Here is a 68,084-nt window from a genome sequence, read left to right on the forward strand (position 1 = left end):
TGGCAGAGTTATTGAATGCCTTCTTTGTCTCTGTCTACTCTGCCGGAGGCAGTCCTGAAGAGCCCTGTACTCCTGAGACCTCAGATGAAGCCAGGTCACTGGAGCAGTTTGCCTTAGTCGATGAGGAATGGGTTAGAGACCAGCTGAGCAATCTGGACATCCATAAATCCATGGGTCCAGATGGGATGCACCCGCAGGTGCTGAGGGAACTGGCAGAAGTCATTGCTAGACCACTCTCCATCATCTTTACCAAGTCTTGGGAAACAGGAGAGGTGCCTGAGGACTGGAGGAAAGCAAATGTCACTCCAGTCTTCAAAAAGGGCAAGAAGGAGGACCCGGGTAACTATAGACCGGTCAGCCTCACCTCCATCCCTGGGAAAGTGATGGAGCACTTTATCCTTGATGCCATCTTAAGGCATGTCAAGGATAAGAGGGTTATGAGGGGCAGTCAACATGGCTTTACCAAGGGGAAGTCATGCTTGACCAACCTCATAGCCTTTTATGAGGAAATAACACGGTGGATGGATGATGGCAGAGCGGTGGATGTGGTCTACCTTGACTTCAGCAAAGCATTTGACACAGTCTCCCACAGCATCCTCATAGCTAAGCTGAGAAAGTGTGGTCTGAATGATCAGGTGGTGAGGTGGACCGCGAACTGGCTGAAGGAGAGAAGCCAGAGGGTTGTAGTCTGTGGGGTGGAGTCTAGTTGGAGGCCTGTATCTAGTGGAGTGCCTCAAGGGTCAGTACTGGGACCAGTATTATTTAATATATTCATCAATGATTTAGATGAGGGAATTGAGTGTACTGTCAGCAAGTTTGCTGATGATACTAAGCTGGGAGGAGTGGCTGACACGCCAGAAGGCTGTGCTGCCATCCAGCGGGACCTGGACAGGCTGGAGAGTTGGGCAGGGAGTAACTTGATGAAATATAACAAGGGAAAGTGTAGAGTCCTGCATCTGGGCAGGAACAACCCCAGGTTCCAATATAGGTTGGGGGACGACCTGTTAGAGAGCAGTGTAGGGGAGAGGGACCTGGGAGTCCTAGTGGACGGCAGGATGACCATGAGCCAACACTGTGCCCTTGTGGCCAAGAAGGCCAATGGCATCCTGGGGTGTATTAGAAGGGGGGTGGTCAGTAGGTCGAGAGAGGTCCTCCTCCCCCTCTACTCTGCCCTGGTGAGACCGCATCTGGAATATTGTGTCCAGTTCTGGGCCCCTCAGTTCAAGAAGGACAGGGACCTGCTGGAGAGAGTCCAGTGCAGGGCAACTAAGATGATTAAGGGAGTGGAGCATCTCCCTTATGAGGAAAGGCTGAGGGAGCTGGGTCTCTATAGTTTGGAGAAGAGGAGACTGAGGGGTGACCTTATTAGTGTGTATAAATATATAAAGGGGGAGTGTCACGAGGATGGAGCCAGGCTCTTCTCAGTGGCAAACAATGATAGGACAAGGGGTAATGGGTACAAACTGGAACACAAGAGGTTCCACTTAAACTTGAGAAGAAACTTCTTCTCAGTGAGGGTGACGGAACACTGGAACAGGCTGCCCAGGGGGGTTGTGGAGTCTCCTTCTCTGGAGACATTCAAAACCCGCCTGGACACATTCCTGTATAACCTTATCTAGGTGTTCCTGCTCTGGCAGGGGGATTGGACTAGATGATCTTCTGAGGTCCCTTCCAATCTCTAACATACTGTGATACTGTGAACTTGTGGATGTTCCATCCCTGGGAGTGTTCAAGGCCAGGTTGGACCTGGCCATGAGCAACTTGAGCTAGTGGGAGGTTGGAACTAGGCAGGGGGGCTGGAACTAGGTGAACTTAAAGTCCCTTCCAACCCAAACCATTCCCTGAAGAGAAAGATCTGTGGGTGGCCACTACTGCACAGAACACTGAGGCTTTTGGGGAATATAGTTAAGGTCATGAAATTGTTTGTGTTATTTGGTATTTCTGATTGCACCTTTGACGCTTTGCTTTTCTTGCTCATAGGTTGGACTTACCAGGCACTTTGAAGTAGATTTGGTACCTCAAGGCGCTCAATCCCAGCTAACTGGATAACTGACCACTGGATTGATGAACAGACATTCACTGAGATGACATAGGGAGGGGCAGCAAGGACAATGGTGCAGAAGAAGAAAGTCTGCCCTCGGTTACTGGACTATCTTGTGATCATTGGAGCAAGGTAATTAAAAGAGTTAGCACTGTTTTTGCCTGGGCAGTAGAGTGGGGATAAAGAGCTTAGAATTCACTGGTGAAGGCTTGCTTGATGCCAATGAAGTGCTGTCTGGAATGTGTGCAGTATGCTGACAGAATGGGAGCATCAACTTGGGCCACGATACTTTCTGAAAGACACTAGTGCAGCCAAAGTTTAACTTGCAGTCTTCAGACTCCTGCAAAGGATGACTTAAGAAAAGCCAGTTTATATATGACTCTCTGGTAACCCATGTGTCTGAACTTCTTTGCTTCTACTGGAGTCAGGATAAGGGGATTCACAAACTGAAAATACCGAAAGCCACATGTAAATAAAATAGTTTGTGGTTACTCTTCTAGCTTTTGAAGTGTGCTCTGTAAACTCAGTGAAAAGAAAACAAAATTAGAACTTGCCTTACTTGGCTTTTTCCCCCTCTAATACTCATTTATCCTCATGGGAATGACTTGAATGCTTTGGTTTTTAAGGTCATATTAACAATGGATGAAATGTTACACTTATCACTTCAAGCACGTATGAAACATGGGGTTGATGTGTGTGCTGCTTGGCAAATACACAGGTGCTCAGTAAACGTTATTTTTCTTTATTAAAAGTTTATACAGTAACTTTCTGCCAGTCTATTTAGTGAGTGTATTCTGAAGTCTGTTTTACTTTCATTTCTAAATATCAGTGGTTTGTATGCATCAGACTATTGCTTTATCTCCCCCTTTATTTTCAGAATACTTTGAGTGCAAAGTCTAAATAGGCTCAGTGGAAGAAATTACATAATCCTAAGTAATAGTTATTTTTATTATTGTATTTTATGGACAGAATAATTTAGTAGTTTAATTACTTTTTACAATCTGAAGAAAAATAACCAAGTTGTTCATCTGTGTGTCACTAACTAGGAAAAGGAGGAGGAAGAAATGTTAATTGCGTCCTCCAGTAACGCTTATAGTGTCTGATGTTCTCACTTAGAAATCTGCTAACATCACTTCTGGACTCCTACAGTTCTCTTGCTTTTTGCTGGGCAAGAATAGCTAATGCTTAGAGGTCTATTGTCTCATAAGGCACTTCAGCAAATGACAATAAGAGATGGACTTGACTGAAGTAGCTTCTGCAAAGTCCATAAGACCTTCATGTGGCCTTTAACATTACAACTTACCCACCGTACACAAATAGCAATGCCTTTTGGAAGTATTTCCTTTTATTAGGTACAAACTTTCTAAATGTCTGAGAAGACACTGTTTTTATAGACTAATATTACTGCAAAGGCATGAACTGGTGATATATTCACTGGTACTTTGCTGATGACATTTTTTTCTTTAACCAAATAGACTCTTTAAACAGTACCAATGTTACTTGATATTTCTTCAGCAGATGATGCATTAGTTGATGCATTAGACGATGCATCCCTCCTCATATAGAAAAGCTTCTCAGGGTTTCTTTTTTCATTTTCTGTGGTATTTCAGTACTTACCTGTACAGGCACTATGAATTTTTTTACTTCAATCAAGTATTAGTTTGGCAGCATTAGTCAACAGAGCAATTGACACCAGTGATTTTCTTGGGTAAATGACAAACATTCTGTTACTACTTGTTTGGGTTTTGTCATCTGTCAAATAGATGAGGGAAAAGCAAGCATCCTTTTTATCTTGAAATGGGCAAATCTAAAATATCAAGGTAAGGAAATGTCTTGTTTGAGATCTCATAGGAGAGTGATGGTGGAGCCAAGTCTCCTACATCCCATTTAGTAAACATGATACTAAATGCTGATTACTTTTAAAGGTAGTGAGAGATCAGACTTTATAGCAAAGTGGTCAAACCAAAGGGAATTGGGCACATGTATTTCTTTCTTCATTATGTGGACCTCGTACTATTTCTCTGGCAGTTATTTAGTAGCTTTAGTGGAAAAGTAGTGGTAGGAAAATAGTTAATACCTTGAAAGAATCTGTTATTCTGGTGGAAAATGAGGAATAAACAGTATTGCTTTGTATTTTTGTGTTACATTAGTGATTTGTGGTACCAAGGTTGGACAGCAATAGCATTAAATAGGTCTGCATATAGTATATATGCAATATAGTGTATGTATATAGTATATATACATAAGTATATATAAATCCCAGCTGTTACATTAACTTATACTTCAAATCCAGTTCAGAAGTCAAACACAGAAATATATATATCTATGGTTGCGAGAACTTTTTAATGAAGATTTTACAGGATGAGGTCCATATTATTGCACCATTTTTCTGAGTTCTTTCCTAGTAAATTGTTGGTTTTCCCACTTAGGAATTGATTTTTCATCTTAGTCATTAAGATGACCATTTATTGCCAAATAGACTCTCTAAACAGTACCAATGTTACTTGACATTTCTTCAGCAGATGATGCATTAGTTGATGCATTAGATGATGCATCCCCCCTAGTTTAGAAAAGCTTTTCAGGGTTTCTTTTTTCATTTTCTGTGGTATTTTAGTACTTACCTGTACTGAAATCCATGGGGTTTCATCTGACTCTGTATTTGCTGAGGGACAGTGTATTTGCTACCCAAATGTTGCCCAGAGATCCGTGTGGTTCAATTAATTTTGGCAATCAAAATCAGGGAAACATGGCAATATGATGTTCAGCCAGGAAAAACACATTCCTGAAAGTTCTTTTCTCAGTCAGATTTGAATAGGCTCTTTATTGGGCCTGGATAATGATGGTACAGAATTTTTAACCTTTCTATAGTTGTTGCCTTGTGTTAGTGACTGAGCATTGTGGCTACTGATTGAGCACTGTGGCTAGTGACTGAGGAGCTGCTCTTCCGCTTGCTAGTAGGGGATAGAAGAAACAAAGATGAAGGCTGCTAACATGTTAGTAGGGAGAAACCAAAGATTTTTGTTGTCGTCAGCCAACTCCATATGTTACTTGTGTTTGCTTTTTCTATAGGCAGCCAAGTAGCGATAGTGTTGCTCAGACTCCTGAACTGCTGCGGCGTTACCCTCTAGAAGACCACGTGGACTTCCCTCTACCACCTGATGTTGTGTTCTTCTGCCAGCCAGAAGGATGCCTGAGTGTGCGGCAAAAACGCATGAGCTTCCGTGATGACACTTCCTTTGTCTTCACACTCACAGACAAGGACACGGGTGTCATTCGCTATGGAATCTGTGTCAACTTCTACCGCTCCTTCCAGAAGAGAGTACCCAAGGAGAAGGGAGAAGGCACAGGGGGGCACCGAGCTCGGGAGGGACAGAAAGTTCCCAAAGCTGGGGATGCATCTGCCCCACAGGAGGAAGTGGGCACTGAGAGTTCGGAGAGTGGTTCTTCACTACAGGCTCCCAGTACAGAGTCTACCCCAGATGTGAATCGATCACCACGCAGTAAGCGCCTGGCCAAAGGCAGCCATCGCTCTCGGAACAGCACTCTGACTTCTCTGTGCATCCTTAGCCATTATCCCTTCTTTTCCACCTTTCGTGAGTGTCTGTATACCCTCAAGAGACTTGTGGACTGCTGTAGTGAGAGATTGTTGGGCAAGAAGCTGGGGATTCCTCGTGGGGTGCAGAGGTATGTTGAGGGGGAAGAAAGAACTTTTTCCTCCAAGTGTTTGTGTCTAGGTCTGCAAGTGTCGCATGGCAAGTGTGTGGTTGCAGAAGCAGCTAAACACCAATGGTTGACCTTTTTGCTGTTTTAACCCAGGATCACAGTAAGAAAAGGAAATTTTTATGATGATTTCTTTAAAACTTCTGTGTCTGATTCTGTAAGTTGGTATGATTTTCACTTTTTATGCACCTTAAGAGGTACTATCCTGCTAACAACTGATTGATCTTTCCTGAAGCTGAGCACTGATTCTGTTGTTTGGCACATGTTTGGCATGTTTGTAACCTCTGTGGCAGCGTACATCAGGACTGATTCTCTGGCAGATTAGAAACAGCCAAGAAATAACAGAATTTCCACTTGGGTCAAGAGGGAAGTGATGAAAATGTGCTTGGTGAGCTGATGAAACTCTGAACTTGAGCTTGGGAGAGAAAAGACTAGAGAAGCAGGAGTGGCTGAAAGAGATCAAAGTACAATATTTGAGGGGGAGAGGGTGGAGAGGTAGAAAACAAAGGAGTTGTTTAGGAAGCATATGGAAATGGGGGTTGGTAACAACAAATTAACAGGGACTTGGTGTATTTTTAATGTAATATAGTAACCTTACATATCTGCTGTTATAATGTTGGATATGTAACAAAAGCTGTTGCACTGTTGGATACAGAAGGAACAATGTCTCTATATCAGTCATGGATGTATATCTGTGCCGTTGTTCCCGACACCTACATCTAAGGGTGGTATTTTCCTTTCCAGCATGCTAAGTGAAAAGAGAAAATACAAAATGTATCTTTGGAGAAGGAGGGGGTTATCTCAGTAGTAAGAGGGTTGGGGCTGTGAGATAGCTCAGAGCATGAGGTAAGTAGCTTGGTACACTCCAAATTAAAGTTGTCAAAGGCAAGAAAAATGACAGGACATCTATCATTATCTTGATAAGCTCTTTACATTATGCAGGAAAGGGGAAATCTGTCCTGTTCACAGAGCAGTAGCCTACTTCTTAGGTTATTGAGCTTATGACTGACTCCTGCATTAGCAGAGTTATCATCTGAATCCACTGATGCTTGAGGAGAAAATGATTCTATCATTTTTTTCTTCCCAATGGAAAAAGGGGCCTATTTTGTCACTTGGTTTAGTGTGATCATTACTGAGGCAGAAATAAGCTAAATTTAATGATTTTCCTCAATTCCGTGAGCTCATCTGTTTTTTGGAAGGGGTGTTAAAAGTATTCCAGTGTTTGAATGGCATGTGGGACTTGAAAAATTTGCTCTTTTTGGGCATAATTCTTAAAGAAGAAACAAGTGACAGAAGAGGGGGGCAAGAGAAGGAATGCTGAGCATATATCCCTGGGAAAATTAAAGCAGCAGGTTTGAATTACCATGTGGTATTTTATCATGGCAAAACATGTGGGAGATCTTGGTGTGGCATATTTTTGTTATCTCGGGTTTAGTTCTTATTCTTGCAGAGGTTTGTAGGACTGTTGGAAGCAGAATCCTACAATCAGTCGGTCTGCCACAATTCTGGATGAGATATGAGAGTATTATAGAATGATTCATAGAATGGCTTGGGTTGGAAAGGATCTTAAGATCATCCAGTTCCAACCCCTGCCATGGGCAGGGACACCTTCCACTAGACCAGGTTGCTCCAAGCCCCATCCAGCCTGACCTTGGGCACTGCCAGGGATGGGGCAGCCACAACTTCCTTGGGCAGCCTGTGCCAGCGCCTCAGTACTTCCACAGTAAAGAATTTCTTCTCTGTATCCAACCTAAATCTTCCCTGTTTAAGTTTGAAGCCATCACCCCTTATCCTATCACTGCAGTCCCTGATGAAGAGTCCTTCTCTGGCATCCTTGTAGGATCCTTTCAGATACTAGAAGGTATCCTATGTGCATGCTGAATTTCAAGCACCATGATTATGAGAGATCTTCAGAGATCTGGACCTAGCTGAACCCTTTAAATGAATGAACTGTCGGGTGGAAGTGACATACCTGCATTGATTCCTGCCATAGAAATATTGATACTTCCCAATGTGGTTACTTCAGTGCGCTGAAATCCCTGCCTCCTGTGTCACTACATGTTTGTTGGCTGCATCTTTGAATTCTTGGTGGATATGCCTTTTCCCAGGAATGGCTGTCAAGTGAAGCTCCTTGAGTATTAACCTGTTGCTCTCCCTGTACAGGGACACAATGTGGAGGATTTTCACAGGCTCCCTCCTGGTGGAAGAGAAGTCCAGTGCATTGCTCCACGACCTGCGGGAGATTGAGGCCTGGATATACCGGCTGTTACGCTCACCAATGCCTGTTGCTGGTCAGAAGCGGGTGGATGTGGAAGTCTTGCCACATGAGTTGCAGCCAGCTTTGACCTTTGCTCTTCCTGATCCATCCCGCTTCACCTTGGTGGATTTCCCATTACATCTGCCCTTGGAGCTGTTGGGAGTGGATGCCTGCCTGCAGGTGCTGACCTGCATCCTTCTGGAGCACAAGGTAAGAAAGGAAGAGGTGATATTTGATAGGTATGTAGAAAGTTCTGTCCTTTTCAAAACCAGGGTAGGCTGGATGTGCAGAACAGCTGTCTCCTGGAATCAGTATTTCTGTGGGGGAAAAGAAGAGCTTCTTTTGAGGTTCCTGTTCTCAAAAGTTTTGCTCTTGCTCAAAAACACATCTGAAACTTGTTTTCAGATTAATAAAGGGTCATCCAGTTCACAGCCCTCAAATCAGGTGCCTGCAAGCTGTGATGTTTGCATACCCCTGGGGGAAGTATTACCAGTGAATGGTTGCTGCAATGCTGATATGAGTTTCTTTGGTTGCAGGTTGTACTGCAGTCCCGAGATTATAATGCACTCTCAATGTCTGTGATGGCCTTTGTGGCTATGATCTACCCATTAGAGTACATGTTCCCAGTGATCCCTCTGCTTCCCACCTGCATGGCCTCTGCAGAACAGGTACATATTTTTCCTTTATTGGTCTTTTGCAAAAGATGTTTCTGTGACAGGAGCAGTCTTTCTTTCCTTCCCCACTGGTTTTTCTTTGATTGCAGCCTTGCAAAGAATGTTCTTTGAGTACCACTATTGAAATCGTAGGTAACACCACTTATCCAGGATATCTTCAAAGCATGCTTAGTAAATTGTATGATTCAAAGCAGTAGTTCACACGCAATGGACTGAAAGGCCATAGATCCACAATATTATGATGATCCCCGCCCCCCTTCTCCCAACAGAGTATTAAGGGTTGTTGGAGAGGGTCCAAGGTGATATTTAAGTATGCTTGAGAACCCTGAATTCAGAGCTTAGAAACTATTGCCTGCAATTTATTCTCCTCAGAAATATGAAGTGTTGAGTTACTTACACTGGGAGCTGTGTTTAGCCAGTAGTCAACTCTCTGTAAGAGCTCATTATTTTGCTTGGATACAACTCAGGCCATCCTACTACTGCAGTGCTATTGTGCAACTAATGCTGCAGGTTTGTTCTTGTATCATCCCTTGGGGGTGACCAAGTGCTCTAGGTTTAAAGAATAAATTAGCCTCCCAAGCCACTGTTCTCAAGGTGCTACATGCCTTATTGATTTAAACTTTTTCCCTCTGCTGATTCCCTTATCAGAAACAACCTGAATTTCCCCTGAGGTTTTCCATGTCTACTTGAAAAAGTGTGTCTGTTTCTTCTGCTTCCTAGAGATGTTATTGGTTTGAAACCAAATTACCATTCTAAGTATAAAGCCTTTGCCTATAGTCTGTGCCTATTTGCAATGACACAGACTGAGCTGAGGGTGTACTCATCTGTGACTTGTTGCTTCTCTCTGTTGTCATATGCAGACCTTGTCCTTAATAAAGTCTCTCTTTCAGTTGCTTCTAGCCCCTACACCTTATATCATTGGTGTTCCAGCGAGTTTCTTCCTTTACAAACTGGATTTTAAAATGCCTGATGATGTATGGCTTATTGACCTGGATACCAACAGGGTAAGTGATGCCCATAAAGATTTGTGGCTTTGCTTCCAGGGAACTGTGTACTTTCATCAGTGTACCTATTGAGAATTTAAGAATGCCTGGCCTCAGCCTGCCTGTGCCATTCCTGTCTTAACCCTCAGAATTATGTTCCATGCTGTGTCTCAAGGTCCCCATTTCTTCTGCTTCTAAGGCATTCACTCTTAGTTAATCCATCTGGCTATATCATTAGAAGATAAATCCTCAAACAAATTAGGAAGCTGTTGTCTTGAGTAATTGTGACCCTGTCTCTTATAGCCCTACCTAAGAAACCCAGTCTGATAAGAGCCTTCCAGCAGCATTGGTTGTCATGATTCAAATAGAACTATGTATCCTGCTTTCTACTGGGGCACAAGCAAGGCCCACGTTCAAGGGAAATGCGTATAACATATTCTACTTGATGGAAAATCCAAAGGATGGTGTGGGTTCAAACTTCTCTTCTTTGTGGTAAATGATAAAGTAGTTCCTCCATTTTTTGTCATGTTTTAAGCAGTAACAACCAAAAAAACAGTGAAAATCAAAGTATCGATGCAGGTACCTATGTGTTGTGTGGCTTTTTTTATTATTATTATTAATTATTTTACTTTATGGCTTTCATTCCTCAGTCTCTGGAGTGGTGGAGATTCAGGAGATTCTGGTTTGGAAATGAAATGACTACAGCTGGGGAATTCTGAGTCTGTTGCTGTGCTTAATTCCAGGTGATTGTTCCCACAAATGCAGAATCTTTGCCAGCACTGCCAGAACCAGAAGCTTCAGAGCTGAAAAAGCACCTGAAACAGGTAAAACACTTTGGGGAGAGGATTCAGATTCAGTAGGACTTAGCTGATGTAGTCTTGCATAGCTCTGCAGCTGTACGGGACAAGGAATTGTCTGTCAACCTGTTTAAAATGCCTCTTTTGTATAGTTGCCAGTTAGGACATCCCCATGTTAGAATACAACAGCATTTTGAGCTTGAAAAGCAGTATCAATTGATACAGATGTTGTGGTAGGTATCCAGTTGCTGCTTTTCTACGTTAATGGAAAGTGTTAATCTGGAAAAATGAGTGCTTACTGAGGCTTTTAACTGCAGTTAATTTCTTAGCCAGGTAAGGGGTAGTTTTAAATTCTCCTGGACACAACAGATTATCTTCTGGTTTTTACTGTTATTTGGGGCTAACTTGTTTCCAGAGGGTTCCAGATTCCTCCTTTACATTTGCCATGTGGGCTTTAAAGTCTGGCTTGATCATCAAGCTATGATCATCTTTGTTTCCCCTCCATTCACAGATCTGTGCGTGAGGTCTCAGTCTCTCCTCTCAGGTCCTGCTAAGCCATTAATCAGCTTGGGTCATCCTGGCTGATAGTGTCAAGCAGGTTTTATCTCTTTATTTCTGTTTTCCTTATGCACGCTGCATGCAGTATCTAAAGGTAAAGTGTGTTATTAATGTGATGACTTCTGCTCTTTCCCTCTCCTTGTAGATCAGGAGAGCAAAGTGTGTAACCTCTGTGATAACACCAGTACCTGCTGTCAGCACAGATGGAAGCCATGCGTTGCTTGGAGTTTTGTTAGATCCACCTTCCCGTGACTTCTGCCTCACCCCCTTGCAGCTTCAGGCACTGTTCAGTAAAACTCTCTCACTAGGGCAGAGCTGGATATCAGAACAAATTGCAAATTCATTGAAGACATTTAAAATTCATCCAAATTCAGGTTACATCTCTATGTACTCCTCTAGAGATTATCATTAAGTATTGATTGCTGGCAAAGAAGGACCGTTACTGGTTGCTGTACAAAGTACAGAAGACTAAACTGTGACACACATCGCTAAGGTTAACACTTTGGTGTGCCTTTGGCTCTTAGTGTCAACGAATAAAATTCAGGATAGCTGTTTTTAAACTGCAGTAGAAAGTTCATAGCTGCATCAGTAAGGACAGCAGCCTTCATACTACCCAAGTGGCCAGATGTGAGTGTTTGGGGGTGGGGCAGTTAGACCTTTCTCCCCAGATGTACTTATTTTGTGGTCCCTTTTATTTCCTCTCATTTGTGATATTTGGTAGTAATAGAGGTGTTTTTTTTTCCTCCCATCTGTTTCTCTGTGGTCATGTGTTCGTCTTGGCTCTGATGGGCTGCTGCTGTTATCATATGATCTTCCATCTTGCCTCCAGTGTCTGGTTAGCATGACTGCAATCACTCAGAAACAGCTGCTCACTCCTGACAACAAGGTTCTTTATTTTATTCTTTTCCCCTCAATCTTCCATTTTACCCTTTTCCTTTTGGAATTTTTGGTTTTGTTTTGTTTCATATATTTATTTTTGAAATAAAATGATGAAGAGTCAGTGGACAAATGAGAGAAATGAAGAAGATTTAGCATAGGTCTGGGTGTCCAGGACTGATTTACCACTTGTGCTGCTCCAGTGAATATCCTTGAAGTTGTTATCAGGGTTGAAGAGGATGGTAGCTTTATGGAGAGATGAAGAACTCATTCAGGTGGGAAGTGGAGGTTTGCAGGGATACAGGCAGATACCTGTGTAAAGGTATCTCTGCGTTGTCCTGGGATATCAAACTTACTGGTTGAATGGTCAAGTTACAAAGCAAGTTTCAAGGATTCTGGGTCCCAAGATGTATTCAAATTGCACATGGGAATAACTCTACAATGTTGTACACAGTGCCATCCTACTGGTAGTCTAATTTGAACTATCTGTTTCCACATTGTGAGTGATGTAGCAAAGTGAATTTCTGTGCTACTCCTTGGCTGACTCCAGCACTGTTTCAGCATTGAGGAGATTGTTTTGACAATCTACACAAAGGAGGGCTTGAAGATGTTTGTTGGCTCAGCATAGGAGGTGGTTTAATAAAAGCTAATGGAGCATGCACAGTTGTTGCAGCAGTTGTTGCAGTTGCCTATAGGGCAGGGTAGCTCTGATCTCTCTCTTGTTCCTTGAATAACTTTTCTTGTTGAATATGTGCATAATGTTGTCCTTTGTTAGGCACTGGCCAGCATGAGTCTGAATACTCAGCCCATTCTTAATCTAGAGAAGTTCCAAGAGGGACAGGAGGTGCCATTGCTGCTAGGAAGACCACAGAATGATTTGCAGTCTACTCCTTCCACAGAATTCAACCCCCTGATCTATGGAAATGATGTGGACTCTGTGGATGTGGCTACCAGGTGAGCCTGAACAGAAGGGTAGTGTTGAGTGTTCATAAAGTTTGCACTTGAAGGCAGCACAGACATTTCTGTGGGTCCTGTGGTGGAAGCAGTATCTTCCAGGTTCTACTTCACATCATGGGCAAAACCCAACAGTGTTTATATCAGATCTATTAACTGCATGAGCATTAACTGTTTATCTTCAGAGGGGGTGTTCTGTTTCTTGCATGTTCCTGTACATCATCCACTTTACCTGGACTCGTTAGTCTGCTATTCAATCCTCAGCTTAAATCAGAAGCCTTGAACTACAAAAAAAGCTCAAGACTTAGTTGCCACCTCAGCTAGTGGATAGGAGAATGATACCCCTCATTGGGATATTGGGTCTTATTATGGAGGTGGTGACTTAAACCAAACTGATTTCTTGGTGGCTTTTTTTCCTTCCTATTTTTTATTTCAAGACAACCATTTTCTAAGAAGACTGTCTTATTTCCTGTTGCATTCTGTGTTTTTATCTGATACACTGTTCTCTGTTTTCCTTTTAGGGTTGCCATGGTGAGATTCTTCAACTCACCAAATGTTTTGCAAGGTTTCCAGATGCATACTCGCACTCTTCGGCTCTTCCCAAGACCAGTGGTGGCCTTCCAAGCAAATTCTTTCCTTGCCTCTAGGCCGAAGCAAACACCTTTTGCAGATAAGCTTTCCAGGACACAGGCAGTAGAATACTTTGGAGAATGGTCACTCAACCCTACAAACTATGCTTTCCAGAGAATTCATAACAGTAAGTTTTGGTCTTGCCTTTCCTGCACTTGAATGTAATGCAGGAGCTTAAAAAGTAGATTGATTCTAGGGAAGGGCTTAGTTTTACACCATGTTATTCCTCCAGTGGAGGGAAATCCAGTTCAAGGAGCATTTTTATGTATGTCCTCATATGTTTCTACCAAGTTAGCCCAGCTGTTAGCCACTCACTCTTCCCATTAATTTTACCTCTTGTCTTGTTTGGTTACAGAGAAGTCTTGTAAGCTTCTTAGAGTAGAGACTGTCCCTTCCTTTATGCAAGACTTAGTAGGGGAGAGCCTCTGTGAATGAAGCTTTTGACACCAATAAATGGGTTCAGTTAACTTTCTCCTTGTTTCTCGTGCAGACATGTTTGACCCAGCACTGATTGGTGACAAACCAAAGTGGTATGCTCACCAGCTGCAGCCCATTCACTATCGTGTCTATGACAGTAATTCACAGCTGGCTGAAGCACTGAACGTCCCAGCAGAGAAAGAAACAGATTCGGATCCCACTGATGACAGGTTAGTGAGGAGCATGACACAAGTCACATGGTAGTTACTTCATATTGCTGGGCCTCTCCTCCTACTTCTTGATTGCAGCCTTTTCCTTAGCCTGCCAGGTTGCTCTTTTATTTCTTCTTTCTGGGCAGAATACTGACACTGAAGTAAACTGTCCCAGTGCTCTGTCATGACAGCAACCTCTCAACCCCTTTGTTAGTATCTTCTCAACCCTTCATATCATGTGATTCTCCATTTGTATTTTCTTCTTTTCTTTTGCTATCTATATGCCATTTGACATTTGGTATTTCCTCCCACCCTAATGCTTTTTTCTTCCATGCTCTTCTATCTCTGGTTATTTCTACGGCAGTACTACAAGTATTCCCACCCATCCTAGCACTCTTTCAAATCTCTACTCAGTGCACATAATTATGCAAAGCTTGTTAGTACTACCCACTGCCTGAGACCTCCTCATTTGCTCAGTAAAATAAGTGTAAGCTTTTTATTTTACAGTAGTTTTGGCCGTATTTCCTAGAGTTTTGCATCTAGTTTTGTTATTCTTAATTCTCTGCTAGCCTGTGAGCTCTTTCAGGCTGGGACTTGCACATCTTTTACCTTCTACACAGCACCAGTGGTCCTGACAGAGTGGGATTTTTCATTAGTATAAAAAGGGAATGCTTTGTCATTTCCAGTTCCCTTGAAGTTGACACACACAAAGACCCTGCTCACTTTTACTTGACCTCATTGACTTTGCGGAGAGCCTTTAAATGCCTTCCCATAATGTCTCTTCATTTACCTCAAAGCTACTTCATTTGCTCTGACCTTTCATGAAGCTGGCTTCTGACTCTGGCCAGAGATTTGTTTATAGAGACTGTAATGCCATGAGATTTTTCAGAGGCCCATGCAAACACTGCTGATTCACACCTTTGAAACATCAGGTCTGGCTGTTGCTGTTATGCTGCCACTCATCTCTCTCTCTTACCTGTTGTGGCAGTGGCAGTGACAGTGTCGACTATGACGACTCAAGTTCCTCCTACTCCTCCCTTGGTGACTTTGTCAGTGAGATGATGAAATGTGACATTAATGGTGATACCCCAAGTGAGTAACTTTGAACTTCACTTTCACAAGGTCCACGTAAGTCTCCTTGTCCCTGTTCATCTGCACTCTGGAAAAAATACCTCCCCTAATTCCCTGAATCAGATCAAAGTACTGTTCCATTGTAGTCTTGCTCTGAGGTGAAAGTGTCTTCTATACTCCTTCAATATCCAGGGGTAGGCTGAAAAAAGACATTTCTCCTGCTCATGAATGTAAAATGTCCTCCTCCAAAGCACAGTGGGAGGAGGAAGAACAGAAATAGGTGCTGCTGAACAAAAGTGGCTCACTAGATCTGGAAATAATCTGCTGCTGCCAGTAAATAATGTGGAATATGGGTAGCAGAGTACGAGCTTTCTTCTGCCCCCACATACTGGTTCTCAGTGCTGGCTTTAATGAGTCACTGTGTCCTAGTGGGGACAGGGAAATGCATTCTCTGTGGCTTATATGGAGGCTGCAGCAATAGTTTCTCTTGTGAGAGTGGGAAACTCTCACTTAAGTAAATTAACTCTAGGAGTGCCAATGCATTTCCTATGTCCCAAGGACAAGAGCTGATGATTATAATTTGCAACAAAAGATACTCTGCATGGACATAAGGATGAGATCTCTGTGGTTAGTGTAGTTAAACAGGTTCTCAGGATCACAGTAGAATGTCAAGCCTTGGAGACTTTCAAAACTCAGTGGGACAAGGCCCACAGTAACCAGCTTTAACTTTGAAGTTACTCCTGCTTTTACCTGGGAGTTGGAACAGATGACCTCTAAAAAGCCCTTACAACCTAAGTTTTTATGCAAGTCTATTCTACTGGGCAGTTGTCATCTGCTGAGGAACTTTAGATGGGCAAAAGGCTGAGGAAGGCAATGTTCTTTAACACAAAATGCTGTGTTTGCAGATGTTGACCCCCTGACTCACGCAGCCCTTGGTGATGCCAGTGAAGTGGAATTTGATGATTTTCAAGAATATTCAGGAGATCTGGATGAACAGGCCATGGACAGTGAAAACTCCCAAGAGAACAACCAGCCTCGTTCAAGTTCCAGTACTACAGCCAGTAGCAGCCCCAGCACTGTCATCCATGGAGTGAATCATGTGTGTACTGAGATGAGTTCAGCCCCAAGATCAGCATATTAGGATGTAAAGAATGGGAGGATGCACAAGGTTCTTTCTGAGAAGGGCAAAACCTAGACTGTGAAACCATGCACAGATTAAATTGCATGCTCTTTCTGGACTTTCTGAGCAAGGTGGAGTTTACTGGTACCCTCTTATGCTGGGATAGAGCATTCCTATACCTAAGAGTTCCCATGCATTAAAAAATACAGCATTAACAGACCAGTGGTCCTGGTTGTGACTGCGGGAATTGCTTGTGCAATCTGGAAAGACCTGATGTGTTAGAGGAACAGGGAGTGGGGTGGGGAAACACAGAAATCTGTGGTCATTTAGGAAGAATGGGAGTTGTTTGCCTAACCAGGAAGCAAGATAATGGAGGGCTGTTATCCTGAGCTAAGACTTACCAGTAGGATCTGTTTATAGGGCAGTAAGCCCGTAAAATAATGCACAAATAATGCAGTGTATATGAAATCCTAGATTAAAGCTACAGAGAGTGGGGATGGGGTGGGGGCCCAGTAACAAATAGAAGAGACTGTGCAGACTTCCCAGTTTGAAATAATTGTTCTTGTCCTGCCCTTCAGTTGTATGGAACGCAAGTTAGCGAGCAGCTCAGTGATTTGACTGGTCCACAGGAGTCAGCAGATGCAGCAGAAATGGAAGAGAAGTTGGTTGCTGGATTTACAAACCATCTCCCTTCTTTGTCACTGCAACCAAGCTTTCCCAAGATAAGCTTGGATCGGCGGGAGAGCGACAGTGCAGCTGGCAGCATGAGCTCCTCAGAAGGGGTGGTGAGGAAGCGAGAGTATGACAATCCATACTTTGAACCACAGTATGGTTTTCCCACAGAGGATGAAGATGATGAGCAGGAAGAGAGCTACACCCCAAGATTTAACCAGAATCTCAATGGAAGCAGGTGAGTCCTTCTTGTCTTCTGCCCTTGTGTACAGCACTGTTGGGGTTTCCATCTGCTTCATGCAGTTCAATGTTCATTTGTTCAAATGCCTTTTGCATCCTAAATGCGTTGTTGGTCGCTTCCATTTAATACTGAAACCTCAAAGAAGTGGTAAATGCTCCATCCCTGGCAGTGTTCAAGGCCAGGTTGATCATAGCCTTGGGAGACATGGTTTAGTGCGAGGCATCCGTGCCCATGGCAGGGGGGTTGGAACTACGTGATCTTAAGGTCCTTTCCAACCCTGACTATTCTATGATTCTCTCACCCCTTCTGATTTGAGTAAAGGCATATGCTCAGTTCCCTCAGTTCCTTGCTTTTATGTAAGCAGTAGGAGCTAACAGAATGCTGAAAACTGATGTGGAATAAGACCAACATCCATCTCCCACAATCATACAATGTGTTGATTTAGGGTGGGAGGGGAGAAAGCTGATAACAGTTATACTTAATTTCTTTACAGGTCTCAGAAGTTACTCCGTCCAAACAGTTTAAAACTGGCCAATGATTCTGATGCAGATTCAGATTCCCGGGCCAGCTCCCCAAACTCAACTGTCTCTAACAACAGCAGTGAAGGTTTTGGGGGCATCATGTCTTTTGCAAGTATGTACTCATGCATTTGTGAAGCTGTTTTATTTATTATATTAAAGTTTACAGAGAGATAAGATAGAGGGATGGCTACTCAAAAGAAAGATTTGGTTGTTGTTGTGGTTTAAGCCCAGCCGGCAACTCAGAACCACGCAGCTGCTCGCTCACTCCCCTCCTTTTTCCCTGCCTCTCCCAGAGGGGTGGGGAGGAGAATCGAAAGAATGTAACTTCTACGGGTTGAGATAAGAACGGTCCAGTAACTAAAGTAAAACACGAAACCACTGCTGCTACCACCAATAATAATAATGATAAGGGAAATAACAAGGCAAGAGAATATAAAACTAAAAGGGGAAAAGGAAACAGTAAACACAAGTGATGCACATTGCAATTGCCCACCACCCGCCGACCAATACCCAGCCTGACCTGAGCAGCGATCTGGGCCTTCCGGGTGTCTCCCCCCAGTTTCTGTACTGGGCATGATGTGCTGTGGTATGGAATACCCCTTCGGCTAGTTTGGGTCAGGTGTCCGGTCTCTGCTTCCTACTGGCTTCCTGTGCCCCTCCTCACTGGCAGAGCATGAGACTGAAAAGTCCTTGATCAGCGTAAGCATTACTTAGCGACAGCTAAAAACATTGGTGTTATCAGCATTGTTTTCAGACCAAGTTGAAAACACAGCACTGCACCAGCTACTAAGAAGGAGAAAAATAACTGCTACAGCTGAACCAGGAACAGTTGTCAAACTGGTACCAGGTCTCTCATATTAGGAGCCACAGGACTTACTTACCTGACACTGCTGACAACTATTGTTTTGTGTATCCTTCAGAAAAGAAGGTTATGTGGCCCTTCTGTCATTTCAGGGCATTTCAGGGCACAGATCAGAAATTCTTCCAGTTGCATTTAAACAAATATGTGTGCAATGTTATGAAGTTGGTACAAAAATAGCATGCTTTCCATGCTACCCTGGTGTGTGTGTAGGTGCTAAATTCAATTTCATGACTGTGCTCATCTTCTTTCAATTATATTTTAATAATAAAATCCACAGGAGTGGAAAACTAATTGAGAGGTTTTTAATGCGTGAAAGAAGATATGACCAGTTGAGTCTTGCAGTATAATGGGCAGCAGTGCAAGAAGTTTGCAGCAGTGGGGAAAATATATTGGATGTTTCTTGTAGAATGATTGTTATTAAAATAAGGCTGCAAAAAAATAACCAAAGCAAATTTAAATAGTATGCTGACGTTTTAAATGAACATCTTGAAGTGTTATTCAGCTCGTTGATCTACATGAGATGCTTTCAGGCTGTCTGCAACCAGATGATAATGCGTTATTGTATTCTTAAGATCTGTCTGTACTAGGAAGAACTTTTGTTTCCTCCTAATAAATGGAAAGCTTCTATTTTAAAGCATGCCTTTATGGCAGATTTAGTGTTTCACAAGGCACAGTGCACAATCCTCTCTTCAGAATTGCATGTTTTGGACATCTTCCATCATGTTTTTTTCTCACATGGCCCCTGCTATCCATTTGATCCAAAAAGGAAGGTCAGACTAGAAGACACAGGTGATGTGAGGTTACCTCTTTAAGTGCAGGAAGACAGGTGGATATTGCTGTTACATTTAAGACTCGAAGATGAACCCGCAATGATTATAACATGAAAGCTAAGAATTTAGAATTACCTAATTACAGATGTGGTTGTGACGTAAATGTGATGATGTTAAGCTTGTGAGACTCTGGGGTAATAAAGAACTTAATCTTTAAGGATTTAGAATAAGAAGGTGAATTGCAGGAAGTTTAGGAAGCTTGGGAGTGTGCAGTGAGCATTAGGCATTTAACTGTTTTCTTCCTTTCTCATAGGCAGCCTGTACAGAAACCACAGCACAAGTTTCAGTTTGTCCAACTTAGCCCTACCAACCAAAGTCGGGAGAGACAAGAATACTCCCTTCCCCAGCCTGAAAGGTAACCATGTTCCCCTTTGTCTTCTACAGACTTTACAGTTCTTGTGACTTTGCAGTATGAGGTCTTACCCCTAACAGGAATCCCAAGGGTGACACATTTGGTAGTTTGGCTAGTACCTGTCTTAAGTCTCAAGACAGGGAATTGCCTTGATAGTTCTCATTCAGACTTCTTCCCAACAATTGGGCTGGGAGACTGGCTGGCACAGGTCTAGCCTGTGTTAACAGATGCACTTTGAATATTGGTTTATATTTTGCTTTGGTTTAATTTTAAGTAATCAGTGTAAAAATATAGGAACCAAGGGGTAGGTGCTACTTTTGCACTGCCACTATCTGCATGATTAGCCTTAGGTAACTTGTTAGAGCATTGCTGCTGCATTTGTAAGTGGGGATAGTGCCAAGCTGCCATGAAGTCTGAAGTTTATGTGGGTTTCAAAAGTGTTTATAGCCTTTTCAGTTCACTAAGCAGAAAATCAGATTATAACCATACTTCAGCTTCAGAGGGAAGATCAGTTCCTAACTTATTTGCACAGTCTTTTCATTGGAACATCTCCTGTTTGTCTGCAGTATCATTAGATAACTTGTCTAAATGGGCACTAGAGAAATGACTCTCTTACCATAGGGAGTAGGATGTCCTGGTCATCCTTGTATCACATGTAATAACAGGAGGGTGACTGAGCACATGTAGCTATATTAGTGTTGAGACCTTTACAGCTGCTAAAATGGGGAATGGTTTTACTTTACCTTTTGAGTTACTCTGATTAGAACTTACTGCTTTTCTTTTAATATGTTGATTTTATTTTTCATTTATTTTTTTCCTCCTCATCATTTTAATCGGTAAAGATTACTTTAATCTGGAAGTGGGAAGGGATGTGAATGAAGGTTGGTATGATGTTTTGCTGACCTTTGACCTTGTAGAAACAAAGGCCCAAAGCTGGGGTTTGTGTTTCTGCTTTGGACTTTGTTTTTGAGACGAGTAACCGTTCCCTGTGTGTAAAAGGAGGAGTAGCAGGACTGGTAGGGTGAAAACACTCGCAGAGCCTCTGCACAGCTGTTTTGCACAACCTTTTACCAGTTGGTTATGTTTTCATGTCCAGTTGTACTGGATAAGAAACATACCTCATATCAGGGTTATTTCCATGGGTAAACTTAATGACTAATTCCATGCATTGGAAGAAAACAGTGATGGGGTTTGCCATTCCACGTTCATGCTTTGTGCCTTGTCTTCTGCACTTTTGTGTTCTTTTCCTGACTGTTGTAACCTGCAGGGTCTTTAATGTTACTGTGCAGATATGAGGATGGGATTTCTGTAGAGTAGCTCGATCTGTTTTATGCATGTGCCAGTGTGTGTGTGTGTGTTTGTGTTCATTTACGTGTGCATGCTGGCTCACTGGGCCTCCCACTGAGCACTTCACTGGTTTTTAAATGTTTTTGTCTCTGTTGTACAGGTATAAAATTGCTGCATTAACTTGTTCTTACCAAACGTGTGGTACCTTGTGTCTCTAACTGTAATGGGAAATGATGCTGGGACTCCATCTCATTGCTGCTGTTTGACCACTTTCCATCTTCCTTTTTAATTTTGATTTCATGCACCTCCATTGATATTTTTTCCTCAGTGATGCAGATGTTTTTGATAGTGCCCTTGAAATACAATATGTGCAATAATGTCCTTGAAGATGCAGTACATTAGTTTCACAATGCCAAATTTCAAGTCAAGCTCTATCTCTAACATTAATTAGGCTGGCCCTTGTTGTCTTGGGCTTTCAAGCATCCTTCCTGCTCTGACATCATTTGGGTTTTGTTTTGAGGGAGGGCTGGGAAGAAGCTGGTAGTTGGATTCTTTTGATGCTGATGGTGGGGAGTGTAGATATTGTAGTGCACTACTAATTGTATATTTTGTGTCCCAGTATTTGGGTTAAATACTATAATGGAGATTATTACTGAAGCTGGCCCAGTAAGCAATGAAGGTGGGTTCCCTACAGCATGAGCTGTGCATGATATAACGATTTCCAGCATTCCCTATGCCTGACTTTGGGCTACCTTTCTCACTGGGTAACCAGTACCACATGATCTATACTAGTCACCCCCAATGCATTACGCTTTTACATATAGTGACTAATTTGAAGATGGTTCTTGTTGTGGAACTGCATGCAGAGCAGCCAAACTTTTCCTGCCTTTCACCTCCTGCTCCCATTACCATCTTCTCTTTTTCTCTCTGCATTACTCCCATTACTGTTTTCTGCCGATGTGTGATGCTAGAATATGATCTACGCTGCTGCTTTTTTGGAGTTTCCATTTTGTTTGAAGTCTGTTACCTGTAATCCAAATAGGTGTGTTAGCCAACATTAGCGTTGCTTGTTACTGTCCTGGGATCAGATTGTTTTCCTCCTGCCCCTTCCTCTCATCCTGTTTCCTCTCCCACTTAGGAAACAGACGTGCCCTTGTGGATCAAAAGCCTTCAGTCATTAAGCACAGCCCAACAGTGAAGAGAGAATCTCCATCGCCTCAGGGACGAGCTAGTAATTCCAGGTAATACTTTTCATTACTTTTTGAGTATAAAGGTTATTAGAGTCATGTCATACTTGGCTAATGTTTCTTCAGAAGTTTAGCTGTTGAAAACTAGATAGTACTTTCCTGTGGCCTTAAGCTTGCATGTGCCATTGTCCAAGAAGATTTAGTATGGATGTTCTTACAGTTAATAGTGCACACGTGTAATTTTCTCTGCTCCGAAATGTATCCTCTTTCTGTCTGAGATCCAAAAAATTCCCCATTTTAACTCAGTATTTATTCTTTATAATTGAGTCTGTTCTGAGAACAAGGCAGTCTAGCCAATGGTGGTGCAAGTAAAAATTACCTCAACTGTGCCTGCGCTTTCTCCTCCCTTGGAGGAGAGCTTGGGTTGTGTGCAGTTATGTTAGCAACAGGCATAGCTAGATTTGAGCTTCTTCTCTTGTAAACTTAGCATTGGTAGGAAGTGCATCTGTATGTGTGTCCTGGCCACATCTCTCTTCCCATGCAAGCCAAGGTAAGCAGAGGACTAACTTTTGCCTGCTTCCTCTTAAATCCACCAGTGAGAACCAGCAGTTCCTGAAGGAGGTAGTACACAATGTTCTTGATGGGCAGGGTGTTGGCTGGCTGAACATGAAGAGAGTCCGACGTCTGCTGGAGAGTGAGCAGCTCCGTGTCTTTGTACTGAGCAAGCTGAATCGCACGATCCAGTCAGAAGAAGACGCTCGACAGGATGTCATACAGGATGTGGTCAGTGGTGAACTCCGCAGGGTCCTCATACCTAGTGCCTGCTGAGGCTTAGTTTGTAGAAAGTCTTTCTTGAACTGCTTCCTAAAAGCTGATGTTTCAGCAGTTTTGGGATTTATGTTCTTGAGTTACTTCCTCAATTGTGAAGTAGTAACACCAATGGGTTTTCATTGCAGGAGATCAGCCGTAAGGTTTACAAGGGCATGCTGGACTTGCTCAAGTGCACTGTGCTGAGCCTGGAGCAGTCGTATGCAAATGCTGGCCTGGGAGGCATGGCTAGTGTTTTTGGCCTGCTAGAGATAGCACATACCCACTATTACAACAAAGGTAAGAGGTGTTTATGAGAATACAGTGTTTATGAACCAAACAAAATCCCTATTGTAAAGGAAGCTGTTTTGTGGCTTCTGATGTTTCAAAGAGTTTAGAATAGGTGAGAACTGTACCAACGTTACTGAAAGCTTACAAAGCTTGCAAGCATTTTCTTGCACACATGTAACCAGACCAAAACAAAATAATGGCCATACTGATATTTGATTGAAGTTATGCAGCAAGATACAAAACCCAGGTCTTTTACTGATGAAGTAGAAATTCTGAGAGTGGGGACCTTCAGCTAACACTGTCCCAACCACAGTTTTGGGAAGTTATTGCAGGCAACCTGAATAGGGAGGGAGATATTTCTAATGTGAAACTGTATGAGACTTGTGTCTCACCAACCACCTTGAGCTAAACAATAATTCTTATATCACTAAGTACTTTTTTGGGGGAAAGCCTGAAAATACCTCTTTATTTCTCAGCTTTTTCTTAAATCTGATTCTTAATGCAAAATAAGAAAATGCATGCATAAGGCAACAGAGAAAAGGATGACAAGAAGCCACCTCTGTCCTTAACATCTGACTCAGCTTTAGTCTCAAATGATGAGAAGCTATTTAACCCATCATAGCAGAGAAGTAACGTCTAGTAAATGCTTTATAGTTGGTGTTCTAGGTGACTTGGATCAGGGAATTATTGGAGAATGGTGGGGGAGCTCTAGTTAATAGTGTTTTGGTCTTTTTCCTAACTGAGGTTTCAATTAGTGCTACCCGTCAAAGAGGATTGTATTTGTCATCTTTGCACTGTGAGAGGAGCTTGCTTACATTCCAGAAGTGATATTCTTGGTGGTTTAGGCAGAGTTGTTTAGTTTTGCAAAGCTCAGCAGAGGAGATAGTACAGCTACTGTGTCAAAGAAGATTCCTAGGTTGCAAATACACAGGAAGGAGATAGTTTCAGTATCCCTAAACCAGCATTCTAGCTTTCTCCTCTGCTGTTTTCACCACTGTGTCAGACTATCTGCAAGCCATGGTGACCTTAGCGAACAAATGTGGGACTGAGCTGTTTCAATGCCAGGCTGAGTGATGTAGGTGAGACCATCTGTCTCATCTTCCTTTTCCTGCTTTCATTTCTTTTTACTGATGTTTTTTCTTTCATTTTCTTTTCCCCCCAACACTTTGTTTTTTTTTTTTCTTTCAAGAACCAGAAAAGAGGAAACGAAGCCCAACGGATGGATCTGTCACTCCAGTTGGCAAGGATCCTGCATCATCTCCGAGAGTGGAGCCAAAACCTGTGATGCAGCTGCCGGTACCTCAGCTGATGCCAAAAGCACCAAGCCCTCCAGGCAAAGGGCCAAGGGAGTTTGACACAAGGAGTCTAAAGGAAGAGAATTTTATTGCTTCCATTGGTGTGTATTGTGATGCATGTGAAGTGCAGGAGGGACTTCTCTTTTGGCATTAGGTTCTATTTGCATTCTCTCCATTTTAACACACTACATTGCTGTTGTAACATGCTTCATTTACACCTTGGATCACAAGGAACAGCCATGTGTTTTCACTCTACTCTTGGATAAACTATCCAGGACAGTTTTCTCTCAAAAGCTTTCTAATCTGAATTGTTTCTGAATTTCATTACATTATAGACAACTTGATATTTTGCTCTGTGATTGATGTTTTCAAGCAACAGGAAGTGGCAAAAGGGAAATGGGAACAGCAGGTCTTTGGAAAGGGCAACTGTAGGAAGGACTACATGAAACAAAAGTTCTGTAATTGCTGACTACATGTGGGTTATATAGAGTGCATCCTGATAGAAGTGGGAGCCAGGATCTGCTGATTACTAATATTAATAACTGCCAAGAAGATTTTAGTTGCAGTGTTGCAGTTTCAGTGAGCAGGACTGATGGATCTTCCTTCTATGCAACAGCAAATAGAATGCGTGTCCTTCTAAACAGCATCTGCTAGGCTGGTCACTGGAAGTTTTCCCAGTCTAATTTCTTAGCTGGCATAGTTTTTCCTTACGTCTGGGAAAAAGTTAGGGGTAGGTTTTATGAGAGAAATTCTTTCTCAACTCCAAAAATAAGTCATGCTGAATTTTAGACATTGCTTCTTATAGCCTGTAAGAATAACCTTCTTATATTTTAAAGTAACTTTTTAATGGAATCATTGTATGAAGGATTAATCTTCTAAAAGCAGTGTGCTACTGTCAGGCTGTACCTGCAGTATGCGGCATAAGACAAGGGAATACACGGCAGGAATGCAGACATTCATCTTTATACCCCTATAACAGCTGCAGGCTGAGTGGTGCTGAGTCCTTCTGAACGGATACTGAACCCCTCTGACTTGATTTTCTTTCATGTTTCAAGAGGAGATCTATGGAGGCAGTTGCTCAGGAGCCAGTCTTGCACTCTATTTGCAAATCAATCAGGGAGCTAAAAGAGGTTCAGATTTGAAGCACTTGAGTGTAGTGGTTTTGTTTGCTCTGGGTACTTTATTTCTTTTCTGTAAAAAAGGGAAAAAGGAAGGTATGCTTCTGACGCAGCTGAGAATAGAACATGGCAATGTTAACTACTGTTGCCAGAATATTATCCTTAAACAATTTGCAGTCTTCAAGGGCAGGCAACAAGTAAATTCCTGTTGATGGTTCTGATGCTCTAATGATTTCCACTTGTCTTCTCTAGAGTTATAAGAAAGGTATGGTTTTACCAAATTGATCAAAGTTTGAAAGGCTTCAGTGATTTTTTTTCCTGAAGCTTTTATTCCTCACTGGTTTCGTCTGTCATCAAAAGCCATGAACTAGTGTGTAAGTCAGTCTTTAAGAAATTCCTGCAAAAGGACATGTAGTGTCCATGTTCATCTGACCCTTGAGATCAAGAAGTAAAGGGAATTTCTCTCATATTGTAGGAAGAGAATTTAAAGCTGCTTGGCTGTTACAATTTCTTTATGGTCTGTTATGGAAGCTTCAATATAAGACAATACTTCGGATATACAGGGCCAGAGTTAGTCATGGGTAGGCTGAAATTTCTCCTATAATGAAAAGCAGACTCTCATTCAAGCTAACTTCTTTCCTAAAGAAGCATTTGGTAAACAGTTACACATTGCTGAAATGAAGTGTTTGTAACTAATTCCATTTAAACAGTAGACAATATGTTTTTACTGAAGATGATGCAGCACTGGAACAGATTGCCTGGAAAGGTTTTGGATTCTCCATGTGTGGAGGTAGTGGACACCTGACTGGATGTGGTCCTTTGGCAGCCTGCTCTAGTTGACCCTGCTTTAAGCAGAGAGGTTTGACTAGATGATCTTCAGAGATCTCTTTGAACCTCAGCAGTTCCTTGATTGTATGAGGTTGGGAGGGTGCTGACAGCCTCAGGCTGCAGATTTGTAAATAAAACTCTCGATGACTCTGTTGATATGGACAGAATAAAATTGAGCTGCTACCCTTTTGACTTAGTTACAAGAGGAAATAGTAGAATGGAAAGTAAGTCATGAGCATATGGAGTAACATCATGTACAGCACTGTCTGCAATAGTCATACGCAGAGTGCATGTTGACGTATCTGCATGTCTGAGATCTAGAGAATGGTAGCTGTATGTGTGCAGTTTCCTTGTACTACAGGAACAATGGCCAGGAGGGTCACAGTTTTCCAAAGTTCAGGATGGATATGTTCCTGCTTCTTCCTTTTTCTTGTTCATTTCCCAGAAGGTTTATTGTTTCTTCTGTACCTCTGAAGTATGGAGGATGCTCCCTTGTAACAAGGAAGGCTGTTGGCATTCAAAATTCTTGTTTCTGAGGTGAAGAGTGATGGATTTGTATCTCTTGAGGATTGATCTTGGCTGTGCTTTAATACCTAATTGCTTAGCTAGGAAATTCATTATGAAGATGATGCTTCTGATACTTTATTTCCTGAAAGATCACCACTCATTTGTTTACTTCTGAAGTTCTTGTCTTCCAAGATTCATGGTCATGGCTTGGAGTGTTGGCCTTTTTTTGTTAGGATGCTGGTGGCCTTAAAGTTGACAGTTAATAGTGATTAGTTTGGTTTATTACATACTTGCAGAAACAGTCAGTACTTCCTGAAGTCTCCAGTTCTGGTCTTGAAAGAATTATTTAATGCTGGCAAATCGCTCCATTTTGACACTTTCTGAAGCAGAAAAAATTGTGCTACCTACTTTGTCTGCATCAGCTCCACCTTGGACCTGCTGTCCTCTTTAGTTCAGGCTCATGTAACAAAGTCAGGCACAGTATTTTATGCCCCTTGAGTTTACTTGAGGTTTTCCTTCTCTTACTTGACTAAGTAGGCTGTTTTTAATGTGCTAGGATATACTCTACCCTGAATTATCAGGCAAGTCAGCTAAAAGTAATTCAATGGCAGTTATTGTGGCTTTTTGTAGTAAAGCCTGATGGACTGAGCACTTCAGAGGCCAGGTGTTTTCAAAGCCCTTTCAGAAACCAAATTCAGTACATCCTAAAGAGATTGTTATCTGTGTCACTGTGTGCTCAGCTAGATAAGCCTATAGGATGCTGTTTGGATCCAAAAGCAATTTTATCCTGTCCATCTGTGTACTTATGAAAGTTGAAGGAACATCCATCAATCATGAAGCAGATACAGAAATCACCTGGATGGCAGCTGTTTTTCTAGCTATCTCCTTTGCTACCTTTGCCTTGCTCCCGATACATCTAAAGCTATGGGGCTTTCCTCTACAATTTTAACTCATTCCTTTTATTTTATGTATTTATTTCCTCAGTAGAGATTTTGCTAAATAGACCTTTTTTAGAGCCTTCTGCCACTTGTAGGGTGGGATGGGCTTCTGACGTGCTTCAAGTGACCTTTTATTTGCTCAGCAACTTTCCTTGAAGAGCAATAGAAAACAATATGCTTCCCTTTCGTTCCCTTTGCCACTTTTAGATTCTAAGAGTATTTCCCTCTGCACCATTAAAAATGCTAGTGGGAGAGGACAGTCCACAGCACTCAGTCAGTTCAGCATGTCAGTTTGTAACGTTTCCTTTGGCCAACAGGCCAGCACCTGGAATGACCTGATGTTTCTGTTCAGGAAAGATGACTTCAGTTCAGAGGGTTGAGGAATGTGACAGGAAAATGAAAGGGCCTCACGATTTGTCTCAGGGCTAAGCTTCAAATGAAAACAGTGCATGTAGATTTTAGGCATTTTCTCTTTTCTCTGCATTGTATCCTCTTACGGAATTCCTTGACTCAATTGCAGTGCTATGACCTAACTTGAATTTTGGAATTTGGCATTAAGCATGACTGATACTTCGCTCATTTTCTTCTTCTTCCCTATTTTCCATTCTTTATACCCTGATAGGAGCAAGTGGATGCAGAGAAGTTCAGCTTTTTCCATGTCGGACTAGTTGATAGGCAGAGCCAAGCAGTTATTGTGAATGCTGTCAGGACAAAAAACTTCTTGTACTTGTAAACTTTGTGGTATTTTTTAAGCTATAATATTGGTTAAATATTGTGTTAATTTACACTTTTTAATTTTCTTGGAATTGCTGCTGCTGGTTTTGTGCCTTTTCCTTTCAATGATACAAGCTGAGGACATGAAAATGTTTCTGTTAATCAGAGCTTCTGTGATGCCTACATTTGGGAGGAATAACTGATAATCTCAAAGGCCTTTCTCAGGAAAGGTGATTAATTGCATTATATGTGTTCATAATAGCTGGTTTTCTGTAGTTGGTATGAAGTTATCTCACATTTGAACTCCATAAATGAGAGATGATGCTCGATCAGTGCTCGATACCTAGCATTGATTTCCTGTAAAACGGTGTTAATTAACCCTTCACTCGGCAGTTGTTGGGAATTTCCTTTTTTTTTCCTTTGAGATGAAAGGGGTGGGCTTTTTGTTTCCATTTTTTGTCCCCATTTTCACCTGTCTGACCAGCTGCTGACTCTTTCTCTTTCTCTCCTGCTTTCAATGCATCTTGGGTAGAATTGTGGAACAAGCACCAGGAAGTGAAAAAGCAAAAAGCTTTGGAAAAAACGAGTAAGGAATTTAAAAACCATAGAAACTGACTCCTCCAGCCTCCCCATAACTGCCAACTCCCCAGGTGCAGGGTGAGCTTGCATCTCTGGCACACAGTTTTTATACCCACCACAACAAAGGGCTACCAGGCAAGCCTGTGTTACAGAGGAGACCAAACCGATTTGTTTGCCCTGGGGAAATTGTGTTCAAATGTATCTTCTTCTTTTTTTCTTTTTTCCTTTTTCTTTTCTTTTTTTCCTCCCCTGAATGTTGCCTTCTTCAAAGAAGGGGAAGCGGATATTCTGCATCCTCATCATGTCAGATATATATGAAGGATTTTAAGATACTCCTTCTCCTTTCTTTAAAGTTAAAGACCCTTTTTCTTAACAAGTCTTTGACGTGAATAGATTGATTTAATGTTACTGGAATGAAGAATTCACTGTTCTTTCAAGCCATGGGATAACAAATTTTGTTTCCTGGCATCAATCATGAACAGTTTAGGACCACAGTCAGCCTGCAAAAAGAAACACTTCTGAGGGGGAGAGAGAAGGTGTATGTGAAGAATTGTATTTAGTATAATAGACTCATAATAAGGAATCAACCTGATTTTGGTTTTTATATGCCATATTAAAGGAGTTATTATTAAGTATTATTAAATAGTGTGAGGCTGTTTGCAGAGTCAAAATAGTAGCCTAAATCTACACAAATCTTAACATCTACTGAAATACGTTGTTGAATAAATCATCAACTATATATTACATGCAGGTATAGTACAAGGTTTTGCTCTTTTGGTTATTGCTGTTGTAAATAAGCGCATATGACAGGGCAGTAGCTAGTTTATAACAACCGTGATGTGGTAGGTGTTTCCTAACAGAAGTGGTTTCTACTTTGCAGAGCTGATGCCCCTTTTACAGACTGAAGGTTTGGGAGGATTAATAGCTAAGATGAATGGGTGAAAATTCCTGACATTCTTACTTGGCCTGGATTTGCTACCTTAGTTTTAGGCTCCTCAGTTACATCCTTCAGTTAAGTACAAATGAGCACCTGGAGTTAGTTCAGAGAGAAGGATGAAAATGGGGCAGCTCTGCAGTGCAGCTTATCACATGTGATTTGCTTTCTGCTAAGGTAGGAGTGTGTGTGGGACACACATAGCACGTGCGTGCACCTACTCTCCCAAACTGGGCCTTTCAGGTAGGTGCCTACATTGGGAGGGTTAAATTGAGGTTTAGGTGTTTTATGTGTATTGGACATACAACTCCATAAAGAAGGGAAGGGGAGGTTTGTAAGTGCCTATAAATCGATAGCGACAATGATGTGATTGTGGTTATTGTGCTCCTTGAACTCAGTTACCACTATTGTCCCACTGTCAAATCCCTGAACTGCTTCAGTCAGTTCCACTTGCTTTAAAAGTCAAATTGCCAGAAATATCTCTGAATTATGTGTTTGGACAGGGAGCTCTTAAATTGCTAAAAGCAGACAGCTGCAGGTTAGTATTTCTGCAGTAGCAATGAGATGTAAAACTTCTGTCTGCATCATTGTTCAGAAATAGAAATGGTGGCCTTTCAACTGAGTGCAAGTAAACCTCTAGAGGTGAGCAATGTATATTGTTGTAATGTATTGGGATATTATAAAATATTGGAAAATTAGATTCCAAATTCTTAGAAAGGATACTTTTAGGTATTTTCCTTTTTTCTTGTAAATTTGGTTTATACTTTCTCTGTGTTAGAATCTTTGATGATTTGATTTACAGTAACTAAGATGTGGATTTAGAGGCAGAATACTATAACAAATGAAGAACACTTTCTGTAAAACACTTCAAATGGAGAATTGGTGGTGGAGTAGTAAGTTGGTATGGTCTGCACAGCCCGCTTATGGCTTTGCTATTCATGAGTTTACATACCATCTCAAATTCACTCCCACAAATCTTTGTATATTATCCTTCTCTCTCTCTCTCTCCTCCCTTCCCTTTTTCTTTCCTTTTCGCTGTCTTACCCTCTCTAATATTACATATAATACAAACATGTTCATAATTTCCAGGTTGTTGTGATCAGTGGCTTAGTTTGCTTAAGAAATACTGGATATAGTCATGGGTACATAATGCAAATATTGCAGCTGCTGATCATGTCTTCCTGTTACTGAATAGTTGGCAGATATGGATATGGCAGAAGTGTTGCATTCAGCCTCTTCCCCTCTCTGAGAGTAGTGACATTCTGTGTACAGTCTATAACACATTCTTTCTTTGCCTTGTTATTTAGCTCGTTCAGTGCTTATCCAAGTTTCTTTTCAGGCCCTACCTATCCATCATTCTCTTTTCTTTCTGCCATCCCATAAGAGGACAATAGATGATGTGATTCTAGAATTGCATGGGAAACTGAACATAAAGTTCTCTGTTCTTGTTCCCTTTCTTTGTTTTGGATCAGCGGGTTAATGAATGCATGACTTAATGCTTGCTGTTTCCCTCTCTCACTACTGACCTATGTGACTGTCAACTCTGGAGAGCCATTTGTTAGTGTAATTGAGGAGTGTTGTGAAGTACAGCATCATCCAGGCTTCTGCCTTGACATTCTTACTGGTGTAACACCAATTGTCATTTCTTAAGTCGTTTCCTTGTGTTGCCTGATTGGAGATAGTTGCTGCAGGCAACCTAGCAAACTCAGTCTAAGACTTGGAGCAAATTAGCTGTTTTGATTTTAGGTATCCTTTATTTTACCAAGAATAAAGGAAGTGGCTTCCTAGAGTTGAATGGCAACTGCTCTGCATGGGTTTTTTTTGTAACTGGAAGCTACTTGACCTTTGTGTGTCCTGTTTTCTCTCTTGAATGACTAACAAGGTACTGTTTAGTGATAGTCATTCCTGGACTATGCCTTTGGAGTATTTGAATTCAAATTAACTTTTGAAGAAGGGCAGATGTGTCCTGCTGGCCTTGTTGTTCACAGTACCAAGGAATAAAACAAGTAATTAAATCCAAGGAATGAGAAACCAAATTGGTTTTCTTGGTACTGTTCCTGCTTTCATTCTGTCACCCGCTTTCTGCTGTAGTGTTCTTTCTTGGTACAGTAATGGTTTACTTTTTCCTTTGTTCAGGGCCAGAAGGTGTGAAACACTTTGATTTGGGAGAAACGGATGAGAAGAAATCCCAAATCAGTGCAGACAGTGGCCTCAGTTTGGCCTCAGGTTCTCAGGTTAGTGGCTCCTATGCTTGCTTTATTTATGTGGTAAGAGAAACGATTTGACTTCTCAGGTTTGAGCATTCTTGAAAGGCTCATTATGTAAAATTCCTTCTCCATTTCCTGGATTGGATATTAGATTGGATATTAAGAACCATTTCTTCACAGAGAGGGTGCTCGGGCATTGGAACAGGCTGCCCAGGGCAGTGGTGGAGTCACTGTCCCTGGAAGTGTTCAAAAACTGTAGATGTAGATGAAGCTACATAAAAACATGTAGCTGAGGCCTTCAGTGACATGATTTAGTGGTGGGCTTGGCAGTGCTGGGGTAATGGTTGGACTTGATGATCTTAAAGGTCTTTTCCAACCTGGCTGATTGTATGATTCTGTGACCCCATGATCTTTTTGACATGCAGGCAGTAGTTCCAGTGTGACTGGCTAATTAAACCAAGGGAGCATAAGGAGTGTGATTCAAGACCTAGAGGAATGGGATATTCTCTCCTTATGGTAAAAACTAATGTGACGTTTCTTCCTCTCCTGTGTATTGCTTGCAGAAGAGTGATTTCGACTCTCTTCCCGGCGGAGGACCAGCAGTTATGGTCCGAAGTACAAGCCAGGATTCTGAAGTCAGCACAGTGGTAGGATGTGGCCAAAGTGAAATCTTAAGTCATTGCTTGCTAAAGTGGGGGAGAACACTTCATGCCTACATTCTGTGTGGTATGGCTGCATACTGTCGTGCATGCATAACGTATGTCTGTGAGTTCTTTCTTCAGATCTCTGGGCGTGTGGCAAGCATGGGTGTCAGAACCTAGCGCTTTGTTAACAGATTGCATCCTTCATATTTGGTGCTTGTTGCTGTTACATATTCCTACATATTAGTGTATTTATGGAACTGGTGGTTTGCAGTAATTCTATAAATATGCCTTAGTTGTGTATAAACCATCTATAAAGAATAATGTTTAAAAATGTAACCTGAGAGCAAAAAAAAGAACAAACTTTCTGACATATTACCTCAAAGTACTTGAGTCATATCAAATGATGTCTGCTTGCTAGGCCCTAGAGGGAAAGGTAGCAGCAGTGCATTCAGTAAAAAGAGAATGAGGCTTCTCCCTACCACGTGTACCGACACAGATTATTCCAGGGACAAAACCCAAGGAAGTGTCCTTTTTGCTGTTTTCCATCTCTCAAACTTGCTGCATACCTGTGAATATCTGGCTTTCCAGGATCTTTTCTCAGCCTGTCAACAGGAATAATACTTTGATTGTCTTTCTCCAATGAGCACCGTATTCTATTGGATGTTGTACCAGATAGAAGAGGGGTCTAGAAGAGCAGGTTAATACTCAAGTATGCCCTCCTCCGAGCTCAAAAATTCCAACACAAAAATTAAAGCACAGGAAATTCCATTGGAACACAAGAAAACACTTTTTTAGTTTGAGGGTCGCCAAAATGTTGTAGCTGTTTACCCAGAGATACTGTGGATTCTCCATCTGTGGAGGTTTTACTAACCTGACTACACATGGTCCTCAGCAACATACTCTTGTTGACCCTGCTTGAGCCGGGGGACTTGTCTGTGGGTTATCTAAACAGACCCCTTCCAGTTTAAACTGTTCTAAGTAGTTCTTCCAGTCTAAGCAGCCCCTTCCTAAAAGGGCTTTCTGAGTCTCTCTTCATCTTTCTTTGCAGAGTAGGATTTGATAAAAGATGATGTTACTGAAGGAGAAAAAGCAAATATGGCCTTCTGTTGTACTGCTGCTTATTTTGTGCCTGAAGAAGAAACGTTTTACATCTTTTCTGTCTTCAGTGTCTTTGTCTATTGAAGGTAACTGCTTTATTTTTCTCCACAGGTTAGTAACAGTTCCGGAGAGACATTAGGAGCAGACAGTGACTTGAGCAGCAATGCTGGTGATGGCCCCAGTGTAGAAAACGGTGGCAATTTGGCCGGATCCAGAGGCACTGTGTCAGACAGTGAAATTGAGACAAACTCTGCTACCAGCTCCATCTTTGTAAGGGCATTGAGACTTTCCTTTTTTATTTTTATGTATTGTTTTTGTTTGGTTGTTTGCTTTTAATTATATCTATTTTTATTAAATCTCTTATTTACAGTAATCACTTCAATGTGTGGGCATGTATAGAAGAGTATCTCTGATTCTCTTCTACAGGTTAATCAGCAGTGATTTACAATATTAAAATATTAAAGATGTAATTTTATATGGACCCATGTACCTCTTCTCTTTTTCCATGCAATACATGGCTCTGAGAATAGTAGATTCACATCTTGCGTGTTACAGGCTTTAGCAGTATCTAATTCCCCCTCATTCAGTATTTCTCTCAACCACATGGATGTTTAATTGCCTTTCAGAGGCAAAGCAACGTCATCATCAAAGCAACATAATATGCGACCGTACCTAAATAAGAGGGACAGATTCCCTGTTTCTTAGGAGCAGCTGTTTGATACAGGAAACGGATGACCTGTTATAGGTTCAGAAGCTGTTTGAAGTGTAATCATAACTTTTAAATACTCTCAAGTGTATTACGGTGCTCTTTGAACAGATTTGTTTGCTTTGTGAATGGGAGAAGCATCCATGAAGTGCAGCTTGCAAACTGCATCCGCTGAGCACAACAGTGGCCTACAGAAAACAGTCCTGCAGAGCAACGAGTTAAATTATTTGATGCCTCTTGTGTTATTTTCAGGCAAAGTCTCACAACGTGAAGCAGAGTGTGAAGGACAGCAAAGGCAGCACTCCAGGGAGAGCTCCAGAGGATGGAAACCAACGTGTCTATCTCTATGAAGGACTTTTGGGTAAACTGTTTTCTTTTTGCTTGGACAAGATGTTTTAGACTGAAGTTCAGGTGGAGCCATGTCTTGGGGCAGGCTGGAATTTTACATTCCTAGGGACTGTTTTTAACCACTTAGTGTTGTCTATGCTGTTAGAATAGGAGGATACATGAGGCCATTCAGAGTAAAGCCAAAGATTTGCTGCAGAGATTGAATAAGCGCATAAGGAGATGGGTGTGAGTGCTGTACTTTGCATATAATGTAGTTTGTCCAAGTCTTTTGCTGGTTTTGCATATAAATTCTTTAAGCTGTTGGAAAAAGGGTTGAAGAACTTATTTAGCTAGGCATGAGAGGTTAAAAAAGTATCACTGATCTTGAAAGAAAGATCCTTCAGCTTAAGTCATTGAACAGAATACATTAGAATGCTAATGGCCTTTGAGTGTATCCTTGGATTAGGAATATATTGACTTTTGTATTTCATCTGGACTTGCTGTTAATCAAGAGCTCTCTCTTCCTGTGTTTTTCATCCTTTCCACTTACCGTTCCTACCTGCTTCGAATGCTGCAGGTAGGGATAAAGGATCTGTCTGGGACCAGTTAGAGGATGCTGCAATGGAAACCTTCTCTATGAGTAATAATCTTATCTTTCCACTTCTCTGTGTGTTTGCTGTGATCTTGTGTGTGTGTGAGATACTCCTATCCCCTTCGGGCAGTGCTAACAGTATATGAAAGAAGATACATTCCTGAAAGAATAGAGATGAGAGAAACTTTTGTGTAAGGGTTTGAAAAGATTATGCTATGAATTAGCATGAGAGAGATGTCTTCTCTTTTACATGTTTTTAAACCACAATATCAGTTTTGATACTGGTTGTGGTTTAAAAGTAACCTTTCTTTTGATGAGGATTACTTGTGTGTTGACTTGTGGTATTTTCAAGGAGTGAGAAGGAACAGGAATTCAAATATTTAGATGGAGTAAGTGGAATAAATGCTCATTTTTGTTGTATACATTGTACAGGCAAAGAACGTTCAACTCTGTGGGACCAGATGCAGTTCTGGGAAGATGCCTTTTTGGATGCTGTGATGTTAGAGAGAGAAGGAATGGGGATGGACCAGGGACCTCAGGAGATGATTGACAGGTAAAGTTCTTTAGTAGACCTCTTTCCTCCTCATTGCACTGGGGCTGAAATAGTATAAAACTTGATAACATACTAAGTTAAGTTCTGCCGAACATATTATTGTCACTTTGTAAACCTTGTCACTGTGCCTCACTGTTCCCAAGTGAGTGTTTTGTCTGCTGGCCAGTATCTGCTGATACTGAAATTGTGTCTTCAGTTGCAACATATATTTTGTTTAACTCTTGTGGAGAGGTTATACTTCATGAGAAATGGCTAATGTAAGCACAATCCCAGTATGAATGGATGGAATAGGCTAGATCGGTAGTAAAGCAAGAGATTTGTGTGGCAAGATGACTATATTCTGGAATAAAGGAAGATGATCAGTGTGTTGACATAAAGTGAGAGAATGAAATGTCTTCAGGAATTGCATCTTGAATTTTCTCAAAATGAAAAGTCACTCATAGGTGTTTTTACTACACAGTTTGTAGTTAAAAGAAACAAAAAGCCAAATAGCGAACCACTCTAGAAATATCCGTGTGGTTGCTTAAAGCTGGGCTACTTTTAAGATGCTGAACTTCACTACCTGTTTGCTTTTTTCCACCCCCTTAGCTCTGGTAACATCTGATCGTTCCTTGCTCCATCTGCCACCTGCAGCTGTACTACCTGCACCCTTGAATCTCTAACTATTCTATGATTCTATGTTCTCATGTAACATAGCATCTGGAAGCCAAAATAGGAACTTGTGCTAGTTTGAAAACTGTTTTTTTTCCACCATCTACTGGTACCTTTCTGGAAAAAGAGAGTGCCTGTGCGTTTCCTTCATCAGTTCACTCCTGCCTTGCAGCTGTATATTAAGTTCTGAAGGCGGGTAGCTCTTGTACTGAGTTTCATGTTCCTCTTCTGGCAGGTGTAATTGTCATGGAGCTGTGACTGATCCAGGAAATGGATAAGCCCAGTGGATTACTGAGAGCTTTCCAACTGAGCAGATGTTATGTACTTCAGCCAGTTAATAATTAATGGGAATGTTTAATTAATAATCTCAGTGGTTTACTGGAAAATGCCCATTTGGCTTTGTGTTTTGGGAGGTTTTATTTGCCATACACTTTACAAATAGTGCTCTATTTGTAAATATCTAATTCTTTATATCATCATATACTTGTAAATATATATAATATATATAATATATATAAATATATATAATAAATATATAAATATATAATTATATATTTATATATAAATATATTTATATATTTAATAAATATATATTTTTATATAAAAATATATATAAAATATATATATATAAAATTTATAAATAAATTATGCCTTTGAGTCTGTTTCAAATCTAGCTCTTCTTGCAGGTATCTCTCCCTGGGAGAGCACGATCGAAAGCGTTTGGAGGATGATGAGGACCGCTTGTTGGCCACACTGCTGCATAATATGATTGCTTATATGCTTATGATAAAGGTGACTTCTTTCTCTTTAATAGGTCACTGCTCAGATTTAAGCAGAATATTTTGTTGATGTTGTCTTGAAACTGTACATCTTTGTCCATGGAGCTCAGAACAGTGAAGTAAAAAAGAATGTTCTAAGCATCTCCTAATCTTAATGAAAAAATGGCTTCAGTACCTGGAGATTCTTTGAGAGATCTTGTCTGAGTTTATGCAGTTCTATGCCTATGTTCTATGCCATGGGTATGCATATACCTTGCCATTTAAAATAGAAGTGTATTATTTCTACCAGTAACTCTAGAAGCCATTCTTCTTTTTAAGAGTATGGGTTAGAAATTAAATAGAGAGCATCTTCTAATCTGATTTCCTTACAGCTGCAAATTCCAAACATGGGCAGATTGTGAATATGTATATCAATAACTTAACATGAAATTTGCTGTTTCTGGTAAGGAACCCACTTTCTCATTCAGTGGGCCGTCTGTACGCACCTTAATGCTGCAGGTGGCTACTTACAATATATTTCTTTTAGTCTGAATGATTTGTTAGACAGTCCAAATCCTCCCTCAAAGCCAGTGGAAGATCCATCTCCTAAAATTCTTGTTGCATTTAGAACCAGCTTAGGTGCACTGATTTTGCCTGTAGCGGATTTGATGCACTGTACTGTCCAGCACAACAGCTTTCAGTGCATCTTCAGAGATGCTCAAGAGTGAGGATGGGATGAAGAACTGGGCAAAAGAGGGGTTGTGGGGTGGTTTTGTTGTTGGTTGGAGGGTTTTTTTGTCATTGTCATGCTTACTTATCCTCCCTGCCCCATGCTGTCAGTTTTGAGATAGAAGGTGGTAGATCTAGAATTTGGAGCATGTTTAGTTGTATGTAGGATTTTTTTAAGCAGTTACCAGGAAAGCTTTAAGAGGCTAAAGACTGTACCCAAGGTATCTTATCTTAGGGCAGCTTCTAGTAGAAACTGCAAAGTTGGAAGGCCTGCTATTACCAGAGAGGTGAATTCTTCTGAGCTGTCAAGGGAAGCATAATCCTCCAAACCCAACACCTTGGTATATAATTCATTTTCTTGGTTTGGGATAGCAAAACCTAGTAGTTTTTACCTAAAAATTCCTGAAAAATACGATGTTTTCTTTCAACTGCAAAGAACTCTTGTCAAAGAAAGAAAGGAGTTCGATTTTGTTTTGTATGCTCCATAGCATTAAGCCATAATCACAACAGGATTAAAAAGAATGTCCGATCCAGCTTGAAGTCAGCACCCAAGCGTGAGTTTACTGTCTTGAAGCCTTTTGTATCCATGGCTGACGCTCATAATAGCCTTTTGAAAGTGGTCCTGAGGCAGAAATGTTTTGTTCTGAGCTTCTCTGCAGCTCATCTTAGGAGGATCCTGCTGCTGTTTGGGGACTATTTGCAATTGTGTGTTAGGGCCCTGGCCTAGTGACTGGGAAACAGATTGTGAAAGACTGAGAACTGTCAAAGATATCATGCCTCTGTGTCAATATTTCTTGTGCTAAGGGCTGCATAGTTGACTAAATCAACTCTTTGCAGAGGAAGAGGTGGAGAAGCTAGCCTGGCAGGTAGGACTCATCATGTAAGTGGCAACATGGAGAACTGAGGCTTTTGATGTCAGTCGTTGGAAGTGCGGGTAGTGGAATTGCTGCTCTTGTGCAAGACTAAAGCAGGAAATCTGTTACGCACAGTATCAGTTGCCCAGTAGCTGGGAAAATTAGTGTGTGCACAACTTGTGCTTGTACAGCTGGACTAAAGAGACCCTAGCATGCCTGAGCTGCAGAGCAGTTGGTTTGCTGCCTTAGCAATGGAAAACAAGATATGTTGATTTTGGTAGATAGGAGGTGTACCTGTGAGTAGAGAAGAGTCTGTAACTGTCTTGATATTTGCCCTCTAGGTGAACAAGAATGATATTAGGAAAAAGGTGCGTCGTCTGATGGGGAAGTCACATATTGGGTTGGTGCACAGCCAGCAAATAAACGATATTCTAGACAAACTGGCCAATCTGGTAAGTAGAACAGTGACGTATCTGTGGGAGCTACAGTGGAGGAAAAAGATGATCTCAAAATTAATCTAAAAATGCTCTGCAACACTCATTTAAACATATTACAAATAATTAAATTGAATTATTAAATGCTGCTTTCACATGAATAGAATATTATAATATTATATTATGCAATTATCAATTGGAACTGCAATACAAGTATGTATAAACATGACTGTACCACAGCTCTATGTTTTCTTAATACCACTTTCGAGAGTGAGAACCATTATTCTCACTATGACTGTAGCAAGTGTTTAGTCTTCCGTTGGTTTCCAGGTCATTATAAGACTTGTAGCTATCAATCAGTTTCTATACAAAACTGTTTCTACTGTCTGCTGCCGTGCAGAATAAACCTTGCATCCTGTAATGCTCGTTAAGAATTCAGGCTAACACACAAGTTAATAAAACTAGCCAGCTTTTAATACAGCCATCACTAGGGTGAATGCAAGTTAGGCCCTTTGAAAGCTAATTTTTCAAGACATTTTTACATTTGGAACTTAGTTTTATGCACAGAAAGGACACAAAATTATCTTACAATTATTTGTGAAAAAGCAGACCAGTTTACTGCAATGCTGCTGGAACGCAGACACCTCACTACCCCATGCTGAGTGTGGTACCAGTGAGAATGTTGTAAGCTGTGATGACTGAGAGTCACACTTGTTGAAACTAACCTTACCGGAGCATTTTGCTTAAGGCTTTGTCCAAAATTGCCTCAAGTCAGCTGTGTTAAAAATACTTGTTTTTTTCTTCAATTTGTTGAAGATGCTTTTAGTGTCACCTGATGGACTTTTTTCAGTAGATCAGGAGAAATTGGTTTCAAAGTTCATTAATGATTGCATATTTTTTTCCTAGAATGGCCGGGAACTCCCTGTGAGACCCAGTGGCAGCCGCCACATCAAGAAGCAGACTTTTGTAGTACATGCTGGGACAGACACAACTGGAGACATATTTTTCATGGAGGTAGAGACAAGAATAATATTAATGCAAGTAGTAGCATTCAGTAAATAATATTAGAAGTCTTATGTAGTATTTTGTGCTCCCAGGTATGCGATGATTGCATTGTGCTGAGAAGCAACATTGGAACTGTGTACGAACGTTGGTGGTATGAAAAGCTCATCAACATGACTTACTGTCCCAAAACAAAAGTGCTGTGCCTCTGGCGGAGGAATGGTCAGGAGACACAGCTGAACAAGTTCTACACAAAAAAGGTAGGCATCTTGTTTAATACACACGATACTGAGGGAAAACAGCATAGAACAAACAAATCCTGGGTGTGTTATATTCCATGTTTAATCAGAAAATAGCATTCTCTCTCCAGCACTGGTTGCTGGACTGCAGTGGCTGTTAAACAGCACTGACATCTGAAGCTGGCATTAGGCCTTGTCCTTTACCAGAGGACAGAAGTACAGCAGGATGTAATTTAAGACATTACATGTGTAGCTTTTACTTGGGTTTTTTGGTTAGAAGAAGGAAAGCAGCATTACATACTGAGTAAATGCCTACCTTCTCCACTAATACGAACACCCTTTTCTTCTCCTTATCGTTAATTGCAAATATAAAGAAGTAGTTTAAACTTGCTGGGAAAACTCCAGTAACTCTTAGAACTCAGTAACTGCTCCACAGTGACCAGCAAACAAAAGGTGGAGATTTGTAAATGCAAGTATTATATTGAAAGTTTATTACCTTGAGGTATATAAAGAGATTAGAATTCTGCTTCAGAAAATTCCTTTTACACAGACCAAATCATTGTAACGTAGGTCTGAATACAAAGGGAAGGAGGACAAAAGCAGTATGCTACAGCAGTTACTTGGAAAATTAATTGGATGTATCTTGGGTTTCAGATAGAAAATGTTCTTAAAGTTTACTCAGAGATCATGGCTTAACTATTATTTGATACTAGAGAGGTGTGTTGGGGGAAGATGAATTGATCACTTTCATAAGTAAAGTAATGTCAATAACAAAAAGATAGATTATATGAGCATGACCAGTAACATTGATTGCTGGAAGCTGAAAGGGAGTATTTGTGATCCTGTTTTGAGGCTTTTTCTACAATAGGAACCGAGTAAACTTGGTTACATTACTCATGGGCATGTACCAAGCCATGAACACTTCACTAGCTTCTGCTATGAAATTATGTGAAAGACTTTCTCTGTCATCTTGAGAAATAAATACAAACACCATCTAGTAATTAGCTATGGTTGAACTTTTATAGGCTTTTGTTCATTACGCACCACAAGGGGCTTTTCTTTTTGTAGAACCTTTGAATCTTGCTGTTCTTTTTCCTTAGTAATTTAAAAAATAACATTGTATTACTCTTCTTTTATACATTAGTGTCGGGAATTATACTACTGTGTGAAGGATAGTATGGAGCGAGCAGCAGCAAGACAGCAAAGCATTAAACCAGGTACAAGGTTTTGCTTATTGGAAACATTTATTGTTTAATCTGCAATCCAGAAATATTTCTTTTATTAATAACTTCTTTGAACATAATCTCCTTTTACTTGGAAATCTCAGGGTAGTTTTGTACATCTGTGTGTATGTAGCATCCTAAGTGTTCAACTCTGAGCTAGCTGTTGGAGCTTGGAAGAGCTATCATTTTCTTCCTCCTACTATTTATTCAGTTTAAGTTGAGGAGGAGGAGGAAAGACTGGACTTTCACTGAGGGTAGAGGAGGAAAAAGTGTCTTTGAAAGCTATGTTAATTGGACAGTAATGTAGTATTAAAAATGTGTTTGAAAGCCATTCTCCAGTGGTTCTACACAAAGGATAATTTTCTAAAAGTAATTATAAGAAAGCATCTTCTACCTGAACAGAATGATGCTAAAGAAAGTAGATGAAGGTGCCTAGATTGTCATCTATTAATGTTCTTTATTAAATAGTCATTGCTGTAACCATATTGACTTTTTCATTACTGAAAGAATAAAACAATGCTATACAAAATCACCAAGCTCACATGTACTTAAGACTGTGCTGTCTGTGATATTGTGTGATTGCAGTGTCTTACCATGGAGAAATGAAATAAGGCCTTTAAAATGAACAAAAAAAACCCCCAATATGAGCTAAATAAATACAGATTGAGCTCATCCATGCCCCTTCATGTAACCAGGGTGAACTTTGTTATGATACTTAAAAATCTAGTGGTTCTCAGTGTACTGTCATTAGTAAGAGGACTCTACTTCAGTGCTCCCCGCTATTCTTAGCAGTGTCCTCTTGCTATGCACATCAAATGGAAATCATGTTTTTATTGATTTATATTTCTTTTCCCCATGCCATGACTTGGCTGACTGCTTTTTTTTCTTTCTCTCTCTTTCTCTGGATATTTTTGTTTGTTTGGGTTTTTTTTCTTTGATTATTTTTATTACCATCCCAGGCCCCGAGTTGGGTGGTGAGTTCCCTGTGCAGGATATGAAAACAGGTGAAGGAGGTCTTCTTCAGGTCACACTGGAAGGAATTAACCTGAAATTTATGCACAGTCAGGTATGAGGGAAATCTATGAGAAGACTGTGAGCATGAAGCTTTTTGCAGCACGCCTGTGTTTGTGTTTCCTCTTCCCAGAGTATCAGCAAGGACAAGGGATAGCCTGATGGGGGTAAAAAAGCACATGTATGTTTACACACAAACACATGTGCATATATAAATATATATATAATGTGTGTAATAATATACTGAAATGAAATATCCTCAGGAAAGTTATAATCAGCTGAAGAAAAGCATGGATACAGGTTTCAAGTTACTGTTTCTGGTGCTTTGAATTGTCTAAGCACAGAACAAATGGTAGCCAGTATATCGAGGGACAGAAGAAGTGATCATAAGTAATCTAAAGTGCCATAATGCATCACACTGTGAACGTATCCTGATGCCATAAGCAGTGAACCTTAAAGTGATTGAATATTGCCGGTACAGTGTTAAAATTTGCAAAATCATCTGTAGAATTTAGTATGAAAATAAAATGGAAAAGTGGCTTTTGCTGTAATTCACAAAAATAAGTGGGCATAGAGGAAACACAACTACAACTGTCATTTCTTCCTTTCTCTGGATGTTGTTTCTGTTGCTTCCTTTGATCCTTGTTTTTTATTTTGCTTTGTGTTTTTTTGTTTTGCTTATGATATTAAATGCATGTTATGCTAGACAGTAGAATCAATTTTTAGGGGGGAGAGAGAGAATGTGTGTGTGTGAGAGACAAAAAGCTTCTGTCAGTCCTCTGTGGAGTGCTTTTTCCTTTTCTCCTGACTAGACTTTTCTCCCCACACAAGCTTTGTTCTTCTTTGAGGATACATCAGTGTAGATCCCACTGGAAGTGCACGTGCATCTCAAACACACATGCTCAGAATCTTTAATACTTCTCCCAAGGTCACAGCAGCACCATGTGTCTCTGAGTTTTTATGTGCCAGTATAAGGACTGCAGAGCTGTGAACCTCCTTCAGTTTCCTTCCAATCTATTACCAAGGTAGAACCTGGACTACAGCTGACCCGCTGTAGTATTTCAAACCTACTCCCTCACTTAGTTGTAGATTTTAACTTTTTATTGGATCTGCTGAAGTTTGAAGAACTGCAAGAGGAGCTCAGTGGTAGTACATGATGAATTTTCAGAGTCATTGGAAATGTCAGTCTAAAGCCTCTGAAAATTAAACCCTGGTCTTGAAGCAGCAGTTTGATATCATTAGAGATGGATGTACTAGAAATTGCTTTGTCTTGAGGTAAGGACACACCACAGGGGATGTTCTGTTTGTTTCTCCTTTTTTACCTTCTTCCAGAAGTCAAAAATGATGTTGAGCTCAAACAGTTCATCTCTTGAACGGTTTATGGACGTAAGTCTTTTTCATAAACAAACAGGCAGGCACATATACTTTTGCCCTTAGAAAAGACATATAAGAAGGTAGCCATATCGTCATGGTTTCTTAAGTGTAACAGGCTTCATCACAAGGCAAAACCACTCAGTGTTAAACACATAATGAGCACACATGCATCTGTCCAAAGGAAAAACTCCAAATTCTAGAACATACCTTTGTTCTTAAACTTAGTGTCTTTTTTTTTCCTGAAAAACTGGAATAACATTCTGAAATAAACTTTAGGGAAACCTGATACTGAACGTTAGGACCATCACCAGTTGAATTTTGTACCACAGATACTGAGTCCCATGCTACCACACACACTCATAGAGTTCTAGCTTCATCATATCCTTCCTTGGAGAGAAGAGTGCTCTGATTTGCTGTCTGTGACGAAAAGGGGGACAGTCTGTGCAGGTCAGACCCATGAAGTGTGCCAGCTGTCTCCCCCACCTGAAAGATTGTTCCTGCTCTTCATCCGCTTCCCAGTGAGGCTGTAGCCAGATGAGTTTCATTACTTAAGATGGATATTGAAACAAATGTAGTTCTGGAAAATATATTCAATATGTTTAATTCTTGGTCTGTTAGATTTCCATTGGCAGCTGGCAAGGGCATTCAGTGCCAATTAGTGTGCCTAAGACATATCCTTGTTGTTCTTCTCAAAGCAAAGTGTCTAGACAGATAACAAAAGTCAGTCTGTATAGAATGGACAACTGTAGCAGTTATGTAAAGGGCTCCTGCTAGTTGTACCGTAAAGAAAAAGTCCCCTCCAGTTTCCTTACTCTGGGGAGCTAAAGAATGTTTGTATTCCTATTCTAGCACTCATCAGCCAGTCTGCTTGCTTAATAAAAGCTCTGCTATTCTAGATGAATTGTCCTTTCCACTTCTCATATAAACTTTATGGATTGCTCCCTAAGGCAGTTGGTTTCGGAACATGTCTACGAGCATGATTAAACCCAGGATCCTGCAGCCATTTCTGTGTTGAAAAGGGTTTTTTCTGTGTCTGTGGAATTTGTTGGCTAATCAACAGATGCCTGCAGGACCTCATCAGGCGCAGCTTTCTCTTCATCTGCCTCTCCTTACTCCGTATACAGGCCCTGTATATGGAGTAAGGCCCTCATTCCAAGTACTCTTTTTCAGCAATGCAGCTTACTAATAGCAGGGTTTTCTATTGCTCTGCTTGGTTGGATGTCATAGAAATAGTTCATTTAGAACATTTAGAACAGGGATTTCCAATTTTTTATTTAAAAAGAAGAAGTAAATAAATGGAGTCTGTTCTGTCCTACCTGAGAAGATGGAAACATTATGCTTCGGTGTTAGAATGGTGCTTGCTTTCATGAAACTGTTTTTGAAGGCTCTTGATTTGCAGTGTGTATCCTTTCTTACTACCTTGTGAATCCCTCTGGAAATGTCTTAGATGCATGGTGAGCCAACCTATGATTGACATGGCTGTCTTTAGTACTCACAAATGGTCTCTCCGTGCCAGCAAAGCGCATAAGTTTAAGAAGAAAAAATGTTCAAGTTTACCTGTGCCTATCAGATCAGAAGGAGCCCTTTGGAATAGGGAGGAATTGAGTGTCCCTGTGGCATTGGCAGATTATTCTGAGTTCACATCTCCAAATTCTGTTATAATATTGGGACTTCGTAATTCTGTCCCCATTATGAATTCATCTGTGTCAAAAATAGATGGAAGTTTAATAAAATGCAGCAGGCACATGCCCATCTACAGTAGGATCCACACTGAATGCTCTGTCTTGAAGAACCACAGTTTCCCTAGGGTAAGTAACTGTTATTTGCTTTACACTTGTTTTCTGACTGAGTGAGAAGAGAGCATCTCTGTCCCTTAAACAATATAGCAAGGAATTGCCCATCGATTCAGACATCTTTTGGAAATGGATAACTTACTTTAATTGTAACCAACTCACTAAATTCTCATCTCGCTCGTACCTCTTGTGGAATTAAAGCGCTCAGACCCTGAGCACTGGGGGCAGTCAAGTCTTTTAGGCAGCTTTACTGTTACCATATAAAACAACCAATGTTTCACTTGAGCCTTTCCTTTGAATTTCTGAATTTTGTTCTTTAGACCACTAGCAAAAATCTCTCACAGAAAACATTACAAAAAAAGGAAGCGAAGTGCAGCAAAGAAAGTTCTGGTTTTGATGTGTTTGCTTTGTAACTGTTCCTCAAAAGATAAGGGTTCTTTGACCAACAAAACGGATACAGAACAAGGGCAAAACCAGGGAAACAAAAAAGATGGGGGTTATGTTCCCTTGAGTGTAAGCAGAAAGTAAGCTGCATATTTTCTAAGTAACTGGAAGCTTAAGTTTTTATATTGAGCAAAAAATAGCCTTGGTCTGTTTGTTAGTTCTCTACTAATAAAAGTAACAATAAAATCCCTTTGATTTGAAAATCAGCCAGACTGCTCAGATGTGTGGTGCAGTTACTGATCTCTATCCATACAGATAAGCCTGATTCTTTAAAACCCAACAATTTCTGCTGTTGGCTTCCTTTGTCTTTCTTGGGTAGTATGGCTATGTGAGTGTTGGTAATACTGAATTCAGAAGGTTACAGCGTTTTCCTTTCCCTTCTTTCCAAGATGACAGAGTTTCTCTAGTAACATTTTTAACAAAGGCCCTGAGTTCATGGTGTCTGACATGTATAAGGCACCAAAAGTGTCAATCCAGACTATTGTTATATAGACTTGCAAGGGTCTTTCTAGGGTACTGGACAAAGACTTACACTGAACTCTAGTTTCTCCTGCATAAAAAAGCAAGTATATGGGAAAGTGGAATGTGGAATTGACTCCTTTCTGCAGCTTCTTCCATCTGTGTACTGATCTGACCTTTTTGGAGACGTGCACATAAGAAGGAACTGTTCTGTATCTTGAAATAGATTGGATATTGAATAAACTCAATATGCTCAGAGAACTTGTTTGGTTATGCAATCTTGGCATCTACATTCTGGACTGAGAAACCTAGTCATGCAGTTCAAATGTTTTTCTTTTGGGGTTTATGTATGTAAAGTGTAAGTTTAAAGCAGGTTTGTTTTCTGAGTGACTGCTCAGCAGCAGCCCTATGTGAAGTGAGCAAATGACAGAGAAGGGTCCAAACTCTCCTGTCCTGCTTAGAGCAGAAAACTGGTACTGACTGTTAGAGGAGACAGTTACAAGAGTAAGTATGCAGATTATACATCAGAAACTGTAATAAAGTCTCAAATGGCAAGTCTGTGAGGGAGAAGGAAGATCAGTGGTTCCTCACTGGATTAAACTGAATACTGGATGAGTCAGGAGGATCAGTGTCAGGGTGGGAAGTAGAGTGCCCCTTACCTGCCCTCTGTGCTGGAGGAGGATGCATGGAGGGGCAGAATCTAACTGGGATGGATCAGAGGCTATAAATCATGCCAAATTTGGGAGCCAGCTTTTTTCTTGTCCCCCTCTTCTGTTGTATTTCAGGTGTGTTGGTATTCTTTTTGCAATAACTCATTTGAGTGCCTGAAGGGGTAGCAATGTTGGATATGTCAGAGTTACTAACTCCTTCGTTTCTCTTCCATGCTTTCTCCTCCTGCAAGGAGCGGAAGGTACTTCATCTTCTGCTGTCTTCGCTTCTTAGCACTTTTAAGTTATTTGTTGATTTCTAGCATTGTGGCAAGTTTGTCTTTTGAATATTTATTTCACCCTTTATTTATATATTAAACTGTAAATGAACTGGTAGTGTATGCTATAACACTTCAGGTTGTATCTGCTGTGATGATGTTTTTGTTTCATTTTGGTTTTTAGTTTAAATAAAAACCCCACCAAAACCAACCTGACTAATTTTATGTTACTTTTCTTCCTGTTTTTGTAGGTTTTCATAGAGCTGAATCACATTAAAAAGTGCAATACTGTGCGAGGAGTCTTTGTCCTGGAGGAATTTGGTAATTACATTATTTTGATATTAGGTCTGTACTCACATGGCAGTAACTCAAATTTCCAGTCCTTAGCTGCACTGCAGTTTCAAAGATGGGAGAGAAATGTTAGGTTGCACATGAGAAGTTGCCTAACTGAGAGATGGGTGACTAAACATTAAACTTCACATGTTAATTTTCATCATATTAAGATTTGTGGGCTAGGTGCTTTTTGTTAGTAGACAGAGATGAGTCTTCTGAAGCAAAGAAAACAGTTAAACTTGGATGTGTGTAGGAATTTTCTGTGGTATGTTCTTTTTTCATCTGAGAAACCACATTTTTAAGCAGGATTTATAGTTGATCTTTCTTTTCATCATGTTTTCATGACAAAGAATTACTGTTAATTGCAAAGCTTCCTCTTTGCTCTATGTGGAATTTCATTTTGTTGTATGGAGCAGAAGATATTTTGTCAAGTTGCACTTGATTTATCCTGTGGCTTTTGTTTCAGAACATCACTGGTAAAGAGTGGAAATGTAAAGGTTAAGGAGAATAGAGAATTTGTGCTGTTTTCATCAGGCGTTGCTATAACATAGAAGCTGCCTACAGTCTAGTTTGAGGAAAATTCTGGGTCACTGTTCAGGGTTAGTGGCAGTCATGTTATACTTAACTAGTGTCTGAACAAAATGAGTGACTTCAGATGCAGCTCTCCAGAGGAGTTGAAACAGTCCCCAAACCCATATTGGTTTATTCTTCCACCCATCTGTGAGACATTTGTCTAGGTCTTAAGTGTTATATATGAAACATTTCAAAAGAAGATAGAATTTACAGTGTTCTTTTCCATAGCAGATGAGCATCCATACTTTGGCCCTTATTCAAAATCCAACCCAGTGGCTCCCTATACCAAGACTCGTTGTTCCTTGGTGCTGTGAACAGAATGTTCTGGCTGAGGGATTCTCTCTTAGAATATGAAAGGCATTTAATACAAGATTGGTGAAAGTAATGACTCTGACCATAATAATGTGTAACCTCCTTTCGGTGATACAAAGTTATAAGCTAGTCAGATAATAAAGCCTTTCTGACTATTGCAGTTTGCCTGTTGTTTGCCATAAATTAATCTCCCAGAAGTCTGGGATGTGAATTTTTAACAATTTTCCCCCATTTTCTGATAATGCTGTTTGTGGTTCAGGTGATCAGATCAGTGTATTCAGACCCTGAAAGTTTTCTAATAGTTTAGATGTTCAGAAGTTGTCTTTATGGCTGCGTATTCCTTTGATACCACGTTTTCACCCTGTCAGGCCTGATTCGTTTTACTACTTACAGAAATTGCTTAAGGGTGTAAAAGATTGTTGATGAGTTTTACAAAGAGGAGAGTTCAGAAGCCACACAATCAGTTTAAAGAATGGCTTCAGCTTGTGAAACCCTTAACTTAGAAGAAATTACTTGGATCAGAGCAAGTAATTTTTGGATCATTTTGGAGAGGTTTAACTCAAAGTATTTCTTTTAATAGTTTGTTTATATTGCACAAAAAGATAGATAGTGTTAGACTTAGTTATTTCCAGTCAACTTTTGTTGATGGCTCTAATAGTATTTAGCCCCTGAATAATGACTGTAATAACCGTAAGAAAAAGAACCTTTATAACAGAAAATTTTGTAATCAAAGGCCTATTGCAAAAGCTAAAATTGTGATAATGGAACTTATGAAAGGGTAGTTTTAGGAGTAGTTAAAAATAAACTGGGAGTTGGACACTACAAGCAAAGCCTGAGAAATGAAACCAATCAAATGAACAATACCCTTCTCCCAAAATAGAGGTCACAGACAAGAGCGAATTTAAATGTACCAAGTGAGATTTACAGTTTGCCCATCCAGCTAATAAACAGAAAGAAGAAAGGAAGAAAGATATTGCGGGGGGTGAAATTTCTTGTGCGCAGTTGAAAGACCACCTCAGAGCTGCTTTTTTAACTTATAGAGATGAGAAGATAGTCCAACCTATCCTATTCAAGTGTACTTAACAAGTTAATTTAATAGTAAAGAACAGCATTCAGCAAAAACTTGTGTGGGCTTCTTAAGTGAAGATACTTAGCTGTGTTAAGCACTGTGAACTGTGCAGTCAGATTCCGTATTGCAGGATTATACAGTCTTAGAAAGGTACAGAACAGTGAGCATGCATACTGCAGCCTGGTGGGAAATACTTCAGTGCAAGATTGGTTTACTTGGTTTTACCAAGCACAAGTGCTCCAAGCTCAGTGATAGCGCAGCAGGGAGTGAAAGGTCTGTTTGTGTTAACACTGGGTTTAGGTGGCATCATGAAAGTTGGCATTGTGATTTCAGAGCAGGATGCAAAGCAGAAGTTCAGGAATTGTTGCCCACAAATGGAAGTGGAGATTTAAGTAAGTGAGGAAATGTAAGGCTCTTCCCTCTGGAATTTGAGTTACTGCTGCGTACTTGTGCTTTACTTTCTTGTGGCCCCTTCACCGCTGCTGCTATGAAAACCTTCATTCTCCAGCAGGTAAAGTGTTGTCCCCTAAACTCATTCTATGCTAGTGCCATATTTTCATTCACAGGACCAAAGGCTGCAGGATGGTGCTTAATAATTTACTCCCTTCATCCCCTTAGCATCAACAGCATCAGGAATGACAATGTTAGAAGAAAAGTGGTTCTAATCTCTTAATTCGAGGCTGGGGTCTTTTTTTCTTTCTTTTTATTTTATTTCTTCTTTTTGTATTCTGCAGCAGTAGTGCTTTCACTTCTCTGAGCATAAATCCAAACCCATTCTTTTTACTCTTCCTCAGTCCTCTCAGAAGAATTTTCCACACTGGAAGGACTGTACTTAAAGACAAAGCAATATACTGACCATGCAACAGGGGGACCTTGCCTAGGTGCTCTCTGCTCCCTCTATTCCTATTCCTATTCTCAATTATGATAGAGGACTTTACAGCTTCCCTTCCTCTCCTTCCCTCGTGGCACAAGGTCCTTACAGCTTTCCCTTCCTGCTTTTTGAAGAGTTATATGAACAGTTGTCTGTTATCTAGTGGGCAGTGAGACTTACACAGCTGTAAAAGTCCTACCCTAGTTGGCTGTGCACCAGCCTCAGTCCCATCTTTATCCCCTGGTGACGTGGAGTTAATTTGGAACCATCTGGTGCCAACGGGTAAGGTAGCTTAATGTGCACCTTCTTATCCTCCCAGATCTGGTCACTGGTTTCACTGAAGCAGTGCAGCCTGGGTGTGTGTTTCCCTTGTTTCTCAGTCCTTAATGTAGCTGCCAACCCAAGGAAAGAGAAAATTGGACAAATAAACAAAACCATTGCTTTTTACAGTCATATTCTGTACTTTTCACTAGCTTTTCTTTCGAGAATGACATACCAGGACATAGGAGAATTAGTAGGCACTAATTCTAATACTAATTCTAATTCAAAGTCATCTAAACACTAATTTGTGTTTAGATGACTTTGTCCAAGCCAGTCTGCACTGCCTATGTTTGGCCCCTTAGAGTGTGATCCATCTCCCTCTCCAGTGTTTAGCTGTGTCATATCATAGAAAAGGTGACATGTGCATGAATAGGTTTTGGTGTGGACTTTTCCTAGTTACTCATACTGAACTCATCTGCCTCTGTTTCTTTTCTTGTCACTGGTACTATGTGTAATAAAACATTTACCCTTCCTCTGCAAACCTGGTATGATTCGGTTTTGCATAATTTCTGTATTGCTTCTTCTAAATCTTTTTGATGTGACATAGAAATTTCATGGCAAATTTCAGCTATACTGGAAAGGGAAGTGCTCGCAGTTGGTCTTGCTGTTCCACTGATCTTAACATTGTAAATTTGCCATTTGTATGTTCTTAGTGTGGTCTTTGTTCTCTCCTGATGATTTCCCATGGTATCTGTTCACAACAACCTTTACAGACCAAGCGTGGGTCAAAAGCAGAGTTCAGATGCATTGCACACCAATGGCATGGTTACAGTTTGCTTTTTTATGTGTTCCACAGTGAGAATGAAAGGCAAAGTTTTTTCAGCTCTATTTTGCCTGTTTCCTTCCTGTTAGTCTGGGGCAGTTCATGGGAGCAAGATGAAAACTTCTGGTTTTTATTCATCAGTGCCCTGATCATCTTTATATATAAAGTCTTACAGAAATCAACAGGTATTTTAAGAATATGTGTGACTGAAATGAGTATTCTGTTTTAAGCCAACTTGTTCAAAAGCAGTGAACGTTTTCAGTGAGTATATCAAATCACAACCATCACACACGTCCGAGACAGGAGAAAGAATGTCTTGAGAAACTTGAAATAGAACTAGGAAAGAATCTTCCAGTTCAGAAAATTTCTTCTTAATCTCCTTTTTTTTTTGTCCTGGATTTCAGTAACTTACTGCAGAGCGTCCTCTGTAGTGTTCTCTTAAGATCTGGTATTTAGCAGAGAAGGGTTCAGATATCTGAAGGATAAAAACTTTGGGAATCGCATACTGACAGATTCTTCTGGAATTGTTGGTTATTGTTTTATCAGAGTAGACATTAGGCATGTTTTGTCATGAAGCATACTTTGTCATTAATTTTGCTCTCTAGCAGGAATAAGTAGCATGAGAAAAGCTGGAGTCTCTTAAGAACCATCAAATCCCCACTATGTCTTTCCAAACAGAGACAGTGGAATATTTTTGCCAACCTGAGTAATTTATTATGACATTACCAGTATCTTCAAGGACATATTTAATATAAATGAAGAGAAGGAAGAGTATCTAGAAGTAAGGGATAGTGAGGTGCCCTGTACCTGCACCTGCTGTCTGTGTGCATCCCTTCCCTTTCCTATGGGAACATTGTGCTATTGCTTTCCCCTTTTCCTCTCGTTTTTTGAACTTTTTGTTTTGTCTCTTGCCCGTCCGGTTTTAGTTCCTGAAACTAAAGAAGTGGTGAGCCACAAGTACAAGACGCCAATGGTGAGTCAACTCTGATGCTTTCTGGTAGTTCTTTAGAGGATATATCTTTACATTTTCATGTGTTGAAAGAATGACATTGAGATTTCAGGATTTGCAATGCTAATACTGCAGTGAAACACTAGCTGCTCTTTTATGATTGTTTTCCTAAAGGGAAGACAACAAAAATTGATGATTGTTGTTTCTGTGAAACTAGAAGTACTCACAGGTGGTGCAAAAAAGCACGGTTGCTTTTGTTAGGATAGATAAAGATGCAAGGTCTTAGCATGAACTTCAGCACAGTAAGAGCTGTTAAGACAATGCAAAACACAATCGTTAATCTACAGAAGGGAGATTTGTTCCTGGGTGTAAAACGATTGCTGACTGAGTATGAAAACTTCCCATTTACTCCTGAAAGACAGCACTGAAATGCAAGAGACTGTAGAAGTATTGATTCCTCCCATGTTGGCAAGCCATTGCTGTGGTTTAGTGCTCAGTTTTTACAGCATTTTTTGAACAACCAGCAGTTGACACTGGTACTCAGCACTTTTACACAGAATAGTTCAATGATCAGGCTTATATGCATTTATGAGGAAGAAACAGAAACAAGTGGTTATCATCAGAACTGAAATTTCTTCAGTTACTTAATGTCTGAAGTGCATCACGTGCATTTGGTGGTTGCATGGAACTCATAGTCCTTCAAGAGCAGAGAGAAAAATTGAAGAAATTAGCAATGTTTTAGGAACAAAATGCTTAGAATATATGTAATTTAAGAAGCAGATAGCTCTATCTTTTAATAAGAAAAAACAGCTTAGTGCAAATTAATGATATTTTACACAAGTGTTTTGGCTTGTACTATAATACAGCAAAACACGTGGTTACTCTTATTACCTTTACAAAGATAATAAATGTCAGTTTACAAGACAAGAACTTTTAAGATCACCAGAACAGCCAGTATTAGAACTGGGATATAAACTAAGTCCAAGTCTTACCTTCACTGAACTGTGCTGCGAGACGTGCTAAAAGAGGATTTCCTGTTAAGTAATAGTACACTTAATGGTTTAAAAGGAATAATGGTAAATCATGCCGATGCTATGTGCAACCCTCTGTGTTAAGGTAGTGACAAAGTTGCTTTGGTGTTCTTCATATGAAGCATGCAATGTTGGGTTGTGGTTTTGTTGCTTTTTTACAATTAAAAAGTAAAAAAGAGAGAAAAAGTTTGTGTTACACATGGATTCACTGGCATTGGTTAACAATGACAAGAATTAACATTCCTTGTACTTTTGAGAATAAAAAGCTAGTTGTGAATAAGGAAGAATCCCACCATCTCAAGAGTTAAGGTGAAGTACTGGATATTTAGTTGTAGACTTTTCTAATCCAACCCCTCCCAGAAAAAGAAAATGAAGTATGTAACTTCATACAACAGACCAAAGGCAAATATGTAGGATGTTTATTTCTAAAGCCAGCTAGCCAACTTTCAAGATTAGCATACTGTTCTTAAAAATGATTAGAATCACACTATCAAGCAACTAATGTTTTTATCCCAAAGGAGGTTTTATAGTTGTTACAAGGCTTTTTTTCTCTTATCCACCTCAATCAGAAGGTAGTATGGGACACTTTTCCCTGATTTTTTTGCCTGTAGCCAGAGGGGAAGACATGCAGCTAAATACAAAATGTACAGTGGATTTTGTAAAACACTAGATCATCTGAATTTCATTATCTCCTTTTCTAAATTCTTCTAGGCTCATGAGATCTGCTACTCCGTGCTGTGTCTCTTCTCTTATGTGGCTGCAGTTCGTGGAAAAGAGGCAGAAAACAAAAGCAAACCACCTCGACCAGTTTCCAGTTGATCCTGATATTGGAAAATACCTACCCTTTGGCACGTTGATAATGCAGTACTCCCATTTTTACTGCAGTTTCTGGAGCTCACTTTATTGTCTTCTATGAGAACTTGATTATTTATGTATGATCCTGCAAGTCTTTCCCCATAGAAAAACCTAAGACTTCACTGCTCAGTCTCCTTCTGAATTCGTTCTTTATGGAGTTTTTCTATCAGCTGTTAATCAGACAGTTTTGAGCATCAGTATCCAGCTGTGAGTGACCTATTCTGGCCATTCCTTTGGAATTCACTTTTTCTTAAGATGACTAACGGCTTGAGTTTGAACGTTTTTTGTTTCTAGTGGCACTTGTTACAGATTAATCACTTTACAACTGCAGGCTTCTGCTTTCAGCTTCTCTGGTATGTGCACAGTGGAAGCAGTCTGTTCCTGCATGTTGTTTAAATGTTGTGTTTTTATTGTTTTCCTTCTGTGTTGTTCATTTTTACCCACCAACATGGAGTTCTTGTCACATAGTTCTTTCAGACCCTTTTGGGAGAGATGAACTGTTACAATAGTCTTAAAACACCATGTGACAGTTGAAGTTTGGCTATTAAATTGGTCCATTTGTGGATATGACTGCTATTCCAGTGGGAAAAGAAGTGGAGAGAGAAACTTCGCAGGTAGTATGTTGTGAAAACCCCTGACACCTCATGGATTCTGTGGATTTTCAAATGGGAGTTTAGGTAATATTTGTAGATTTATCCCAGCAGCAGAGCTGGCAAATGCATATAAGCACTACCAAAAGCAGTTATCACAGGGGTTAGAAAATGCATAAGGAAGTGTAAAACTTGGGAACATTACTGGCAAAAGCACTTGGGAGATCCATGCCTCTCTGGGTTCATAACACCAGATATTTCTATAGCTATCTGGTGAACATATTCAGAACCCAAAGGATTATTCTGTCTCCAGATTTTTTTAAGCTATTGCTTTTTTTCCCAATCTCTACCTGTATTTCTCGCAAATCCTGTGTCACTGTATAATGAAACTCCTGCAGTTAAAACTATCCATCACATTCCTTATTTTAAGTAGGCTGAATGTGAATGTTTTTTGCATCCTGTTTTTGTTCTTGAACTAACTGCACTTGCCTGGAAAGGTCTCAGGATGCTCAAAGCAGAGACTGTCTAGAGAGAAAATGTTACATGTAAAAATACCTGGAAAAAATGCTCTGATGCAAACGGATGTATTGTATGTTTTGACATAAAATTATGAGTAAATGCACCCAGAAATAACCCTTAGTCGGGGTATCTACTGTTTTGAATGGAATATACTAGTAATGGGTGAGGAAATGATGTAAATATTATAGTACCACATCTATTTATAGAAACTGTACAGCTCTCTGAATGTGAAAATAAAACGTCATTCAACCAGCAACTGGTTTTCTTCCTTCTGTCCTCTTCTATTGATGCAACTTATTCTGAAATTAATGTAATTATATAAAAAATATATCATACACATGTGAAATAATGAAAAAGAGAAAACTGTAAGTAGAAAAATCTCCATTTCTTTCCACATAAGCAGATGAAAGTTGTTTTCTTGGGTTGTTTTTTCTTGTATCATAACATGCATGTGATTTGTCTTTTAAAAAAAATCTGAAAAACATGACTAGAGAAAACAGACACAGATGAAATATTGACTTTTTTTGCACACATGCATATAGAAACAACATGTAAAGGATTTTTCATCCTTTCCTAATATAAAGGCAAAACTGAAATTGCCAAACCCTGAAATTAGCCTGTTTTGTTAGTTATTGTCTTTTTTCTTCTGAGGCTGCAAGTTTTCTTACAGGAATATCTGAATTTTTAGCAATTGCAGTATTGTTGGTACTACTGTATTACAAGTACAGTTAAAGCTTAAATCACTTTGACCTACAATAGATGTTCCATTTACTGCAATACTGGATCCCACTTAGGTAGACAGTTGTAGTTTTTAAGTTGTGATTACGGTAGCAGGCCTATTCATATTCAAACCATTAACTTGTAAGGGGGAGATTCAAACCATTAATTTATAAGGGGGAGATTACAGTTTAAAATCATTAAATGCACAGCATCACTTACTATACACAGTTCCGTTTCTCCTCCTGTAGAAGCTGTATTTTTTCAAGTGTATTTTTCTGCGACTTAAAGTCATAAATTGCATAAACTTCTGTACCCTACACTGCTGAGAAACGTCAGTCCAGAATAAGACTTCTAAAGCACTTGATAGCAAAAAGGGCACTCTGCCCTTTTTGATGGAACTCTGTTTAAGAACAGATGTGGCTGAACAGTTGCAGCACTTGCTATGTAGCAAAGAAGAATCAGTAACAACCTCAAGGGCACTGACACTGAGCTTCTGGTCTTTAGGTGAGAGCAACTGTCCTGGCTTCAAAATTGAATACATTTTTGAAGTGTACAAAATCTTTCTTGTACTTGCTGATGGTGACTTGGGGGGTGTCCTGCTAACTGTGGGAATGTATGTATTCACCTGAGACAAAGGCAAGCTGTGTAGTGTTTCGACTACTAAATGCACAGTGATGTTCTGGGCATACTAAATGAAGACCAGATTTAAAAGTGGTATAAAAGTGTTAAGTCTTTTGGAATGTAGTGGTCATGAGAGGTACCTAAAACTTGGAGGAAAAAAAGAAATAGTGATTTGCATGTGTTTTATGACGTCCAACTTATTTTGATCTTTAGGTAAGAATTCCTTAACAGTAGTAAGAACTTTGAGGCTTCTAAAGCTTCCAGAACGAAACAGAAGCCTGAGAATAATTGGTAATAATAACTAGCGCTAGAAGGCTTAGAACAAAAGGAGTAATTCGGTTTTACCACTAGGAGGAGCCTGTGCCTCAGGTTTTAAGTATTTCAAGATAACAACCTTTTTACTTTAACACTTGTGGTATTCGTCACTAATGTGACAAAGATTTATGAACTTGCCTTAAAACTCACAGTGTTTGCTCATCAACAAGTTTCTTTTTCTGCTACAACTTGTTTGTGGAAGTTGGTTTTTGAAAACACTGTTAAGTGATCTCTGCAGACACTGGGGTTTGTGACTACTCTTTGTGGCAGTTTTAAAGGTGGTTACTAATTTATCTGGTTTTTGGATCACAGGTCTTCATCGTGATGTTCCAGAAAGATGCCTTTGATTTGTTTGTGAATGCAGAGTCAGTTTCTAATACGAGTGGGTGCACATTTGAAAGATTAAAGGTTTTAACATCAGTGCCATAACAATGGTACCTATTAAGTGATATTTATTAAAGATATACGGAAAAAACTTTGTTGGAGGAAAAAGTTCATTACTTTAAGGAAATAATTGTAAAATTTTCTTACACCCTGCTTTCTGGCTGCAGATAATCCCTACCCTTTGACACTTTCATGATAGCAGAGTTTGTAAGATGAAAAGTTCATCTGGATATTCAAAAGCTAAATTTCTAGTAAATGTAAATCATGAAGAATTTTGATTCCAACTAAAATTCTTTCTCAGTGATCAAAGTGGATGGGAAAACATGGCTCTGATTCTAAGCCTTCTTAGGAACCTTTATGTTGCAGAGATATTGCAGATATTTCTAGAATCACACTGCTTATGCCAGGGGAGGGCTTTTGGTTCTTAATAAGGAAGCAGATGCTTGCCCCTGTGTCAGGCATAGGCTCCTGTAACCACTGAATTCAGAACTACACAGAAAATAGATTCTAAGCTTCTCACAAACAGAAATACTTACATCCCAGTTCCCCTGACTGACAAATGGATCAAAGGCAGAAGATTATGCCTCTGAAGTGAGATCTTCCTTCTGTGAGAAAAATGATTTCTGCTCAGCTTCAGTGGGATTTAGGAACTCCAAGTCTTAGACAAGCCAGATTTTGGCAAAAGACAGCTCCCAGCTCCTAAACAAGTGGGGATTTAGGACCTAGAAGCAGCAGCTTTGTAAAAAGGACCTTGCCACAAAAAAGGCAATACCAAAGAGCCTCTTGCTCTTCCAGAAGTTACAATTCTGCCAGAGCCATCTGCTTCTCACAAGGGCAAGACATTTCCAAAGAGCTGAGGGCTATCATTTGCTTCTGCTAGCAGCAATGGCTTCATTCTACCTTTTAATGCTCTCATAGGATGTTCAATGTGAGCAACAGATTGGAGTTCCTACAGCCATTCCCAGAGTGGGTATTTCACAATAAATAGCAGAAATGTGATGATGCTCTCAATAGCAGTAGGCGTGTGACCCATCTTTTCTGGATCTGAAGGTTTAAAGTTTGTTGTTGCTGACAAATGAGGTTTGAGTGCAGTTGAGTACAAACCAGATGTAGAGAGGACCTCTGTCAGGCATATTCTGTACCTAGATATGATAAAGATCAGCTCAACGTTTACACCAAGATTAGTAAAATCATAAGTTGATTTTCTGTTTACATGTGCTTGGTATAACTGCAAGATATAAGTTCAGTTTCTGTTGCTGGGTGTGCAACATTTTGAAATGTCTAGCATTAACTTCGTTTTAAAGGATCAGTCCAACAAAGAATCGTATGTACAACAGCCAGGGGCAAACAGTCCTGCTTTTATTTGCAACAGTTACTATAGCGATAAACGTGGTTTAGGAACCTACATAGAAATAGAAATCCCCTTCTCCCAGAATAGCTGTACATAAAAAGGAACAAACGGTGGCAGGAAAAACACCAGTAGAACTCTATAAACAGTTGCTTCCTTCAAGTATGTGAAAACTCCAGTTCTGTATTTTCATCCTTCCACTCTTTTTTACCTTTTCAGTTTCTCTTACTAACTTCTGTGAGTGCCAGTCTAACCACAGTGCTCTGGGTACCAAAGTGCACTCTTCTTCCCTTTTTACCTGTCTCCCTGCTTGGATTCATTGCTGTTTCCTCAGTATTTCTTGGCCTATACTCTCTTCAGGCATCCAGGCTCAGTTCTGCACCTCAATTTGTCAACTGTTTCCCTTTGTGTTTTTTCATTTATTTTCACGTTCTTCTCACCAGTCTGACCATCATCATCTCCCAGTCTCTTTGCCCAAACAGTTGAGACGTATGTTCTCCCTTAGGCTGTTCAACCAGCTTCCAGTCACAGTCATCTTCTGTCCTCTTCTTGCCAACCTCATGGTTATCTTCATCCATCCCTCAGCCTCATTCCACTCTTACTCCCTTTGCATTTAAATAGCATTATTTTTGGTGAAGTGCTGAAGAGTGCTATAGAAGAAACTGTCTTAGTTCTGCTGTCATGCAATAGCTCCCAGCAGCAGCTCTTTCTTAACCTCCTGGTTAGAAATGGCCTAACCATTTAATCTGATACTAGAAATAAACAATTTTTTCTAAAATAGACTTGGAACCTAAAGACTTTTCTGAATTGTTAATTTTTTTCAGTGCTGTAGGAAACAAAAATGAGTAAGAGGAAAGACCATGCTTTGTAAATGCATGCTACTGTTATATCCTTCCCCCCCCCCCCCATACCAGTGAAGAAGAACAAATCCTGTTTCCAGGTAGAAATTTTTGAGGACTTTCCTATGATAAAAATCTACTATACTTGGGGTTTTTTTTAAGGCAGCATATACATGCACTGACATAGAAAGCAGAAAAAAAGCTTTTTGGCCTTTTTTTGGCTATATTTTTTTACTGTGTTTGGTATATGAAAACCAGCAGTAAACAACAAAACTACATTTGAGAGTTATATCACTATTTAGTCTTTTCATCATACTTCCCTGGAACAGATCTGGATTACTGGAGCAATCATTAGCTTTATGGCAGATGATAAGAAAATGCAAAGTTCCTGAAGGTTAAATTACATTCATCCACACTCTGGCTTCCTATATTTGGGTCCCACAACTTACAGTTCCAAGCAAAACGATGAAAACTAGGTATGATAGTCTTTATGTTCGTAAATAAACCATAATGAATACAAAATCAAGTTCAGATGATTATCCATGGTGAAGAAGAAAAAAGGGACACACCATTTTTTTTCCACCTTATATCAACTTCCATACATTTTCACATCTGCTGATATTTTATATTTATTGGATTAGTCACTGTTTTGGATTATGTGTCTTTTGTAAAGCTCTCCTAATACAGAATCATGACAGAAATGTGTTCATAGCTATGACTGTGGTTTCAGGGCTGCTTATTGTCAACATTTCTGTCTGGCACAGAAAGCAGATGTAGGTGATCTTTTTCCATATCAGGACCTAATAAATGAAGCTGTTCTTATCTGTTGCTTTTAAACTTTCACCAGTTCAACCTGTTTTAAGATGTGTTGCTTATGCAGACTGCTGCGGGGTCCCTGCCCAAAGGCAAGTAAAGGGTATCTCAATGACAGCTTTTGTTTCCCTAAAATAGAGTTCTGTGGTTGGGAAGCACTTGAAAGGTATCAGTGGGGCTATTTTTGATCTCATCAGACTGTTCAGACAAAATTCATTTGTAAGGAGACAGGAATGGCTTGTAGTTGTAAACCTGCTCTAAGACAATGTGTTAGTGACAATGCTCTCTTCTAAACATATTCAAGGTTTTATTTCGAAGCAATTCTATGATAAAAGGAACAAAAGATTTTTCTGATTTCCAGCAACATCTTTTCCCTTGCTGCTCTCATTTGAATGACTGCATGAAGGAGAAAATGCTACCAACTAGTGTTTTCTTGTATGTTTATTCATTTTACTCAATTGTAGGTCTTCCTTGGAATAGCCAACACTATGATCCTTTCTTAGAACGAATGAAACATGCAGGTGAGGTGTGCTGAAGCCATCTTAAATATCTGTCTAGTCCTGCATTGAAAACCTACAGATTTAGATTAGACATTGGGAAGAAGCTCTTCCCTGTGAGGGTGCTGAGGCGCTGGCACAGGGTGCCCAGAGAAGCTGTGGCTGCCCCATCCCTGGCAGTGTTCAAGGCCAGGTTGGACACAGGGGCTTGGAGCAACCTGCTCTAGTGGAAGGGGTCCCTGCCTGTGGCAGGGGGTTGGAACTGGATGGGCTTTAAGGTCCCTTCCAACCCAAACCACTCCATGACATCATAAAAACATATTTAGTAGTTGGCATCCCTTCTGCAAGAGTAGCTCTAGTACTAGAGCATACACCTGGATTTACAGTGGCTTCGGATGAAATACTAGGGTCACTGTTATAAAAATTCAGTCTTAGCCACGACTGATTCCAAATATTTTATTTAGATTGTTTAAGGGTAAGAGGCAATCAGCAAGCAGCGCTGGGTGCGCAGGGGAGTCTCTGCTCCACCAAAGACGCACACCTCAGTGTCGTTTCCCGCTACATTTATCCTCTAAAGTTACACGCCTATACATATTCATGACCTATCCTCGCTTCGTATTATAATGAGCTAAAAGGTCCTTTGCACATGCGCAGTGCCTCCCCGTGGTCATGGGCGAGGGGCTCAGGATGAAGCAAATGAGTCTTCCTCTTGTGAGTAGGGGTCTTCAAGATGAAGTAAACGAGTCTTCCTCTTCTTAAACTTTTCACCTTTGGCACAGTTGGACGCCCCAGTGGTTACACAATTAGCTGAAACCGGCCATATCTATAATTCTTCAGTTAACTAGCAAAGATTTAGAACAGGGCGACCTTCCTGCAAAATTTATTGCAGGATGGGCAGGCAAGGAGTATCTCAAGGTAGCAAATGTTTGGAAGGCTCTGTCTGATAAGTAGAAGGATGGTGTGAAATGTTATACTTTAGAAGGCTAGTGTGAAACAATTAACTCATGTTTAGTGGGGCCCCTAAATTCCACAGACTTATACCATAGTTTTCTTTCTACAACTTAAGTTAAGCAAAAAGTACTTTATATTTCCCTCACACTAGCGTTTCTTATATCAAGCCCCCTGTATCAGTTTGACACTTACACAAAACTTAAATTCATTCACTCAACATCAACATTACAAAACCTATAGCCATAAAATACACAAACTTTACTTGATCAGTAAATTAAACATTTAAGTTTATTACAGTCACCTCTATTAACAGTCAGAAATCTAATGTTCAGGAAAGAAGCGGTAAACATGTATGTTCTGCATCCGTTTCCATGGATATGCCAGTTAGTTTTAACCTAATAGTTACATATGGAACTAGATGATCTCAAGGTCCTTTCCAACCCTAACTATTCTATGATTCTATATTTGTGATAGAAGCTCCACCAGGCGCAGCCGCTGTTGTGACCTCAGTGTGGACATACGTGTTATTCCTCTTTGACACCAACGGATCCACGTCTCATTTTGCAATGGGAAGAACTGGTTACCTCCATGGGGAACCATCGGCGAATTCACACCCACCTTTGGCCTCGAGCCCGCCCAGTTAAGGCTGGAGGAGGAACAGGATAAGCCCCAGCACGCGTTACCTCCTGCCCTGTGCTCCCACCGCAGCTCGAGGCGCTCTCCTTCCGCCTCGGCAGCGATCTCTGCGCCAGGAGCTGTCGGTGGAGCCCCCGCAGGAGCTCCCGGCGCTGAGGGGACGCCAAGAGCGCACCAATGGCCGCGGCAGCCGCGTCCCGCTTGGGCGGGAAACGCCGCGCCTGCGGTGGGGGCGCCATCGCGCTCCTTCACCTCAGGGTCCCGGTCCGAGACCGGGTCCGATCCCGGTACCGGGCTCCGCCTCCCCCCCCCCGTTGTACATCTTAACGTAAGTCCCTGTGCCCTGGCAGGAGCGGAACCAGAACAGCCCCGGAGGTGGGGATGCTGACACGGGGGGTGAGGGTGCTGTGCCAGCCGGCTGGTGGTGCTGAGGTATCCTAATCAGGTCCCACGGCGGGACACAGCCTAAATCCTCCTCACATAGCTGCTACAGCCACTACCACAAAGGCAGGTGCTGGTATTTAAGGCAGTCACACCCCCATCACTGTTCTGAAGTTCAGGCTGTGACTACACTGAAGGAAGCTCAATTTTGTGCCTCTTAAGTAAGTTTTGGGTAGTGTTTTACAATTAGATTGGGAAGTAAGAAAGTAGTTGATACAGGCTTGAAGGAGCCTATCTTCCATCTTTGAGAGGTTAACTCAATTTTAGAATTGCAATTAAAAATCATGATTTTCTTAACGTATATTATGCTTTGGCTTTTCATTTTATTTTTTTCTTATGGGTTTCATACGCTGTGTTTGAATTTTATTGTTATTTTGTGGGGCAATGGTCAACCATGCACTCATTTTGCTGTCATTTTTTGCTCACAGAATAACAGTCGGGATTTGAGCGCTGAGGCAATGCCAAGTAACTAAAGGCAATGAAGAGTTCTGGTAAGCTTTGTTTGCATTTTACAGTTTAATTCCATCTTGAGACTTTTATAGAGAGCAGTGAGTGAAGCTTCTCGTTGTTGGGAGCAAGGAAACATTGTTTGCTTATGATATTTACACAACAGTGTGGAAATACAGGATGGAACGCAGAAGAATTGATGCTCTGGTGCAAATACATGTTATCTTGGGCTAAAGTGTCAGCTGAGGCTTTATTTGGCCAGCAGCCAATGCCAAGTGCAAGGTCCTACACCTGGGTCGGAGCAATCCCAGGCACAGCTACAGGTTGGGCAGAGAAGAGATTCAGAGCAGCCCTGTGGAGAAGGACTTGGGGGTGTTGGTCAATGAGAAACTGAACATGAGCCGGCTTCAGTGTGCGCTCGCAGCCCAGAAAGTGAACCGTATCCTGGGCTGCATCAAGAGGAGTGTGACCAGCAGGGCAAAGGAAGTGATCCTGCCCCTCTCCTCTGCTCTCGTGAGACCTCACTTGGAGCATTGTGTGCAGTTCTGGTGTCCTCAACATAAAAAGGACATGGAACTGTTGGAACAAGTCCAGAGGAGGCCACGAGGATGATCAGGGACTGGAGCACCTCCTGTATGAAGATAGGCTGAGAAAGTTGGGGCTGTTCAGCCTGGAGAAGAGAAGGCTGCGTGGAGACCTCAGAGCAGCCTTCCAGTATCTGAAGGGGGGCTATAGGGATGCTGGGGAGGGACTCTTCATCAGGGACTGTAGTGACAGGATAAGGGGTAATGGGTTAAAACTGAAACAGGGGAAGTTTAGATTGGATGTAAGGAAGAAATTCTTTACTGAGAGGGTGCTGAGGCACTGGAATGGGTTGCCCAGGGAAGTTGTGAATGCTCCATCCTTGGCAGTGTTCAAGGCCAGGTTGGATGAGGCCTTGGGTGACATGGTTTAGTGTGAGGTGTCCCTGCCCATGGCAGGGGGGTTGGAACTGGATAATCTTAAGGTCCTTTCCAACCCTAACTATTCTATGATTCTGTGACTGAGCTAGCATTAGCATACCCTAATAAAGTAATCAAAATACACATCTGATCATCATCAGTGTTTTTATTATGAAGATGTGTTTGCTTGTTTAATACAAGCAACATACTGTGTCAGACACGCTTCCCCATCTCAACTGGCGTGTTGGAGGCAGGAGAGTAGTATTACTTCAGTTCCTTTGTGTTGATTCTTCCAAAAGCAATGCTTCCTGGATTAGATTCATCTTCCCACCTTCTCCCGCACTGTGATCATGGAGAAGTACTTTCCAGCCAGAAATTACTAAATACTACTGCAGGTGCAAAAAACCCACCCCAAATACTATTCCAACTAGTAGGTGAGAAGCCAGAAATGCTGTTGTGTGACTTGATTAGACACAATTATCTGCCAAAATACATACATACCATTCATAGACTTTCAAAAGCCTTCAGTAGTATTTGATGACAGTGTTCACTGCATTCATCACAAGCTTTTGTGTTTTAAAATCTGTTATGTGCAAATAATCTTCTTCGCTACATCTTTCACTGCTTCATCTGATGTACAAAATTACCTCTGTAGGTTAGTATGATGTCTATGATTGCAGAAACATCTAATAACTGGAATTCTGTGCTGGTGTCTTTTAAAAAGCTAGAAAACCAGTAATGAGTAATTATCAAAGAAACTATTTTCTTCGTAAAGCAGAGCAGTGGCTTTAGACAGAGATTCTCAGATGGTGTGTTTCAGATGTGGCTCTGCAAAGATCTGCTGAGGGGAACAGAAGTGAATTATTTCAAGCACTGACAAAGCAGTAGAAATTAAGATTATTTTCTGTTATGCAAACATCAGTATAGTGAAAGGTGATTAAATATTACAAATAGTTTGTTACTGTTTCATTATTCTGAAAATGGAGTGAACTATAGAAGCAGGGAACTTAATGTTCATTTAAGACATTAGGAATGGACTGGGTTTGCATGTAATTGTAGTATTTGAGTGTTTTTCTGACATGTCTGTAATGGTGGGGGGAAGTTTCATCTTGATTTCCCTGAATTTCTTCACAGGGAGATGGGGGCAATGTAACTAAAACAGATATATAGAAAGAGGAAATACTGTCTGAAAATATGCTGATTAAGCAGGACACTATAAGACACTGACTAGTACACATCTATTAAATGACTTTTAAGATGAGCAGGACTCCTAAATGTAACTGACATTATCCTTCATTAATTTCTTCAGTTCTCTTCAAGTTCCACTCCAATGCTGAGACAGAGAATGGGGACAAGGATTTATTGTCAAATACATTACCTGATTGTTGAATACAGCTATTTAACTTTTTTTCTTTTCAAGTCTAAAATGTGCATTCTAAATGCATTGTGATTTTAGGTCTGCTTGCTAGGTTAAAGTAATGCACATGGATTATTGCTACTAGTTAGCTCTATATTAATAGACAATGCTCTCCTAGAAGGAGTGATTGTAGTGAGTTAAGGAAAAAAAGTCAACAAAGTGTTCTGTTATTCTACGGATTTTTGCACTGGCACAGTGTATTAAGTGTTGAGACCCAGGAAATCCTGACTGGAAAATAAGCCAAATAAATGACCTCACAGGAATGTGATCTTAGTATGATTATTGAAAAACCAGAAATCAAAACAAGCACACACCCCCTGGCAACGTTATAAAAATTCCATGAAGTCTCTAAAATATCTAAGGACTGTTTCATCTTAGATCTAACCGAGCAGCTGTTGCTCCTTTATCAAGCTGAATTATTTTGTTTCGTACCTTGACTTGCAGATGAATTGGCATTCAGAGTTTTATTGAGGTGCTGGAGAATAGAGAAAAGAAAAACAAAGATATTGGATATTAAAGGATGTTAATTTTAAATTGAGACTTGGTGCTGAAGGTGAAATATGAAAACTTTATAGTAGTTGTTTTTATCTGATACTTCCAAGGAGATTTAATGTTCCTAAAGGAAGCTTCATTTAACTTTGAGTTGTCTACACTGCACAGTCTGGCACTGGAAAGAAATAGTCGAGCTAGCCACTGGACTGGATGTGGTGTGTGTTACTGCTGCTGCACAGATTAACTGGACATTTCAGAATGCTTAGTCTGAGATTGTTATTGTAATAGTTCAACTAAATTTCTTGCTGTAATGACCCCAATGAGGGTGTCAGTGCCTAGCACTACAAGGTGTACTGTGTACATCCGCCTGACTTGCACAGAGCAAACTACTGAACTCTGTACTGTGTAGTAATGCCTTCAGGCTTGCTGTGCTGAAGGCACATCTCCATCAATGGCTGTTAAGCAGGTCACTTACACAGCTTTTTGTGGTTTTGATGAGCATTTAAAGTGGGGTTATATAGGTTTGTATTGACAAATAGATACATTTGTAGCAGCTTCAACAAAAATATTTAGTATTTCTCACTCTCTTTATAAACGTGTGACATTTTTCCTGCCCTTTTGACAAACAAAATCATCAGTGTTTGAAAAATTTTGTGATGTAGCATGAACTATGTTTTACTAATGGCTAATGACTTAATTTAAAACTTTCTATTACAGAGTATGACATAAAGGGTAACGAA

The 68,084-nt window shown here is 40.5% G+C and overlaps 1 protein-coding gene across 1 annotated transcript; it reads left to right on the plus strand.

Annotated features, from left to right (window-relative positions):
* The first annotated feature begins 2,066 nt into the window (after positions 1-2,066).
* On the plus strand, positions 2,067-56,581 carry MADD (MAP kinase activating death domain). Its single transcript, XM_080619040.1, has 33 exons — positions 2,067-2,173; positions 5,111-5,725; positions 7,925-8,228; positions 8,555-8,686; positions 9,583-9,696; positions 10,419-10,499; positions 11,860-11,916; positions 12,682-12,860; positions 13,382-13,617; positions 13,981-14,137; positions 15,108-15,211; positions 16,096-16,289; positions 16,889-17,220; positions 17,717-17,856; positions 19,690-19,791; positions 22,214-22,316; positions 22,859-23,045; positions 23,219-23,369; positions 24,550-24,756; positions 32,410-32,507; positions 33,044-33,127; positions 34,334-34,492; positions 35,181-35,289; positions 36,280-36,400; positions 37,738-37,843; positions 39,734-39,844; positions 40,733-40,840; positions 40,924-41,088; positions 42,212-42,284; positions 43,250-43,356; positions 48,548-48,617; positions 53,465-53,511; positions 55,230-56,581. The coding sequence occupies exons 1-33, from the start codon at positions 2,112-2,114 to the stop codon at positions 55,335-55,337; spliced, it is 4,923 nt and encodes a 1,640-aa protein (XP_080475166.1). The 5' UTR covers positions 2,067-2,111; the 3' UTR covers positions 55,338-56,581.
* The last annotated feature ends 11,503 nt before the right edge of the window (positions 56,582-68,084 follow it).

The sequence above is a fragment of the Psittacula echo genome (genome assembly GCF_963264785.1).
Source record: "Psittacula echo genome assembly, chromosome: 5".
NCBI classification, from domain to species: domain Eukaryota; kingdom Metazoa; phylum Chordata; class Aves; order Psittaciformes; family Psittacidae; genus Psittacula; species Psittacula echo.

Excerpts from the sequence above, each read along its gene's own strand:
- MADD (XM_080619040.1), top strand. The coding sequence starts at position 2,112 with ATGGTGCAGAAGAAGAAAGTCTGCCCTCGGTTACTGGACTATCTTGTG. Across the intron at positions 13,618-13,980 it reads TTTCCAGAGAATTCATAACA|ACATGTTTGACCCAGCACTG; the intron begins GTAAGTTTTGGT and ends TTTCTCGTGCAG. Across the intron at positions 41,089-42,211 it reads ACAAGTTCTACACAAAAAAG|TGTCGGGAATTATACTACTG; the intron begins GTAGGCATCTTG and ends TTTATACATTAG.